This window comes from Epinephelus lanceolatus, chromosome 8, assembly GCF_041903045.1.
Source record: "Epinephelus lanceolatus isolate andai-2023 chromosome 8, ASM4190304v1, whole genome shotgun sequence".
NCBI lineage: Eukaryota > Metazoa > Chordata > Actinopteri > Perciformes > Serranidae > Epinephelus > Epinephelus lanceolatus.
In genome coordinates this window covers 35,444,041-35,516,129 of record NC_135741.1, presented here as the reverse complement: position 1 = coordinate 35,516,129, position 72,089 = coordinate 35,444,041, and the positions used below count along the sequence as shown (strand labels likewise).

The window sequence follows — 72,089 nt, the reverse complement described above, 5'->3', positions numbered from 1 at the left end:
GGAGTTTTTCCTTATCCGCTGTGAGGGTCTTAAGGACAGAGGGATGTCGTATGCTGTAAAGCCCTGTGAGGCAAATTGTGATTTGTGATATTGGGCTTTATAAATAAAATTGAATTGAATTGAAGTCCCCTGGAGGTTAAAGAAGATAACCCTGGTGATATCATATTGGCTATAATAAAGATTTTTATTGTAGCAATTTATCAAACAACAGTGTGACAACGTTAAAGAGTTCACACATAGTGATGAATCTGCAGAGGTTATATCCCCGATTCTGCAGCTCCCGTTGGCTTTATTTAAGGTTCTGTGTTTATTTTTACCCATCTTTGTTCAGCTTTGTTGGCCGTAGCTTTATTTCTATTTCTGCCTTCCTTAAATTGCTCTTGGAACTGTGAAAGTACATTAAGAACATCTAAAACCAAGTCATGTTCTTTGTATGTTTACACATGGTTGGCCAGTAAAGCTGATTCTGATTAGCAGCAAGTTGTTTAGGTTCCCTCCCACTGTTTTAGCAAAAAAAGCTCCAAAAACCCCACTACACTACCTACTCAGAACCAAACGTCAGACAGACACAGTTAGTGAACATAGTGGAGCATTTTAGCAGCTAAAGAGACAGATATTTTCATCTAGAGGTAATAGACACCAAAAACAGAGCTAAAAGAGAGTGAGTATTGGACTGACGTTTGCCTGGTGGTCAAATCACAGCTCCAAATGAATAATTTTGTTGCTCTGTAACTGCAGTTTTTTTGTAAAACTTTTAAGATAAAGGTGAAATCTACTTTTCTCGAATTTTTCTTGCGATCACGAGACTGTTGTTTTACTTTTATTAAACTGACTGTCTGAGTTGCTCTGGATACACAAATTTCCCTGCAACACTGTTTAAAAGGTATTTCTATTTCTGCACCTTCCTCCCTCTATCACCCATCCGGACCCTCTTTCATCGGTCCTGCATCACCTTGATCACATCCCTACAAGCAGCTGGAGCTGTTGGCAGCTCAGAGGTCCCTCCAAGGTCGCAGGGAGCTGCTGGAGCAGACCTGTTTGAGCCACACGAGGAAGCGCCAAGTGCTTTCGTCTGATGATCTCAAACACCTCATCGTGGATGATAAACACAGCCTTATTTACTGCTACGTACCCAAGGTTGGTCACAATGAGATTAACAAGTGCAGCTGAAATTCTAGAGCAGAGGTTTTCACACTGAGGTGTGCTTCCCCCAGGGGGACAGCTGCATGAGGGGACGCAGAGGGAGAGATGTGAGGCAAAGATACTGTGTGAGATGAAAGAGACAGGTACATGCTGGGGCTCTAAAAACAACTTGGAGACATTATTGTAGTTTGGCCCACAGTTTACATCAAAGACAGTGTTTGCTCTCTGAGACCTAACTCGTCAAATCTGAGCACAGACATGATACACGTATTTTTAGATTCAGTGTCATTTACACTTTCCAGGAATATCATCTACAGTGTCCATTGCAAATAATCTTCGAAAAATCCCCAGAGAAATCAAAGAAAAAAGATGCTCCTTAAAATTCCAGCGCTTCTTGAGAATTATCACATTTTTAAGTTTTCTTCAGTGTCAGAATACTCGAGTGATAGTTGTCTTTTACATCCATGGATACATTACAAACAGGAAATGCTGATAGTTAACTCAGCATACTTTTAATTTGGCCAACTTGCCAAAATGTAAACAGCTATAGGCTAAAAACAAACAGGGATCACAAGAAGCTCATGGCGTCGCACTTCCTGTTTATAAGGAAGGGTGTGGAGGACGCAGTTGGCTTCTGTTTTGTCTTAGGGGGGCCAGCAGCATCAGACTTTAAAAACCCATGTCCTAGACAACAGAACATATTTTTCTGCTATAAGTAGTTATTAAAATGTTACTCAGTTGATGTATTGAAGGACATAAAAATACTTTAGCTCTCACTTTTCTCCATGTATAAATGTGTATTTTGGCTTTAAAGAGAATCTTCCTCTCCTCTATCACTTCCAGGTAGCCTGCACTAATTGGAAGCGTGTCCTTATGGTCCTCACCAGCGACGGCCGCTACACCGACCCCCTTGCCATCCCTGCAAACGAGGCCCATGTGGCAGGTAACCTTCGCACACTTTCCGAGTTCTCAGTCCCTGAGATCAACCATCGCCTTCGCAGCTACCTCAAGTTCATCTTCGTGCGGGAACCCTTCGAGCGCCTGGTGTCCGCCTACCGTAACAAATTCACCCGTAGCTACAACACCGCTTTCCACAAGCGCTACGGAACCAAGATCATCCGCCGACACCGTCCCGGCCCAGTGCCTGAGGCGCTGGAGAAAGGGAATGATGTTACTTTCAACGAGTTTGTGCAGTACCTGGTGGACCCGCGGACCCAACGGGAGGAACCTTTTAACGAGCACTGGGAGCGGGTGCACTCCCTGTGCCACCCCTGCCTGATCCACTATGACGTAGTGGGGAAGTACGAGACTCTGGAGCCAGATGCTCAGGCTGTGCTCAAGTTGGCTGGGGTGGAGGGGACACTTCAGTTTCCCACGTCTGGTAAAAGCACCCGGACTGATGGTAACATGGCAGCACGCTTCTTTAAGCATATCAGTCCTTTCTACCAGAAGAAACTGTTCAACCTGTATCGAATGGACTTCCTGCTCTTCAACTACTCCACGCCAGAGTACCTCAGGACTCGATGAAGGGCAGGACAAAACAGAATTGACATCACTGCCATTGTTGTTTGATAGCTGGGATGATTTTTGTATTCATATTGCTTTCAGACTTTTTGTTTGTGATCATTTTGCACTTTTTGGTTGCCATGGCCAATTTTCATCGCTGCCTGGAATGGTCCTTCACAAGCACTGACTTGTTGCTGTGACGCTCCAACAAAAACAGATGCGGAGACTTGATGTTTTGGTTCCAGTGAATTGAACTTTGTGAATGGAACCAAATTTCTTCCTGAGAAGAACAGACAGACGGTTTGCGCTGCAATCTACCGATCATCTGCCATATTTGTCGGTTTGTTTTCTGGTGTGAAAACAGTGTATTGTTTTGAAATTTGGCAGAGCAGAATGCAGATGGGTTGTTCCCAAAATGTGTTTGAAAATGCAGGTGACACACAAACTGTCTCTACAAACAGCTCCTGTCTGTCGGGGCTTTAGATTTAGGTAGAATTCAGTATTTATTTTTTATGCACCTGATTGCTCTCTCTCTAGAAATAACTTTCTCAAATTGAGCAAACCTTTCTTTGACTTTCAGTTCTGTTGTCTGTTAAACATGCTCAACAAGTTGGTGTGATATGCCTTCCCAGCATCCCTGCTGTGCCCACTACAGTAGTTCTCCCATGACTTGGTCTTTTGAGAACTAATGAGCCATAAATTAAAGTCAGACTTCTGAGGAGCAGGTTCTCCTCTTCCATGGGTGGTGTACAGGTGAATGTGCTGACTGTGAAACTGAACACAGCAGAAACATTTAGAGCACCTACAGCAGAATATCGATGGATGGCATTTATTTATGTATGTCAATGCATGAAGTATTTATTGTTATGGAAACGTGTGTGTGTGTTAGTAAGGATTTGGGCTCATGATTTTGTGAAAATGAACTTTTATATGAAAGAAGTGAGGGGTTTCTCTTTTTCAGAGTCATACTTTTTACTTGCTTTTTGGCTTTTGCACATAAACTCATGCCAAATAGAAATCTTCAAGACAATTCAAAGGCCATCACAGCCCGTTGCGTGGGCTCACCATACATAACTTGTCACAGCACTCATTGACACCATCTTAAACACATATCTGAGTCATTTCCAGGGAAACTCGCAGTCACTCCTTAATTCCAGTAAAAGTTTGTTGCCATCCCTCCTCTATCACTGTCTGTATTTAGCTCTGGGCAGGTAGGCTGAACAAACAACCACATAACTGTGGTCAGGGCAGGGTCCAGCCCAGCTCTGCTCCCGCTCAGAGCTCCCCTTGTTAGGGTGAATGCAGGCACATGGAGGGGTTAATCCATCTACAGGCATCTCCACTGCAGGGCCTTGTTCAGCAAATGGGATGGAATTTATGTTAAAAATAATACAGATTTTAATGTAGGAACATGTTTATTAAAAGCCTGCACTGTGAAAATATCAAATATTACAAATGTCCTTAAATGGTCTTAAATGTTTAAAGGGGAACTACACACCAGAGTCTGTTTACAGGTGTTGGGGAGTGTAACTGCGTATTTGGAGAAAAAGAGCTTTCTAAAGCTTTTTGTGGCTCCACAGGGAGCAGCACAACATCTGATAAATTCCACTTGAGTCAGCGTTGGTCGGGTCTGAGCTCACCAGACCTCTGGAGCTCGCTACTCATACATGTGGTTAAAACTAATGGTTGGAGGCTACATTAGCTGCTACTAGCATACCTAGCACACCTGTATCTCTGACTGAACTCTTGCAGTTGAATTGCATTGTGGGTTATGTAGACCAGGGGCTGTATTCACAAACATTCAGAGAATACTCTCAGAGAGCTCCTAAGGAGTTCTAGCTTGCGAATGATTTCGGAAAGTTCTCAGAGGAACTCTGAGCAAGGAAGAGACAGAAACTTTTATCTTAGTGAGGAGGTGTGGTTGAGACTGTTGCTAGGTGTGATGCTTGCTTTAATGGATGTGTTTGGTGTTATGGTTGGTGTGATGACTCTGCTGATGGAAGGTCGAGACAGACACGAGTCATCACTGCTGCACTGTTGTTGCCTTTTTTCCAGTTTTCCAAATATCTTAGTGCTGTAATTACTTTATGTCTGCTGTCATAGCGTTAAGTGGAAAATGCTTGTATATCCCTAATGAGATCGACCACGTATTATCCCTGCAGGATCTAATCTGTAGCATTTCATTGTCAGCATTTCAGCATGTCTTTGAGTTTCCACCATTTTCTCCTCTGCTTAAGAAACTCTTAAACCTCTTAACAGTTTTTCACCTTAGGAGCTCTTTTAAGGGCTAACATACTCTGTGAATAACTTTTATCTTTTCAAGGACCTAGTCTTAACATTAAGGGGAAATTCTAAGAAAACATCACGGCACTAGGAGCAACTCTTAGCACTAGGAAGCTTTGTGAATACGGTCCCAGGTTTTGACAAGTAAGAAGAATGTGTGGAATCAAAAAAGATGATATCAAAATGCTTTCTAAAACTGTCCATCGTGAGACTGACAACATTATAGTGAAATACAACATGGGTAGAGTGCTCTTTTAAGTCCAGTATGTATTGAAAAATGGGGTAAAATCATCCAATAGTTTTACATAATTTCACTAGGAATTGTCAAGTCTTGCAAAAACTTGTATCTTTTTTAAACAAACTATGCTAGCTAATTTTGTGTACTTTGAAAATAATTTCACTTCTTTCATGTTGACTTTAAAGTAAATTGTTTATTTTTCCATCTCTGTAAATTCCTCAACTATTTCTAGGAGGTTTAATAAAAGATAATATAATTTGGGAATAATAATAAAAGGTAAAACAGAAACTGGATTCCAGCAAAATAATTCCAGTTAATTAAAAAATGTGCAAGTTTTTTGGAAATAGATGGTTGATTTTGACCTCCACTGATTAACTTTTATTAGAGTGACTGTGTCAGAAATTAGTTTTCATTTTCCACATGATTAGTACCAAATTATAAACCTCTTTACAGAAAACCTGTGATCAAGTTATTAGGGAATAATGGACTCCCAAAAAAGTTTTACAGTAAGACCTCACCATCTCACACCCTTGGATACACTGTTATTATCAGTGTCTTATTATATAACAGCAATATAAAGCTGTTTAATGATTCCCTACTTTTCCCACTGAAAGAAGTTATTTTATTTTCCCACTCTACACAAAGACTCAGAACATCCTGGGGCTACCCTGTTTATGAGATACCTATCTAGCCTGGGTGAATTGGAAATATTTAAATGCTGGGATTCATCTGGACCTGACATGTCTTCACTCCCTGAGAACAAGAATTCACCACAAAGCAACAAAAGTCAACATTTCCATTAAAACAGACATGTCCCCCAGTCAGGATATTACATTTTTGCTTATAAAGTGCGGTGGCTCGTGTCAAGGCAAGTTGGCTCTGAACTAGCCGGAGACTGTGTTTAATTTCATCTCTGTATCTTCCAGATAACTTATGAAAAATATTCCATCTTGCTGGAGAACATTGTCAGACAGGCCCCGGCAGGCCCACTCTGGAAACATTGCCTTTTTCTTTTCTGCCTGTAGTAATGCTTTGAGAAGTGCAATATCTGTGTGTGAGTATCTGCAATGTGTTAAAACTGTGTTTTCATAAGTGACTTCCTCTTTTATTGAAGCCTTACATTTGTGCTTGTGCCATTTATTTTTCTGTTTGCTATGAATGCAGCCGTGGATTACAGGGTTTTCATTTTAATGCTCCCCTTTGTAGCAGTGTGTGATTTAAGCCATAATTTGCAAGAAGATGTGACTTGCCAGAACCCAATCACACCCTTCATGTTTTTTCTTCCTACTGGCTTGATGACATGCTGCACAAAATATATGTTTTACCTTTTAATTTCTTTTTTTTTCTTTTCTGGAAAATACAGAAGCCAAATAACAAGTAGCTTGTTCTTTCAAAGGGATAAAACATAGTGTGTATCCATCTCAAATGCCCAGACACTGCTGTGAATAAACACAGCTAGTCACACATCTCCAGTCATTTCTGTGGAAATGCTCCTTTAGTCAGACCTGTGACTTGGTGAGTCACTGTGAAATAGTGAACAGAGCACAATCTGAAAGAATCTCTCATGCACCAGTTTACTTGTGCCACAAAACTGTGAATGTGATAACTTGATAACTGAAGTGCACTTGCTGATGTGATGGTTGACTGGCTGGATACCTTGAAGTTTCTATAAATACAATCCCTTAACAGCATCACTGAGTGCGTGTATGTGTGTGTGTGGTTATTTTTTGTTTTTGTCTGTCATCACAAGCAGTCAAACTCAAAAGTGTTCTCCCAGTGGTAGTTTTTCTACCTGTGGTGTATGGACCATGGTAAAGCGAGTAATTGTTTATAAGAATCTGGTCAAGCCAGCCGCCGTTTTGATGTACATCGATTGGTACAATTACAGTACAGGTGCTTGGTGCGGCCAAAAAGGACAAAGAAAGATCCATATCTAGGGCACTCGTAGAGTAAACAACTGCACAAAGCCAAATTCTGCATCTTGCAATGATGAAAGTGGAAAGTGTGTCCATCCCGTGATTTGGATCCACCCCAAAATGTAATGGTTTCGTCCTTGGCCCATGTTACACCCTTTCACCAAGTCTCATGAAAATCAGGCTTCCGGTTTTCTCCTGGTGATACAAATAATCAAACACAAACTGAACCAAAAAACATAACCTCCCTGGCAGAGGTATGGAAATTTGAAGTTATTTTATTGTATAGCTTTTTTGTTTGTTTTGTTTGGAACCCCAAAGTCAAAATACATTGTGACAAACTGATGACTTTTTGAAGCCATGAAAAAATTCCTTAAAAGCTTTGCTGAAATTTTCAAAGTCAGCCTTTTCAAGATGACTCCTGGCTACAACTATGACCAAACCATTATTCATAATTTCATCATACAAAAATACTGAAATTCAACATACTGAAATTTTCAGTGGACTCTGACCATGACTATGTCAAATTTCAAGCCATTTACTGTACTTTTTTTTTTTTTTTTAGGGTGTTTGCTAGGTCTTAAGTGAATACATTTAACAACATTTAAAACCCTTAAAATACATTTAAAGTTAGATATTTAAGTTATATATTTGTCGTTATTTTTTCTATTATGCTTTTTATGACAAACTATATTATAACATTTCTATGACATCTTTACTAAAATACTATAACTTTATGGATTGCTGTACAATGACTTTTCTATGACATTTTTATGTCATACTATACTATAACTTTTACATGACAATTTTATGACGTTTCTGTGGCAATTTAGAATACTTTGGCATTTTTTTTAATGACATGCCATACTATGAGCTTGTATATGATTTTTTCATGACTTACTACAATTAAACTTTATGCTATCACATTTTTTAATGATTTTTTTAATGGGAAACTATCAAATTTTCTATGATATACCATACTATGACTTTTTTGTTTCTTTGAGATACTCTACTATACTATACTTTATGACATTTTTTATGACAGTGATTCCCAAACTGTGTGACGCCACCTTGTGGTACACAAGAGCCTTGCTGAAAGACCTAACTGGCCAAAGTGAGAGTAAGGGCTCTAGTTTCCCGGCGCAGCACAGGGTGGCGAACCCTGCGCAGAGCTAGTTTCGAGCAGCGCAACCCGAGGCGCGCTAGTAGTTTGGCAGACCGAGGTGCGCCGAGATGGGTGTGGCGGCGCAGCAGGGGGAGGTGTCGACAGATCCAGCTTGGCGCAGTGACAGTTTCATGCCAAAAGGCTTCACCATAGGTGCGCTAAAAGCTCGCCAGCTGAAATCAGGTCTACTGTCAGCGCAGGGGGAGCGCAGCTGGTGTAAGCCGAAGTTTGGCTGACCACCGGACAGTGCGCACACGTCACCAAAACCTCACAGGCAGGTTTCCAGAATGTCAGGCATTAACAATGCAATAAATACCCTCTCAGCCAACCACAAACAGCCACAGCATCAGATAGGGAGTATATATTCAGCATCTGTCATCTTAGAAAAGTCAAAAGAAAAGAAACAGAGTGAGACTGCGAGAGAGAAAGAGAGAGAGTGCGCGCACGAGAGAAACGCAACATTGATTTACAATTGTGGTGACCTCCTCCCAGGCTACCTTTGCATCATCAGCCCGTGGAGGTCTGCTTGCAGTTCCGTGTATTCGGACACTGCGAGCTTGGACCTCCCGGACCAAAACATCAGTTTCCTCCTGGGAGGAGTTTGGCTGTCTGACGCTGCTGCTCTCTTCCGCCATGGCGAATTGAGTAAACTCTCATTACGCCTTTGAGCGGCGCATTTAAGGGCGAGGAGAGGGGCTCATTTGATTGGTGTGATGTGTGTAAAACCCACTCCACGCCTTCTCTCCTCCCTCTTTCCAACTTGCGCAGGTAGGAGGGACGGAGGTGGGATAGAGGAGTAGCTGCGCCAGGCGCACGGTGTGCCAAACTTGCAAAATCCGCCTGGCCACACCCAGTTGGCGAAGCGCAGGTGCGCTGCGCCTCCGCCGCACCCGGTCTGCGAAACTAGAGCCCTAAAACTCAAAGTAGACCAAAATAATGTCATTAAGCAGAGGAGAATGCCTCTGACTGGATCAAAGTTTGTACAGATGGAGCAAGAGCCATGACTGGGTGAAACAACGGTGTAGTGGCACAGATAACACATGTCGTGCCCAGTGTTAAATGGACACATAGTAGTTTACATAGCGAGGTGTTGGCCATGAGGAAGATGCCAGAGGAACTTAAATCTGTACTAGACGCTGCTGTCAAAGTTGTGACCTTCATCAAGGCTCAACCTCTGACCTCATGTCTGTTCAGTGACTTGTGCAATGAAATGGGAAGTGAAGATGTGCAACCACTGTTGCATACGGAAGTTTGAGGGCTGTCGTGAGGGAAAGTGCTCACAAGGCTCTTTGAACTGCACTCTGAACTGAAGTGAAGATTTTCTTTATAAGAGCAACACTCAACTCTGGCTAACCTGTTGTATGACTCACAGTGGTTGGCAAAATTTGCCTATCTAGCAGGCATGTTTTCACAACTGAATGAGCTCAATGTGGGACTACATGGAGTCACTGACAGTTTTTAACGTCCTTGACAAAATTACTGCAATGACAAAAAAAGCTGCAGCTGCTTGCCATCAAGGTCAAGGCTAGGGATGTCTCCGATTTTCCAACTCTGGAGACCTGTCTGGAGCAGGGCTCATCTGACACTTCACTTTAACATGCAGTTATTCATGGCAGACCAGTTCACAGAGTACTTCCCAGTTGAGGCCAGGACCAAGTGGGTCAGAGACCCCTTTTCTGTTGAACAGAAATGCCACATGATCTGACAGGTGCTGACCAAGAGAAGCTGCTTGAGCAATCAGACAGCATTTTGGTGTTGGAACTAAAGAAAAACATCACCATTATGACTTTTGGATCCAACAGAAACATTAGTATCCACACTAACTGAAGGCTGTAGAATATTTTATGCTGTTTGTCACCACCTATCTTTGTGAGTAAGGCTTTTCTGCTCTCACTGCCATGAAGACAAAGTACCACAACTAAATGGATGCAAAGGTTTTTTTTTGTTAATAACATCCCATACTTTGAATTTGGAGGAGGACACTGCTATACTATACTATGACTTTTTTTTTGGCAAAAAAGCCATAGTATGCCAAAAAGTCATGGTAGAGCATGCCAAAAAAGTAATAGTATAATATGGCAAAAACATCATAGTAAAGTATGCCAATTAAAAAAAAAAAAAAAAAATGGAATAGTGTGCCATAAAAGTCATAGTATAGTTTGCCAAAAAAGTCATAGTATATATATATATATGTGTGTGTGTGTGTGTATATATATCAAGATGTCATAGTATAGTATGCCAAAAAAGTCATAGTATAGTATGTCAAAAAAATCATAGTATGTCAAAAAAGTCATAGTATAGTATGCCAAAAAAGTCACAGTATAGTATGCCAAAAAAGTCATAGTATAGTGTGCCACAAAAGTCATAGTATAGTATGCCAAAAAAGTCATAGAATAGTACGCCAAAAACGTCATAGTATAGTATGCCATAAAAGTCATAGTATAGTATGTCAAAAAAGTCATAGTGTATGTCAAAAAAGTCATAGTATAGTATGACTAAAACATCATAGTATAGTATGTAAAAAAAAAAAAAAAAAAAAAAAAATCAAAGTATAGTCTGCCAAAAAAAGTTACAGGATAGTGTGCCTAAAAAAATCATGGTATAGTTTGTCAAAATAAGTCATGACTTAGTATGCCAAAAAGTCATAGTATAGTATGTCAAAAAAATTATAGCATAGTATGTCAAAAAAGTCATAGTATTACTATACTATGCCTAAGAAGTCATAGTATAGTATGCCAAAAAAGCCATAGTATAGTATGCCACAAAAGCCATAGTATAGTATGCCAAAAAAAGTCATAGTATAGTATGCCAAAAAAGTCATAGTATAGTATGTCAAAAAAAAAGTCACAGTATAGTATGCCAAAAAAGTCATAGTATAGTATGCCAAAAAAGTCATAGTATAGTATGTCAAAAAAGTCATAGTATAGTATGTCAAAAAAAAAGTCACAGTATAGTATGCCTAAAAAGTCATAGTATAGTATGCCAAAAAAGTCATAGTATAGTGTGCCACAAAAGTCATAGTATAGTATGCCAAAAAAGTCATAGTATATGTCAAAAAAGTCATAGTATGCCAAAAAAAGTCATAGTATAGTATGCCTAAAAAGTCATAGTATAGTATGTCAAACAAAGTCATAGTATAGTATGCTAAAAAAGTCATAGTATATGTCAAAAAAGTCAAAGTATAGTATGCCAAAAAAGTCATAGCATAGTATGCCAAAAAAGTCATAGTATAGTATGTCAAAAAAGTCATAGTATAATATATCAAGATGTCATAGTATAGTGTGCCAAATAAGTCAAAGTCTAGTATGCAAAAAAAGTCATAGTATAGTATGCCTAAATAGTCATAGTATAGTATGTCAAAAAAGTCACAGTATATGTCAAAAAAGTCAAAGTACAGTATGCAACAAAAGTCATAGTATAGTATGTCAAAAAAGTCATAGTATAATATATCAAGATGTCATAGTATAGTGTGCCAAAAAAAGTCATAGTATAGTATGCCTAAAAAGTCGTAGTATAGTATGCCAAAAAAGCCATAGTATAGTATGCCACAAAAGTCATAGTATAGTATGCCTCAAAAGTCATAGTATAGTATGTCAAAAAAGTCATAGTATGCCAAAAAAAGTCATAGTATAGTATGCCAAAAAGTCATAGTATGTCAAAAAAGTCATAGCATATGTCAAAAAAGTCAAAGTATAGTATGCCAAAAAAAGTCATAGTATGGTATGCCTAAAAAGTCATAGTATAGTATGCTAAAAAGTCATAGTATATGTCAAAAAAGTCAAAGTATAGCATGCCAAAAAAGTCATAGTACAGTATGCCAAAAAGTCATAGTATAGTATGCCAAAAAAGTCATAGTATAGTATGTCAAAAAAAGGTCATAGTATATGTCAAAAAAGTCAAAGTATAGTATGCAAAAAAAGTCATAGTATAGTATGTCAAAAAAGCCATAGTATAGTATGCCTAAAAAGTCATAGTATAGTATGTCAAAAAAGTCATAGTATATGTCAAAAAAGTCAAAGTACAGTATGCCAAAAAAGTCATAGTATAGTATGTCAAAAAAGTCATAGTATAATATATCAAGATGTCATAGTATAGTATGCCAAAAATGTCATAGTATATGTCAAAAAAGTCACAGTATAGTATGCCAAAAAAAAGTCATAGTATAATATATCAAGATGTCATAGTATAGTGTGCCAAAAAAGTCATAGTATAGTATGTCAAAAAAGTCATAGTATAATATATCAAGATGTCATAGTATAGTATGCCAAAAAAGTCATAGTATAGTATGTCAAAAAAGTCATAGTATAATATATCAAGATGTCATAGTATAGTATGCCAAAAAAGTCATAGTATAGTATGTCAAAAAAGTCATAGTATAATATATCAAGATGTCATAGTATAGTATGCCAAAAAAGTCATAGTATAGTATGTCAAAAAAGTCATAGTATAATATATCAAGATGTCATAGTATAGTATGTCAAAAACGTCATAGTATAGTATGCCAAGAAGTCATAGTATGTCAAAAAAGTCACAGTATAGTATGCCAAAAAAGTCATAGTATAATATATCAAGATGTCATAGTATAGTATGCCAAAAAAGTCATAGTATAGTATGCCAAAAAGTCATAGTATAGTATGTCAAAAATGTCATAGTATAGTATGCCAAAAAGTCATAGTATAGTACGCCTAAAAAGTCATGGTATAGTATGTCAAAAATATCATAGTATAGTACGCCTAATAAGTCATAGTATAGTATGCCAAAAACGTCATAGTATAGTATGTCAAAAAAGTCATAGTATATGTCAGAAAAGTCATAGTATAGTATGCCAAAAAAGTCATAGTATAGCATGCCAAAAAAGTCATAGAATAGTATGCCAAAAAAGCCATAGTATAGCATGCCAAAAAAGTCATAGTATAGTATGCCAAAAAAGTCATAGTATAGCATGCCAAAAAAGTCATAGTTATAGTATGCCAAAAAAGTCATAGTATAGCATGCCAAAAAAGTCATAGTATAGTATGCCAAAAAAGTCATAGTATAGCATGCCAAAAAAGTCATAGTATAGTATGCCAAAAAAGTCATAGTATAGCATGCCAAAAAAGTCATAGTATAGCATGCCAAAAAAGTCATAGAATAGTATGCCAAAAAAGTCATAGTATAGCATGCCAAAAAAGTCATAGTATAGTATGCCAAAAAAGTCATAGTATAGTATGCCACAAAAGTCATAGTATAGTATGCCTAAAAAGTAATAGTATAGTATGTCAAAAAAGTCATAGTATATGTCAAAAAAGTCAAAGTATAGTATGTCAAAAAAGTCAAATTATAGTATGCCTACAAAGTCATAGTATAGTATGACTAAAACATCATAGTATAGTATGTAAAAAAAAACAAAAAAAACAACAAAAAAAAACAAAGTATAGTATGTCAAAAAAAGTCATAGTATAGTATGTCAAAAAAGTCAAATTATAGTATGCCTACAAAGTCATAGTATAGTATGACTAAAACATCATAGTATAGTATGTAAAAAAAAACCCCAAAAAAAACAAAACAAAACAAAACAAAACAAAGTATAGTATGCCAAAAAGGTTACAGGATAGTGTGCCTAAAAAAATCATGGTATAGTTTGTCAAAAAAAGTCATAGTATAGTATGCCTAAAATGTCATAATATGATATATCAATAAAGTCATCGCATAGTATTCCTAAAAATATCATAGTATAGTCTGTCAAAAAGTCACAGTATAGTTGTCAAAAAAGTATACAGTATAGTATGCTAAAAACAAATCATAGTATATGTAAAAAAAAAAAGTCATAACATGCTAGAAAGTCATAAAAAAAAAGCCGCTGTATAGTATGTGGAAAAAAAAGTATAATATTTACACAAAAAACTCAGTTAAGAAGAAAGTCTTAATAAACCTCATAAAAAGTCATAGTATCCTGAAAAAAGTCATAGCATGATGGAAAAAATCATAGTATGTCAAAATGCCATAGTACAGTATGAAAAAAAATCACAGTATAGTGTGTCAAAAACAAACAAAACTCAAGGTAAAGTATGTGAAAGAAAACCTCATAGGAAACCTGGCTGCTGTTACTTATTACTGGTAACTCCACCTGATGGCAATAGAGTAAGAAAAAATGTTTCTTTTGGTTGATTTAGGTGATAGTGCCAAAGTAAACGTATTTCATTACACTGTTAGTTTTTATTAAAATATAACTGTTCAAAGCCACAAAATCACATAAACGCTCACCAAACATTTGTCACATTTCTGATTCCACACTTCATCTTTGCGCAAACATAAGACATAACACATTGAAGGTGTGCAAGCTCAGGTGACAGTGAACACAGCAGGATTAGAAAACAAAGGCATTTTAAAATCCCCTAAAGTCCTAACGTGGCAGTGTCAACATTGAAGTACAGTACAAAGTTTTGCCAACAGACAGCAAAAGAGAAAAGACTGTTGCAACACTGAAATAAAGCTACTACTTTTTTGACATTGACATGGTTGTTAGATGAGATTTTACACAAGACACAGTTGACATGAATTTTGTTTTCAAGGCAATTTTAGACTACTATTACAAGAAAGGTGCAAGTTTACAATCAGGTATTTTGCCATCACTCTTTGACGTAATTATTAATAGGGCTGGATGTTAAACCAAATTTTTATGGAAATAGTTCAGCATTTTGAGAAATCACTGCATTGTGAAGAAGCTTGATACCGGCCTTCAAATTTAAGTTTCGGCAAAAAAGTGAACTAACATATCTCCCAAAACACTGAACTATTCCTTCAAATGATTATTAACAACTAAAATAAAGTGACTGTCAAAAATTAAACTTTTCGACCTCCATATATTTACTTGAAATACTGTAATTAATTCCTAAAGACATCAGAAATGAGAAAACACAATAAATACTTATAACAGTGACAACTTAAAATGATAAAGACTTTATGATACATCATCCAGCCCTACTGATTAAGACACACTTATGTGCTGGTACGACACAACCTTAGCTGTGGTCTAATTCTCACAGTATCACAGTTAATACACAGATCTCAGTAAGCTTGAGTGAAAGAAAATAGTACGCTATCTATATTTCATTACCTCCTAGTGTAGAAAGTACTGTGTAACAGTGTCACAATAAAAGCTTTTAGCAAAGCACTATTACCACTGAAATACCTCACATCAAAGATCAGTTATTGACAAGACAGGCTGTTTTTCAGAAATGCCTCAGATTTCAGTGTTTACGAGGTTCGTCTCTAAAATAGGTATTACTAGTAACAGCAAACAGCAAAAGTGTTACATGTGACTTCATAAGTGCGTTAACGAATTTCTGTATTTTGAGATTGAGCTCATTCACATTAAAAAACGATAGCCAGGACAGAGAGATAGCCGGTGTACTCCAGACTGTAATTTCCAAATACTGTGTTTTTCTGCAGTTAGTTTTTTTTTCCATATTAACTGTAATCTTTGTGTTTGTGTAAACTAAAATAGTGCATACAAGGGAAGAGAAAATCCTTAAACATGACTTTAGTTGAAGTTTTAACTGTGTGTTCAGACAGAATGCAAGTAAAATTTTAATCTGAGTGCATCTCAGGGCTTAATGAATTTGCTTTGATAACGTACAGAGATGAGAAGAAGATGGAGTGAGGCTGGACGGAAAATAAACAACTGGGGTAAAAGGTGAGTTCCAAATTCACCTGTCAAATTCGTGTGAATGACGCAGGGTGAAAATTGGCTTTGCTTTCTGTCTGAGCACACTAATGTGCATGCATGTGCATACACTGCTGTAATGATGAGGTTTTATGGTTCTGTCAACATCATAATGAACAGTAAGGCTTTGTGAACCTTCCATTAAAGGGACTGTTGGTATCAAGTAGTGAGGGCATACCAAAGATCCTCTGCAGCTACACAGTAAACACATAAACTTAAGCTGACGGGTGAAAACAAATACTTACAGCTGTATTTTTTATTTTTTTTTTTACATTGAGTGGCAGCACAAATTCACAAACAAAATATTGCAATTACTTTTTGAATACTGAAACTGCTTTACAATTAGAAGTGCAGACACGTTTTCAGGGTTCACAGTGCTTTGGAACACCATCATTCTGGGCCTTTGAACAATTTCTAGTATGATAAATCCCTGTAAGGCAAAATGCAGTAACTACATATTTGGTCAAAACTGAGTTAGATTCAGTATGGGACTCTCTGGCAACTCTTTTACTATATAAAATATATTATGCCATAGAAATGTGTAATTTCAGTGAAAACAGCTTTTTAAATGTGCAGTAATCATCTAACAGACAAAACGGAAGCCAAACAAGCACTTTGGCTCTCTAGTTACTGCATTCTGGCTTAGTATTGCGTCCCTGGCTGCTGCACTCCACTCTAGTTTGGTAAACTCAATGCACTGGGACTCATCATCACATTTACTATATTGTATGAGCAATGGACTGCAAATAATAATCAAACTTAAAGTTAATTTTCTCAAACAAAATAGGTAAAATGGATAACACATTTTATTATTAGATACTGCAGTTCCATGCAGATTATCTTATGCAGTATCTGCATTTTTTAGGTAAGGATTTTGGGGGTAAAAAAACCCCGCAAGTATTATGACCTCTGCCATCCTGCCTGAGAACTTTAAACCTTTTTTCCTTAAACGGGACCTATTATGCTCATTTTTAGATTCATACTTGTATTTTGGGTTTCTTCTAGAATACGTTTACATGCTTTGATGTTCAGAAGACTATTTATTTTCCTTATTCTGTCTGTGCTGGAAGACCTGAATCCCCTCTCTGTCTGAGACGCTGCGTTTTAGTGTCTGTCTCTTTAAGCCCAAAAAGCCAAGTCTACTCTGATTGTCAGCATTTCCGGGTCTTCCTTATTTAAGTGTCTCTGCACCATCATTGCAGAAAGGGGAATGACTGTAATGGAGAACAACGGCCCTTTCTTCTATTAAAAAAAACAAACAAAAAAAAAACAATAAAAGCTTCCAAAAACCAAAATCTTCATGACAAGACATGTTCCAGCAAATATACGATCCAAACTCTGGGAGAAATAATGAACAACATTGGCAACCTGACATTAGCATCTAGCCACATGTAGCAGTGTACTTGCAGTTGGATAATGACTGTAATGGAGTATAGCGGCACTGCCTGCTGTAAAGAATAACCAATAACGGCTTTTTGACCAAAATCTTGACACCTGGACATGTTCCAGCAGGAATACGATCCAAAATGGGGGAGAAATCAACAATATTGACAATCAAGATTTCATGTTTCCCTGATGTTAGCATGTTGCTACATGTAGCAGTGTAGGCTACGTGATGTAAACACTTAAAGTAGCATGCTTAGCGCAGATGACCATATAAAGAAATCTGTCATGAGATGATGTCAGTTTGTCTCCAAAGGGGACAAAATGTTGGAAACTGTTCAGAAAGGTATGAAGCCTGAGGTTTTGCTATCAAGGATTACTTTTACATAGGCTTACCTCATTAATTAAAACTTTGGCCATGTTTAATATGAACATTCAACACTGTAATGTTATATATATGACAGAAAGTAAGGAAAAGCATAATGGGTCCCCTTAAACTTCACTGCCTCCATAGTTACAGTGCTCTGCCATTGTAGGGTAGTACAGTTTGCAAGTACCATGTTTATTACACTGTATATACCTACTGTATGTGCAACAAAAAGCAGTACATCAACCACATTAGACATACTGGAGACAGCTTTAGCGATGCATCATGGGGATTTAAGTCAGAATTGTGGCATTTTCGCGGGGCACAAATACGTCCTTATTCAAATGTTTGGTATTTTGGTGATTTTCCCATGACACAGACTTCAAAGTGGAAGAAGTGCAGAGGTAGAAACAGCTGGTCAATGGTAACAGAAATTGGAGTTGTGGCTTTACTGAATGATTTGCACATGAGCAGATCCTGTTCCAGACCTCAAAAGACAAGGTTGATATTTTGGGAAATGCGCAATTTGCTCTACTGATGGCAGTTGGATGAGAGGATTGATGCCAATTTACCGATTTTTACGGTAAGTGTGAAGCTACAGCCAGCAGCTGGCTAATTTAGCCAAGCATTATGACTGGAAACGATGTAACTTTTAGCCTAGCATTGTCAGAATTTAGGAAAAATACATCGACAAGCGCCTGTAAAGCTTTCTAATTAATACATCATATCTAGTTCTTTAAATTCATACAAAAAACAAAATTCCAAACCAAGAAACTGTTGGGCACATGACACCGTAAAATGGCAAATTGCTGTTTTAATACTTCTGTTTTTGTATGGATTAAACAAACAGGTAATAATACATTTATTTGCAAGCTTTATAGATGTTAAAAGGCTGCTTTTGTTACCTTTGGACAGAGCCAGCCTAGCTTTTTTCCCACTGTCACTTTTTGCGCTAAGCTAAGTTAGCCAGCTACTAGCGATAGCTTCATATTTCATGTACACACGAGATAGGTATTGATCCTCTCATCTAACTCTCAGCAAGAGAGCGAATACGAGTATGTCACAAAATGTCAAACAATTAATTTAAGCTGTTAGTGGATTTTATTCTCCTAGCCAGTTTGTATGCCTCTGCACAGTTTCTCCTACAGTTCACATCCATGTCTGTGAAAACATGGATGCTTCACTCACATCCTCCCCCCACCAGCACAGAAGATCTGTACAATTAGCACAGTTTCAAGGTGGGCCCTGGACTGTGCTGATTGCTGAGATATGAGTAATGGCCAGAAAATTGTTTTATGCAGAACATTATGATGTCCCAGTGAAGTTGACCTTTGACCCTTTGGATATAAAATGTCATCACTTTATCGTTTTACCCTGTTACACATTCCTGTTTAGTTTTGTCACAATTAGCACAAGAATTCTTGAGTTATGGCCAAAATCATTTTTTGTGAGGTCACACTGACCTTGACCCTTTGACCTTTAACCACCAAATTGTAATCTGTTTCTACATCTTGATCTCCTTCTGGAGATTTGTGTCAAATTTAAAGACATTCTAGTGTTTTTGAAATATTGCATTCACGAGAATGAGATGGATTTAAGGTCACAGTGACCTTTACTTTTGACCTCTAAAATCTAATCAGTTCATTTTTAATCCAACTGAATGTTTGTGCCACCTGTGACGGAATTCCTTCGAGGTGTTTTCACAATTTTGTGTTCGCAAGAATGAGACAGACAATGTCACAGTGACCTTGACCAAAAACTAATCAGTTCATGCACAAGAATGGGACGGAGGGATGGATGTACGGACGACATACCAACAACCCTAAAAAGTAGTGCCTCAGGCCACGGCTTTCACCAGCACAGAGGCATAAAAATGACATGCTGCCGGTAGATGCCTTTACAGAAGGGATTAGAGATGCAAAGATAATTTAAAGCTGTCAAGAAGTTGCTGGTGGATACCCTCCCTTCTACAAACAAAAAGTCTTTGTGTCAGTTCGCTTTCGCTGAAACATTGGTTAATGGTTCTCCAACTAACAGAGCTACTGAACATGTCTATTTCATAAGTCTTTCAGGTGCAGTATACCATCTCATGACAGTTACCACTTATAGGAAATGTTCAAGCTGGTAAATCCGCTTTGCACAGTCCTCTGCAACATGACACACTCAGAACAGAGGTGAATTCATTGCTCATGACTGACACAAACTCCCACCACAGCTACTGATAGTGTCTTCCTCCTAATCATATTGTTTCCAGCTACGCCATTTGCCTTCGGTCATGAAAGTACCAATTACCCCATTCTATCTGCTTGCCTCTTATGGTACCTCAGAAATAAATCTGCAGAAAACGTTAAGAAAAGACAGTACATAAAGTACATTATAAGAATAATAGTGGAGATTCAATTCTTTTCATGTAATGATGAAACATTCCCCTGTGTGTTACAGGTACATGACCAGATCAGCATGACAACTAAATCTGTCCCATTCATTCTAAATCAATGCCATGTAACATATGTTGGACATGCAGCCATGAAAATTCCAGTTAGTGTACTACATACATCGACCTCCACAATCTCTTGCATTGATGCATAGTACAGCCCACTCAAACATGGGCTGCTGTAAGTCTATTTGATCTTTCCACATTCAAATGGACCATTTGTTCAGTCTTGCTGCTATGATGTAAAGTTGCTACATTTTCCCCTGATGAAGCCAAAAAGGTGAGCTGAGAGATGAGGTGAGCACCAAACTCACATTTAGTTAATGCAATAAAACTAAAAGACAGATAAAGAGGAATGATTTCAAAATAAAGGTCAATATAGTGATGGACAGAGAAATAAAACTTCAACACATATTAATGTCTTTTGTCCTCAAATGAAAGAATCTGATTGGCCGGACGTGTTTACGACGCAAAGCCTTCTCCCAGAAGATGGTGTAAATGGGTGGGGTGTTGCCTGTGCCTTCTCTCCATCACTGTAAAGGTTTGAATTTCTGACAAAGACAAGTTCCTCTGTATGAACTGGCCCAGTGATAACCATCAGAAAATGCTTTACTGTCCAATCAAAAGTATATCTGTGTAAATGTAACAAACTTGGTGCAACAAGACAGTGGCTGGCTTTGAGTTCGGGGGTGAGAGGGGAGACATTCAGAGACCCAGGCTATGAACCAGTGAGACGCAGCGGAAGCAGAGGGCCAGAAAGCCAGTGCCCAGCAGGTCTCCCATGGCGGTCAGGTAGGGGATGGAGAAGTTGTCAGGGTCCAGACTCCGTCTCCACATCAAACGGATAATGAGATCAGCAAAGTAAAGGAGGATGGCCACCTAGAGGGCGAAGGGAGAAGAAAACTGAGCTGAAAAGGCTACAATCAAAGGAAACCTGAAATTACTGCCTCGTGGTTGTATACCACTACTAGCCACTTAGGTTGCAGTTTGCATCCATGTCTGTCCAGACTCATATCTGGTAAAACTTAATTTAATGGCCCAGGCTTTTATTTGCTTCAGTCACTGAACTCAATCAGCCTGTATTTGGGACAGGCGCCCATGAGACAGGGTTTTAATTCCTATCCCACAAAACTGGCTCAGCTCAGAGAGACACAGCATTAAGTTAACATACAGAGAGAAAGAGAGAGCCTGGACTTGACGCCAATATACACAACTTCGAATAATTTTAATGGAAAACCCTTTTAAATGTTTTCACTGAAGCATCCTTACCAACTACGGGAACATAAATGATCAAGGCATGGACACAACTTTGGAGCTTATGGCCATTTTAGAGGTAGGGAGTCATCTCTTTTTTCCCTGTCTCTCTTGTTTACCATGCAAGTCATTGTCTTCTTAAAATGAAATGAACTACTGAATTGTGGAGAATCCAGCCAAGCTAACGATGTGTAGCATGTCCATTTGACATAAGTTTAAACATTTATATTTGTTTGTGAGATTTGAGCAGCTTAATAGCTTAAATAGCTCATGCAGGTCACCAATGAATGGCGGACCATAACACATTTTATACATCCCAATAACTGCTATAAAAATGAACTGCTTTCCATCGTCAATGGCAACCAGAACTGGCTTCTAATTGAGTCTACTGTTTATTTGTCAAAACATGTAGCCACCCCTGGCTAGTAAAAGGGACTTGGCTTTTAATTGGCATTTTACTGTATTGCATAGTAAAGAAGGAATTTAATAATAGGTTATTACCATTTCTTTATTTTGGCAAAACATGGATGCTTCACACACATCAACCTGGCAGCACAGAAGACCTTCATAATCACTTCAAGGTGGACACTCAATTAAGTATCCAATGTAATGTCTCCCCTTTGTTATGATATGAAGTTGAGTAATGGCCAGAAAAGTCTTTTGGCAGAACATTATGATGTCACAGTGAAGCTGAACTTTGACCTTTTGGATATAAAATGTCATCACTTTGCAGTTTTATCCTATCAGACATCTGTGTGAAATTTTATCATATTTAGAGTATGAAATATTGAGGAATGGCCCAAAACATGTTTTGAGAGATCACAGTGAGCTTGACCTTTGACCGCAAAGTTTTAATTGGTTACTTCTTCTTCTTCGGATGTTTGTGTCAAATTTAAAGAAATTCCCTCATGGCGTTCTTGAGACGGTGTGTTCACGAGACTGAGATGGATGCAAGGTCACAGTGACCTTGACCTATGACCACCAAGATCTAATCTAATTTATCCTCCACGTTTTTGCTACATATTTACTCTTGAGATATTGCATTCACAAGAATGAGACAAACCTTGACCTATGACCCATGACCACTAAGATCTAATCAGTACATCATTGAGTCCAAGTGGACGTTGGTGACAAATTTAAAGAAATTCCCTAAAGTTGTCTCGAGATATCGCTCTCACAAGCATGGGATGAACAGACGTACAATTGGACAAGCCACCTGAGAACATAATGCCTCGCGCTACAGCAGTCACAGAGGCATAACAACAAGTCAAAAACCATCATGGATGACCACTTTAAATACAGTTAAAATAACATAACTAGAAAATGACAGGTGTTGTTAATCAAGGGTATTTAAGTTAATGTGATAGGGCTGTGAGGGGTACGTTCACTGGCCTAGTGCATCTCAGCTGCTCATAATAATAAAAGTATCTTTCTCTCTACACCTACGTGTGTTTTGTGTGTTATTTTATCAGCCAAGCGAGTGATCTCAATAGCGGCTACCTATAAATCTTCCAAACAGATTTTCCGGACTAGAGCAGATATGAAATCTGAGATTTATTTAAGCCTGCAAGAGATTATGGAGATTGCCAGATATTCATTGACATGGTACCAAAGGACACAACATCTAACACCGTGCAATAATACTAACGATACGGACAGACGCTGCACGTTTAATGAGTCTCAGGTTTTTGACAAACACTCCACAGCTGAGCTGACGTTATGTTGAGGAGGTCAGAAAGGTGACCGTGGCAGGAGTGCGGTGTACTTTTGGTTCTGTCCTGGAACAAATCTTTGTATCACAGAGCTGCTGAAGCACCAACACCTGGCACGATCATTTCACAGTTAGCTAACAGGTGGCAGCAGCCCTTTCTATCAGACTGTACAAAGTTTTACCTGCTGATGACTGGTTTCCACAGTTTGTATCATAGTGTCATGTGAAACTTCAGGGCCAGCTGAGGGCCAGCGAGCTCATGAGAGACCATGCAGTGATAACTACCACTGACAGGAATATAAAAATGATTTGTGTTCTTTTATTTCTTATAGATAATAACAAACAAAATGTGTGCATAAAGTGTGTCAGGTTACCTGTAGCAGAGCAGCACACAGGTAGCAGATGGTGAAGGCTACAGAGATAGGTGCCTCGTCTCCCTGCAGCAGAGAGATGGCATAGAGGAAGACCAGGTGACCGGGGATGACCAGCAGCAGAAGCACCCATGCTGACTTGGAGTTCACCCCTGGGAGACACAGAGAATGAGTTCTTTGCAGGCAGGGTGCCTTATTTTAGTAGTTAACCACGGTTATGCATGAATATCCCTCATTGTGTACTCAGGCCTGTCTGCTGTGTTTTACTGTTTAAAAAATGTTTAATTTACAAGAGTTCTACTCAGTTATGAGCCAGCTCCCATTTAACAGGCCCCTCTGCATATTCTCCTCCAGGAGTGACTGTTGTTGTTTACAAACTGAAGAAAAGTAAGATCATTTTTGTTTAGCTGTTTCTTGATATTTGAAGATAAACTGTAAAACTATATCACTTATTTTGTTGCAATTCTATTTTCTTAGATAAATAATACATTTTTTTTTACTTATTTTTCATATTATTGCAAAGTTACCCTGGCATATTGTGGTATTATTTTAAGGCCCCACTAGAGGTCTGGGCTAAGCCCCGAATGTCCTCAAATCCTAGAAACACCCTTGCATACACCTGACCAGTGTGGGGCTGCAGAGACTGGATTTGCCATTTGGTAAAGGTGAGTGAAGGCAGTAAATGTCAGAAGGTTGAAAATGTGCAATTCATAAATTATACATACAAGCAGTTATCTAACTGTTAGTTTGGGGACTGAGCAATAAGATAATACTTTGGATTGATCACTGCAACGGTAATGGTATGCTGTCTTGTTAACCTATTAGGGTGGGCAGGTTTTTGTGCATGACAAAAAATAAAACAAAAATAAAGAAAATCAATCAATCATATACTGATAAATATCAGTAATAGTTGTGCATTAACTAAAGTTTAATTACCACTTTATAATTGATTAATAATGGTTGATATGACGTGTTAGGGTTACCTGCGGAGAAGAAGGTGATGCAGGGATTGGGCCAGTGCTGCCTCATCTTGTAAGGCAGCACCCCTGGGATGCTCCAGAAGTGCAGGTAGGTAGAGATCCTACTGGCCTGGATGGCCACCAAGTTGCCACCCACTCCTACAGCAGGGAAGGAAAGCCAGAGGGCATACTGAGTGAGTAAGTGAGTCAATCATGAGTGAATATAAATGAGGGCGCAACCACCATCTATCTTGTTGCGACTTCATTTCACATCAGACAAAGACGTATTGTTTCCCCGCACACATTAATTTAAAAAACCCATATTGATTTTGTATCCTCCCAATCAAGTGAAACAGAAGGATCTTTCCCACAAGGGACAGTAAACACATTCAGAGTCAGTAATCTCTTTCATCATCGCCTGCACACAAATTAAGCCAAGTAATGACACAAGCTTGGCTCGGCCGTGATCCGGCCAGAGTTTATGGAGAGCATCTTAAGAAGCCACATTAGCCTAAGCACAGCTATAATCTGGCTGGTGGAGTCACAGGGTTTAAAAAAAAATGAAAGAGGTGAACACAAACAAAAGCTCCACCCCATATCTCAGAAAGATACAAGAGCAGCAACACATTCATATGGAAAGAAAATCAACGGCACGCAGCCATGTGGTTCCGACAGTGAAATGTGACTCCGGTTATGCAAAAAACATTTTGAAACTCTGATAGAGAACTTGACGGACTTTGTGTCATGATGTCTGATCTGTTTGACAAGTCATTTACAGATTTTTAAACTGGTCCCAGATGTGAGGAGCTTCAAAGCATCAAAAAAAGCTCACGGGAGATCTGAGATAAGATTTAATCCTTTCATTCTGGTGTAAGTTGAGCCCCTTCGTTCACTTGCATGAAAGCAGTGTTTCCGCTGAATGCAAAATAACTTTCTCCAAATCCCACCGGTGTTCAGAGTCCATTTTAATTCTGGTGTTGATGAAGATATCTGTGCCTAATTCACTTACATCGAACACCTTTCCAAGCATTTACTCTGAAAAGTGGCACAGATGTTCTTTAGTGAGTTGGAAAAGACTTGGGGGGAACGTTCAGTAAAACATAATACTGGTTTATGTGCAAGCCAGAGAAGGAAAATGGGAAATTCAAACCAGATTGGCAATTTTAGAATTTAGCAGCGAGTGCTGCAAAGAGAGACAGCGAGGTTGAGAAACAGTGGGAAGATGGGCAGAGACAAAATGAGAAACAGTGACAGTGAGAGTCGATGGTTATTGAAGGCCCTGTCAGCTGTGCCAGGACACTGGGTGTGGACCATTAGTGGTTTCTATCGACTTCTCCCCTATACTCAGTGGATCCCTGAACGCATCACCTCACAGCCAAACCACTTATTCTGAGGGCTGCTTCTTCTTTGCCCCACTTCTCTGTCTCGGTGCATTTTTCATCACTCTAATCCAGCATTATGGGGTGTAAATCAGTTTTCTATGTGTATTAAGTTACTGTAAACCTTCAGATGTGGTTTGATTCTCTGCTGTCCACAGCTGATTGGGTCTTTCTCAGGGAGAAAAGAGCTGGATGCAAATCCAAGACTCAAGTTAAACTGCCAGGGATTACACGTGGGTCAGTTTACAAAATCAATGCACACTGGAAAGTTAGTTTCCTCTCTTCTGTCTCTGTCCCTCTGCTCCTGATTATTTCTTCTGCTCAATCTACAGTAACCCTGCACCTAGGCCCTGTAGTGAACTGCTAACAAAGTAAGATGATCTCTCTCCACTCAATGTGACTTTTGACACACATCAGTTGACACAAGGTATTAAGTTGCCCCTGGTTACTGTTGCTACACTTAGTAATTTTTGAAACAAATTGTCATTGATTTCAGACACGTCATCAAACCATGTGATGTTTGGTATTGCTGGATTCAGGAAGCTCTCGACTTTTCAAAAATAACATCGTTTTTCTTTTATTACCTCCGCCAAGGAGGTTATGTTTTCGCTGGCGTTGGTCTGTTTGTCTGCAAAATAACTTGAAAAGTTCTGAACGGATTTTGATGAAATTTTCAGGAAAGGTTGATAATGGGACAAGGAACAGATGATAGATAGATAGATAGATGGTGGTGATCGGTTGAAGCGGAGTGGATAAAATCAGAAAATGGAGGGAAATCCGAGCTGCTTGGTGGAGGTCTGCGCTCTTCGAGTGCTCTAGTTTCTTATGGATTTTGCTCCAGAGCAGCCTAAACACACAAAGTCCAAAATCGTGATGAGTGGTGACAAGTCATGTCACGCCGTTTTTCGACGGGAAAAGTTACAGGATTATTCGCGATCTTATGCGGAGCTATTAGCGAGGACTTAGCTGTTTTATTTTTCAAAATGTAAGAGCCTCACTCCTACCACTATTTTTGGCTGAGATATACTGTCTAGAAAGTGGGATCTTAACTTTCACGTTTCATATGGCTTTATTTGGTGATATTTTATGGTGTTTCTTTGTCATAAACAACATCAGCTATCATAATCACACCTGATTTCAATAAGGTACAATGTTTGAAGCTGGTTGAGTGCTGTTTGATCACTGATAGACTGTTTTGAAGCCGAGTGACTGACTTGTCTTTTGGGGCTCCCCTGGATCTTTTCATGGAAAAAACACTGTAGAATGGTCATACTTTTTGCAATCTTCTTCAAATCTGAAACGAGTGTTCACTGATATGTGCCTACAGCCCCACAGTGTCATTTACCTGCTCAGACGAAGCCACAGACAGTTATTCATCCTGAAAAACATTTTTTATTTTATTTTAGGCAAAATCTTCATTTTTTTACTGACTTCAGAGGCCCATTACTCTGTCTCTGTATCACCTAGAGTGTTTCTGACACCTTCATGAGGAACTTCAGGGAGTTTTCTTTCTGGCATGACTTCATGCATACATGTAGTCAGAGCGGTTCAGAAGCTACAGTCATTTTAATTTGGGTAAGTCATTTTAGACATTTTTGCTACAAAATGGGGGGTGGAGTACGGAAATATGCAAATCAATGGAAGTGACGGACTGTGACAAATGTGACAAATTGATTGACTGATTAATTGATTGACTGACTGATAGAAATCTAAAGCTTGCCATATCTGCTCAGCCTAGTTACAACTGCTAAGCTATTATTGGACAATTGCTGTTTAAGGGAGGAGTTTAGCAAACAGTCTCAGACCAGTATATTACACTGTTTCTGTTGATGAGCTACAAAGAGTGTATTTATTTGATGATGAAACTCATAAAATTTTGAACAAACTATGTATCTGTGCTGAACCTCCACTACTGAGAGTGTAAAAATAAAACTTCAGAGAGATTCATCAAAGCAGTCTGACGCTCCAAATGATGGCCTGAATGCACTTTTGACCGCAGCTGGTGCGTCTGAAATAGCCGGTGCTTCTAAAGCTGGTGCTCCTGTGGTTTTCAGGCTTCATTTACTGGACATGATGGAAGTTTCACATGTTGGAGCCCATTAACTGTAAATCGTGAATACTTAACATTAAAGCCGAATGTATTCCAAAGCATCCCATATGTTTTAGACTGGTTTCCTTGCCTCCCAGACTGCCAATGGTTTCAGTTCATTTGACAATGGTAATAAAATACTGAAAATTAGAAGGTTGGGGATTGGTAACCATGCAAGGTCATTAGTTCTGAGCAAGGGCTGTTTTTCCACTCACTTGTAGGAACAGCCTTTGTGGTACGAATGTGTCTGTAATGCAGAGTCTTAAAAAATGTCAAGGGCAGAGAGTTGGTCTGGTCGATTAATAGTTTTGTTTTTTTTTTAATTTCATATTTTCTGATTTAAATGATAAATCTGTAAATTTAAGACTTTAATGTTTTCGTAAAGCTGCTTGCTTGAAACAGCACTTAATATTTCAGAGCGTTTGGTTTCTGTTGTTAAATTTAAAAAGCTTTTTGCTTTGTAGAACATGTTTATTATGCCTCAAACCAAGGTAAAGTTACCCAGCCTTAACTCCATAAGAATGTTTTAGTGCTTGAGAGTAACTTTTTTTAATAACATTTATTTTTGCCTTACTGTCTTCTGGGCTTAATTTTCTGAATATGAACACTGCTCTTGATACAATACTTCACAGCTTTTCTCTTTCTCCGACATCCTCAAACTCCTTTCCCATAAGTGTTTAACTATAACACAAAATGACTTCAAAGAGAAAAATAATTGAGTGTGAAAAGAAACGTTGTGAATAAAAATAACAAATCAAGCTGCCAGTTGCTGCCTGGAAGAAGGAAATCAATCCAGAGAGTCATTTCATGAAGCCTAGGTATACTGTCAGGGATTAGTGATGTACTCAATACTGAATCTCAGGAAAATCTCCTTGAGAAGCATTCTTATTCCGTTCTGAGAGTTGTAGTATGCTGCTCACATTCATACAAGAAGTACACACAGAGAGAAGGACCGGTAGGTTCAAATGCAAATGTACAACTTCTAACATGCTGTAAATGTTAGGTCATTCGATGACCATCAGATGATCCAGTCTTTGAGCATTTACATTTTGGAGCTCAGTCATCAGAAGAAAATGTTGACATTGTACATTTCTGCAAACAAACCATGGATACGTCACATTTGTACATTTCATACGTATTATATCAATAGAGCTGCCCCTCAATAAGAATTTTCCTTGTAGACAAATACTCATCATTTACCACCATGCATATTTAATCTAACTCAGCTTGATTCCTTTAGCACATGCAATAGATCAGGATGCTACAACGTCTGACACTGCGCTACATTACAGAGAAATACAAAACCGTACTAATGAACCTTCATTAATATAGGCCTATATTTTATCTACAAGTGCACGTCACATATGAGCAAGCCGCCTGTTAATGACGCTGTCAGCAAAGCAGTAATGATTGTGCTACGTGGCTAATGGGCATGTAGCTACTGACATGTTTCAGATGATACGTCATGTTTGTAGTCGACCAATGAAGATGAGTTTACATATCAGCTTGGGTTCGTCCTTCACCTTCTCAAAATGATCCCACACTTTGGATTTCCTGCCCGACATGTTATTAACAAGCCTGTGGAATAACCGCAGGTACCAGCCCTGGAAATTAAGGTGACTCCTGTCTGACTGCTCAGTGTGGCCACTTCCTGTGTCTGTCCTTTCAAAGTAAATTCACACATGGTCCAGTCATATAGGTTTTGAATTATTTTGACATGGCGCAGCTCCTTATAGAGTTTTACATTATTTTGTTTGTTTTTTCTGTGACTAAGTGACCAATGAAATTTTGCCGACTAATAACCTTTGTGATTGACTAACGTTTCGTCGACTATTAGGGGACAGCCCTATATATCAACATTTCTAAAGTGACGTAATGTATGAGCTGACTTTGTCATCAGGAGGTGAGGAGGACAGAGTATGGTGTGGCACCCAAGTTAAACCCCTGCCAAGCTGTAGACCACTGTTTGATACCAACAAACAACAAAACCAGTTGTTGAGTTTTCAGCAGCTTTTTAGTCACCAAATGTGGGTGTTTTTTAGCAACCCATTATTTTGTTTCCCACTGGATAGTGCCATGAAAAGTGGTTTGTTTTTTACCAAGACACTGCTGGGTTTCCAGTGGGGATTGTGCCACCAGATACTGTAAGCCAAAACATTTTTATTTTCCTAACTATGACCAAGTGGTTTTTGTGCCTAGTCCTAACCACATGTTAACTGCTTAAAAGTTTTGATGTATCAGCTACAAAATAATGTACAAATGTAACATATCTGTGGTTAGCAGAAACATACAATGCCAACATTTATTGTGGCGAATGGATTGCATTTTGTTTGCTCTGCTTTAAGCTTCAAAGTGCTGATGTTTCCCATCATGTCTCCCACACAGATAACGCCACACTTTGTTTGGATTACTCACTGCTGAATCGTTAGCATTCTACTCGGATTCATACAGGCTGCAAACTAACAAACACTCCTGTATAAACATCTATTCAATTATATTTTAATCCTAATAATGTAAATGTCTCTGCACTCTGGACAACGGCATCCAATAAATGACTTAAATGCCAATTTATCTCTCAGTTTGATTATTCCCCTGTGGCATCATTTAGCTTTAAAAGGCTTACCATTAATGACAGGTGTAAAGACAGCCATGCCCTTGAAGTTGGGATCACTCACTGTCTTGTCCAGTATAAGGCCTCCAAAACTGGAAAACACAAACGCAGAGGGAATCAGAACCGCATGCAGTCACTGCCAGGGTTTTCCAGCCTGATGTCAGGAGGGAAAAAAGCCTTTCAAAAGAATGATAATCCTGTTTTCAGCTATTTAATTAGCAGTTCAGAGGCCTGACTTTTTTTTCTCATTAAGCATCTACTATATAACCTGCTCAGATCATTTAAATGATCTAATTACACACTGCAGGATAAAAAATTGATTAGGTATTTATATGGTTTTTACATCACCATTTAGTTTAATAGTGCTCAAATGTCTTATTTCTAATGACCTGCTCTATTTCAAGAGTTCACTTTACACATAAGTTATAATTGATTTAAGGCAATTATGTATAAATCAGTGATTAAATAAATTAATGAAAAGTTTATACCTGCTAATGGACATGGCTACTATGACAGGCTGCCACCCTGAGCGGAGAACCTCCCTGATCTGAGGGCTCTGTCGGGCCACCACCACCCACAGTGGGATCAGAGCCAGGAAGATCAGACACACCAGGGGGGACAGGTACCATAAATCTGTGGGACAGGAGCAGATACACTCTTACAACTTACTGATACCAAAAATGCATATTAATAAAAGTCAGCCATATTTTCAGAGAAGTCATGAATTATACAATAATGAGTACCACTACAACACTTAACTTAACAAAAAGTTACCCTTTGGCCACCTACTATTGCCTGTAGGTGCACCCCTTTGGCCACTAAGTTTAATCAGGTTGTTTTTAAGATTAAGAATGTGTCTCTTAATGAGATTACACATTTAAATAAAGGTACAGTTAATAAAAGAAAAGAAATCTCCGTACTGTGAGTCTTCACAGTGAAAAGCTACAGTTCCGCTAACATCCTGATTCATCTATGTCTTTTAGTTGGCGGAGTTGGTGATATGGCTCTAGAATAATATGATATTTCAGGGTATTTTAGCGATAATGATATTCTTGACAATATGATTAATTAGTATTAAGATATTTCGATATTGACTAGTCCATACCCATTGAGTGCACAGTTGCCCATGTACAGTTTCACATGGTGTGTGTTTGGGATACAGGTCATAGGAAATTGCAGATTAAATAGTCAACTGAACCCATTAAGAAGAGCAATGTATTCAGACAGAGTTTTTGTGAAATTGAGAGAACGCTTGCTTCATTGAAAGTACAGTAGTACCATTGCCAATAGTGGGAAAATGTTTAAGGTGGATACATATATTAACGAACGTGCACAGTGTAACTCCGCTGCTCGGCTACAGCTGATGTCCGTTTGAGGTGGATACATATATCAACGCGCATGCATCGACTTTGTAAAAGAATATACTAACAATACTGTTATTTTTGGAAAAAGTAGCCTCGTCACCTTCTACCTATGCCAATCCTCAATGCCTATGTGCAGTTTCACATAGATCAACCACATCAGTGAGTAGAAAAACGTGGGACAGACACATCCACAGACAGACAGAGTTTTCGTCATTATATAGTAAGATTTAAGATCCTTGAATTGCAACATAATAAGTGATATAGTTTTACATGGCAACCTGACAGTTAACCTTCAAATATTCAGTAAAAACTAAACAAAAATTATCTTTCATGGCTTTAGTTTGTAAACAACAAACTCTGAGTTACTGTAAACAACAGTAACTCAGAGTGAGTTCAGATTACGTATACAACATTATTAGTTCATCAAAATAAAATCTACCACAAATTACACATTTAACAGCTCCCAAATACAATAAATGCATCCTGGGATCTATATATATAAATCAACAGGTGATTTTCTTTACCAAAATCCTAAATGACTGAGTTGGGATTTTTTTTTCCCACCTGGAATCATCACACTGTAACCTGTGACAGGCTGTTATGCTACCATAACTATTACACATTCACATATATGTAGTGTTTTGTCGAGCTGCGAGCGTCACATAGGTTTACATTACTGAAGGTTTATGACAAAACAACTTGACGACACCGACTCCTGTGTGCATACGCTGAGAGAGGAGACGGAGAGACCCTGTGCTGCTGCCAGAGGAGCCGCTGAATGAGTTCCCTCTGAGCAGTAACTCGCAAAAACAGTCTGAGAAGTCCGGGGCTGTTCATAAAACATTTAGGACGCCACAATTTATTCCACACTACTGGAGCTGCTCCTCTCTTTGTAACCTCTGCCGAATCGCTAATAATTTCACTTTTAGTCATGCTTGTTGTTGCCATGGGTAACAGTATGATGTCAACAACTTGAAATATTGCGAATATCACAATAGGAATTTTTCATATCACATTAAAAATCATACCAGTATTATCAATGAATGACTTGCAGTACTGAGAATACATGATAAATCACACACACACACACACACACACACACACACACACACACCTTGACGAGTTGTCTGAAAAATAAGCCTGACTTTTGCTGCCATCTTGTGTTCTGGTTATCACATTGTGCATTGGTCCAAATGTTCCCTCTCATTTAACTTTACTACAAAACAAAGACATTCACACGTTCCTCTTATTGGGAGAAAATGTATAAATCCAGATGTAAGCTGCTCCTCTGACTACAGACAAGTGTGACTCAGGGTCATAAATCAGAGCCTGAGGTTTGGCTCATCTTCTCTCATGACTCCATGTTACTGTATCTCCTCACCTATATATTCATAGAGTGTGCTGCTGACCCCAGCCAGCAGGGACAGGGTGATCAAATCACCCAGACTGGCAGCGATGGGGGTGGCCACGTTGTCAGGGTTGATCCCCACCTTCCTGGAGCCGATGATCACTCCAATCATCACCAAGCCTACGGGGGAGAAAAGAGTTGAGAGTGAAGATGGAAAGAAACAGAAGGGAGAGATGAGTTATTATAAAAGAACAGGAGCAGAAAAAAGGGTGATGGAGAAAAAGAGCGAACTGTAATCACTTTCAACCAAGGAGAACAAAAAGGCAAAGTGTATAAAGAGAGAAATAATTGAGTGTGTTCTGAGGGAGGGCTTTTATCCCAGTTACAATACAACATAACGCTGACGAAAGCTTTCAGCAGGAACATGCTGGTTTTTCTCGATCAGAAAAGACAGTTTTCAGAGCTCAAACTGCCGCACAGAGTGACAGAGGAGAAAATAGGGGAGAAACAATAAGACTTACACAAGCAGCGTTTAGAGCTGAGCAAAATAAAAAATGCAAGAAAACGGATTCATAGAGAGATATTAAAAATGACAGAGTAAGGAGAGGAAGGTTTGACGAGGTTACTCCCCACTGAGACATGACTCAAGTCATTAGCAATAAAACGAACCAGGGAAAGCTGACTCCCCTCACTCATCAGGACCGCTAAACACTAGAACATTTATGGAGAGGATAAATTATGAATAATGCAGTAATTACAAGAGGGGAAGGGTGGCACGGGGATAGGTGCACCTGCTGCTGGCTGTTAAACCTGCTGGGTCAGTGTGCTGAGCTGACTGACTGATAGTGTTTAACAGTGTGAGTAAAAAAGACGCAGACAGGAGCTCCACGTAGCATTTACTGACTATGGAAGGAACAGTCTGACATTTTGGAAGACACATTCATTTGCTCTCTTGCTGAGAGTTAGATGAGCAGACTGTGGCTTCGTGAGAGTGGCGTCAATCTCATCAATGGCTTGCATTTAAAGGATGTTTTATCTACAGGACATGATTTAAGGACTGTCCAACAAACACAGCAGCTATAGAGGAGGATAAAAGTGATTCAGTTGCCTTTGCCTTCACATATAGAGCAGCTGGATAATCTTACACCTCGCCTTATAAAATACAGAAGCTGTGAATATACACTCACTGGCCAGTTTGTTAGGTACACCTGTTCAACTACTCACACATATAGCTAATCAGCCAATCACATGGCAGCAACTCAGTGCATTTAGGCATGTAGACATGGTCCGGACGACCTGCTGAAGTTCAAACTGAGCATCAGAATAGGGAAGAAAGGTGATTTAAGTGACTTTGAACGTGACATGGTTGTTGGTGCCAGACAGACTGGTCTGAGTATTTCAGAAACTGCTGATCTACTGGGATTTTCACACACAACCATCTCTAGGGTTCATAGAGGATGGTCCCAAAAAGAAACTATCCAGTGAGCGGCAGTTCTCTGGGTGAAAATGCCTTGTTGATGCCAGAGGTCAGAGGAGAATGGCCAGACTGGTTCAAGATGATAGAAAGGCAACAGTAACTCAAATAACTGCTTGTTACAACCAAGGTCTGCAGAAGACCATCTCTGAAAGAACAACACGTGGAACCTTGAAGCAGATGGGCTACAGCAGCAGAAGATCACACCAGGTGCCACTTCCATCAGCTAAGAACAGAAAACAGAGGCACAGGCACACAGGCTCACCAAAACTGGACAATAGAAGATTGGAAAAACGTTGCCTGGTCTGATGAGTCTTGATTTCTGCTGCGACATTCAGTTGGTAGGATCAGAATTTGGTGTAAACAACATGAAAGCATGGATCCAGCCTGCCTTGTATCAACGGTTCAGGCTGCTGGTGGTGGTGTAATGGTGTGGGAGATATTTTGTTTGCACACTTTGGGCCCCTTAGTATCAACTGTGCATCAACCAATTGACCGTGATCCCTTTATGACCACAGTGTACCCATCTTCTGATGGTTACCTCCAGCAGGATAACGCACCATGTCACAAAGCTCAAATCATCTGAAACTATGGCCTCCACAGTCCACAATCTGTTCCACCACATCCCAAAGGTTTGGGATGTGGTGAAACAGGAGATTCGCATCATGGATGTGCAGCCGACAAATCTGCAGCAACTGTGCGATGCTATCATGTCGATATGGACCAAAATCTCTGAGGAATGTTTCAGCACCTTGTTGAATCTGTGCCACCAAGAATTAAGGCAGTTCTGAAGGCAAAAGGGGTCCAACCTGGTACTAGCTAGGTGTACCTAATGAAATGGTCCGTGAGTGTATACACCAATCTCGGTTGTTTCTGAGCACCCTGCCACCTGTTTGTTTGCCAACCATTTTCTGCCATGTGTTTGCTGCAATGGTGCCCCTGGATCATCACTGCATCATTACACACATTTTTTCTTTGTGCAGTTTCTGATGAACTCAGAACATGAATAATGCCTGTTCATAGCAGGGTCACTACTATAGTATACTGTAATTGCTTTGGCTCACTTTCAACTTTAAATGTAAAACTAGAAGTATTGCCTTGTGGCTATATGCCTCTGCCAAACAGTCAACTTGCAGTTTACATCCATGCCTGTCCAGACTCATATAGTATAATGTAGTGAAGACTCTGAAGGAAATAAATGGAAGCATTATGTGTATTTTTGGTACAACGTGAATGTGTGTTTATCTTCTAATAAAGCTTTCTGCATGATGTATTACCTAATTCGATACAGCTTTTAATTCTATGTGCTATGTGGAATGTTTGTAGCCAAATTTTGGAGTGTTGCATTTCACAAACTAAAACTTGGTTGTGAAAATTGAGCCAAAACAATCAAAATACTGTAGCAGACTGATTCAACTTCAAAACAATGAAAGCCTCCTTTGTTACTGACCTAAGGAGAGAGCAGCTAAAAAGGCAGTGGTGATGCTGCTCGCACAGAGAACAGCTGCCTGGTCCAGTTCGACACCCCCTCTAGAAAATGACCCTAAGCACACGGCTGCCAATGCTGCGAGGAAGCCCACCACTGTTGCCTGAACCTGCAGAAAAGGAGGAAACCAGATATTATTAAAGGATTCGACTGGAGTACAACAATGAACATGACACACAGTGCAGTGACATTTAGATGGGGCTACAACTAGCAGACATTTTTATTATAGGTCAAACTGCTGAATATCTTCTTAACTAAACAGATAATCATCCACATGCATCTAAAGAAAGTATCTCAGTGGTTATTGTGATTCCTCTTTTGCCTAAACTGGTGACCACAGTAACCTATGTGGGTATATGGTGAGTATGTTACCTGTATCAGTGCCAGGTTGCTGCACACCATGGTCCACTGTCTATCAGGGTCGTCCATTTGGCCTGTGTTGGCCTACAAACACATGGAGACACATCCAGTCACTTTAATGAGAATGTGAGGGAAAAGGCAATTCAATCATTTAGTTTTTTTTGACAAAATTAAGTATTACAATTACACGTCAGTGTGTGGATTAATATAGGCCGTTTTTTTCCCCTTATTCCAAAGAGGCAGACAAGTAGACAATAGGGAATGGGATTTTGTTGTCATCAGCAGCGGGTCGGCCATTTTAACAGGATAAGGGGAAGATTGCCATCCCCTGGCTGTTTATTGTAAGTGTCAAAAGAACTGTTGAACTAACACAAAACACAACTCGCTGAATGAGATTCAAAAACCAAATTAAGTATATTTGGTGTAAAGTCAGACCCAAAGATAGGTTAATATTATGTGTTTAATTTTGCTAGATACCGACAGACTAATTATACATGATTAGCCAAGGTTTTGTTAGCATTCAGTTAACATAACCTTAGCTATCTTAACTATTAACTCACTATTAGCTTAGTTGGGATTAGGCTTGTAAATCTGAAGGTCTGTACCCCTCTGTCTGTAAATTGGACAAGGGCCTCCAAAGATTTTAAGTTTCTTACTTGCTGAGTGGGTGCTAACACCAAACACTAGACAGGTATCAGGGACATCAATGGGTGGCAAGCTATCAAGGTCTGTAAGGATTGATATCATTATCTAGCATCAATTTTTTAATATTTCATTCTTTCACATCTGTTGAGAGCTTCTCTATATATTGGCTGCATGCACTAATATAGACATTGATTTGATTAGACAAGCAGCTACCAAAGCTGCGGACACTTATCCTTCTAAGATGGCAGCGCTGCACCAGAATGCTCTGTGGTTCTCATTCCCTATTAAGTCCAAGGTAGGAGTAAATGAGTAAATAACCAATTGGGTCCCACTAAAAAACTCCATCAGGTAAAGGCATTTTCATTTTACTTTATGGTTTTTACAACCTGGGGTTTCGGCAAAGCTTCAAGTTACAGCCCACAAATTATAGTGTAATGTTTTTATTTTCAAGGGTTACCAATGGAATTGGATACCTTCTGGGGTACAAGGGAAGAAGTGCAAGAAATAGGGCAGTACATATTTGTATCTGTGAGGGACCTTGTAACAAATGACACAGTAAGTGCTTTTTTATTTACCTAGAACACATAAAATAATTACAGGATACAGACGGAGGACCAGCCTATGTGTCATTTTACAATGGCAAACTACAAATTTTACAAAATAACTATTTTATAGCTATATTTGTTATGTGTGTTTAATTCTACAGCAACATATCACCAAGTACTCCAGTATAAGCACAATTACCTCATTTTACTAATTTGTCCTGTCTTGCCACAGTAATGAAATCACTGTACCCTATATTTATTAAGTAGGCACTATAAAATACAAAAATACAACAGATTTTTAAGTTGCCATGAAACACAAGGTTGTTTTACCCTTACCTCCTGATTTCATCCCTTGTACCTACATACAGTATCAGTTGGGTATAGGAACCCAGTGAATATATTTTTTATACCCTACATGTAAAACATGATTATACTGTAAAAAGCTGTCTTGTGTTTCTTGCCTTTTTGTTTCATTTCTTGTCTGTAAAATGTCATCATCATTACAGTAAGCACTACGAGAACTGTGAAAATGGGACCCAGGTTGTAAACAACTGCAATAGTGCTGTGCCATCTGCACAGGACCAACTACTAAAACAAGATCTAATATCATTCTGAATAATTTAGCATGTTGCATTACATGATAATGCCTAATTGTACTTCAAGAAACCATTAAGAGTTGACTCAGATTAGTCCACTATGCATGCACTCTGCTTGTAGCAATATAACCTACAAAGTGCACCTACTTTCAGCTCAGACTGAGCTGAGAGACAAACACACCATATTGTTTTCATATGATCACTCTGAGTGTGATTTTGTACTGAATCAGCTGTGCATGAGAAGTTGTATGGTGGTGAGACTGACTTGTAGGGAGGAGTCACAGTGTTCTCTAAAATAATAATATATATGTAGCCTATAGGGCCTGAAGAAAGTTCAAGTTCTGAATCAAAAATCATACTGCATGAGGACTTAAAATATTTAACACCTAGCCCGTCTTACAGCAGTGGAGAGGCGAGCAGCCAGGGTCATCTCCAGGTTTCCTTTGAGTCCAACCAGTGCAGGCACAAGGATGAACACCTCAGTTATCACCTTGAACACCTCCCAGTGCTGAAACACAGACATTGGAAATTAAATCTTACAAATCTTACTCACTTACAAAGTATTGCACACAAATAAACACTCACAAAATTACAGTTCTAAAAAAACCCAACACAACCCCCCCCCAATTAAAAACCCATTAATGTCATCTTCACCTCCACAGATGGGCCCTCTGGATCTTGTCCCGTATGCTGTTAAATAAGCACATCACATATTCTAGACTAACCCAGTAGCCTACTTTTCCTGTTTCCATGTCTCTGAGCATCATCTGACGCCACGCCATACTGCAGAGGTTCAGTGGGTTTAGAAGACGTACAGTTCACAGAGTCTGCCTCATATTTTCTGACTACAACTCCAGTTGGCAGGTCCAAGACGGTTTAGATCTTTAAATAGATGCACATATAAAAGAACAGCACAGCTGCCAAGAGCAGAGTGATGTGGAGCAGGGGCAGGCGGGGAGGGAGGGAATTAAAGATGAGAGGAGAAACTGACGGAGCAGGCCGGAAATGGTGGAAGGAAATACGAAAAAAGAAGGAAAAAGTGTCAGATATGAAGTTTTGCTATCAAAACATGTCTCAGGGGAAAGTAATGTCCTGGAAGCACAAATATCATCAGTGATTCACTTCGACTTAAATGGGCGTAATGAATTATGAAATATTTTGCAGGCGGTGCAATGACAGAAACAGACCCACACAAAAACATACTTGAATATTTAGTTTCATATAAACACAGGTCACTAACCACGGCCAGCTTTTCTAAAAGGCAGCACACAGTAACTAGACATGATCAATTATTTGTAGGGTTAGTGTGCAAACTTTGTACTCACTGGCCAGTGAGCCTGTGCACACTGTAGAATCCAAAACACATACAGTGCTGAGTTTTTTCAGCAAATGTGTCCTTGTATGAACTTGACATTATTAATCTGCAGCAGGTAGCCTTTAGAGTAAAGAAACAGTAAAGGAAGCAGAGCAGCTGAAGCCAGCTACCAGAAACCAATTTAAAATGACATTAGTAAACTCACTGCAGGGCTACCAAATATTAACGGGAGCTGTAGAGGATACACATTTATCTTAGTCCCTCCTCAATATTGCCATGTTGCCATCGGAACAATTAACGCACATTTAATCAATCCTATGAATTCTTCGCAACCTTGCAATGCTGTCCAATCACTGCAACTTTTCGGCAAATTTGACCAATCATCCTAGTCTGCTGCATGTCACCAAACTTACTTTGGTGTTTCTGGTTGTGAATATACATGCATGTGCAACTTGAAAGTCTCACAATTACCAACAAAAAATTACTGCTAAAGGTGGTACGAGGCAATTTGTTGACGATCTGCACAAAAGCAGGGTGAAGTGTTCTACACTGTGTGCAACATGATGTTGGAACACAAAGGAAAGTCATCAATGGACTATCACTTTTCTACCGCAAACCACACATGGAGAATGACTGAAACCTGTGGACAACAAAAACACCATGACAGAAACTGTAGCAGCCACATCTGCTGCATGTGCTGAAAGAATCCAGCTCAGTTAGATTACATATGTGTAGTTAGCAGTAATGACAGTGTTGTATAAATCACAATGTCATAACAGAGCAATTTTAATCTCACTGGAACCAGTTGCCTTTAATTTTAAAGAATTATACAAAAAAAACCTGTGACTATTTTTGCTTTATTTCACTGGCTGCAGCAATTTCATTGCATAACTAGAGTTACTGCTTTGCGGCTGTACGCCACCGCGAGCCAGTCAAGATTACAAAGATGTCTGTGCCGAAAAACATGGATGCTTCACACACATCTTCTCTATGTGAAATTTTGTCACAATTAGCATATGAATTCTTGAGTTATGGCCAAAAATATGATTTGTGAGGTCACAGTGTCCTTGGCCTTTCACCTTTTACTACCAAATTCTAACCCATTCATTCTTGAGTCCAAGTGGACATTTGTGCCAAATTTGAGAAAGCTCTCTCAAGGCTGTCCTGAGTTATTACATTCATGAGAGTTAGACGGATGCAGGGTCACAGTGACATTCGACCACCAAATTCTGTGAAGTCAATGTTTGTGCCAAATTTAGAGAAATTAACTCTGCATGTTTTTGAGATATTGATTTCACCAGATTGAGTTGGATGCAAGGTCTTAACCTTGTATGTAATCAGTTCATCAATGAGTGCAAGTGAACGTTTGTGTCAAATTTGAAAAAACCTTAAAGTGTTCTTGAAATATCGCGTTCACAAGAATGAGAGAGAGATGAGGTTAAAGTGAACCTAACCTTTGATATATGACCACAAAAATCTAATCAGTGCATCTTCAGTCCAAGTGGACATCTGTGCCAAATTTGAGAAAGCTCCCTCAAGGCCATCTTGAGTTATTACATTCATGAGAGTGAGACGGATACAAGGTCACAGTGACAATCGACCACCAAATTCTCATCAGTTTATTGTTCAGTCCAAGTGAATGTTTGTGCCAAATTTAGAGAAATTACCTCCAGGTGTTTTTGAGATATTGATTTCACCAGAATGAATTGGATGCAAGGTCTTAACCTTTGACCAACAAAATTTCATCAGTTCATCAATGAGTGCAAGTGAATGTTTGTGCCAAATTTGAAAAAAACTTAAAGTGTTCTTGAAATATCACGTTCACAAGAATGAGAGAAATGAGGCTAAAGTGAACCTAACCTTTGATGTATGACCACCAAAATCTAATCAGTGCACCTTCAGTCCAAGTGGATGTTTGTGCCAAATTTAAAATTTTGAAATGAACTTAAAATTCCCTCAAGGTGTTCTTGAGCTATGGCATTCACAAGAATTGGAGGAACGGACAGAGAATCCAAAAACATAATGCCTGGGGCAAAACACTGCGACATAGACTGCAATTTTTTAGAAAAGCTGTTGTGAACTTAGATATTTTAGGCTGCAACAATCCCCCAAAACAGGCCAGCAAAATCTTGAAGAGACATTCTCTACAAGAGTATGGATAGAACCCCCCAGGACATGTTTCATGTGTTCAGGAAGAAGGATCAAATAAACTCAGTTAGAAACTACACAGAGTGAGAGCAGCTAACCTGGAGGTGGTGTTAGGACTTTGGCTCCTCATACAGATACCATACAGTGAAGCACAATGAAAGAAAAGCAAATGTACAGCTAAGTACATATACAGTACTAGTTAGCTAATCCATGATGCCAAGTTCAAGAAGAGACAAAATGTATTTATCTAATGTTGTTTATATCACTTTTAATATTCCGATGAGCTCCTTCCTTACCAATTATCTATCATAATCTTGTGCTTTAGCCCCACCCACCAACGTTTTACCTAACCAATAAGATAATTTCTTCCACCTGAATTGTTTATATAACAGTAACTAGGGAGGAGAGGTGGTGAGTTTTTAAAGGGGCTCAACAAGGCTACAGAAGGATGAATAAGAGAACAGTGAACGGCAGAGGTGTGCTTTTTTGTGCGAGCATGAGTGTGTGCATCTATTTATACACATTGTTCTCAGGTTCTGGACTGATAGGTCTAGCTGATGGCTGTCGTGTTGGGAGGCTATCTTGGGACATGGCCCACTTCTGCTGTAATACTGCTGCTGCTGCTTCTGCTGCTTGTGTGTGATGGGCAAGAAGCCAAGAAAACTAAGAACCATGCTACTCTAGATCTCTCATGAGGGGAAAAAAACCCTATGTTTATATCATTTGTAATGTTACTGTCATCATAATTACTGATATTAATACTTATCGTCACCAGACACATCTAAATGTGACATTAAAATGTGCACTTGGCTTAGGCTAACACAAATGTAAGAAATACTGCGAACAGCGTGGCTTTTTTATGGTTTTCTCTGTTATACAGAATCTCTGTTTCTTCTATGTGAGATATCAAAGTTTCTATGCCCTCTCTCTGGCCTCTGTTCTTTCATCCCCGAACCACTTATTAAATTAACTGTCCACTTTTATCCCAAGGCTCCCCCACCCTCCCCACATCTAAATCTGATTTGGAAAGCTCAGAAAGGTGGATGTTACACAAGGTTCAATCTGTCGAGCAGAAAGCAGCATTGTCAAGAGGAACTCAGAACTGGTAAAACTACAGTGCATGCAGTTGCTGCCTCTATCCAGCTGCATCTATCCATCCATTCATTTATCTGTTTGTTTGTAAGGGAACATTGCTCTCCATCTTCTCTCCATCTGTGCAATCATTCCAAAATGATTCAGTCCACCAGTTAAGCCATCAACCATTCTTTTCTCTCCACTAAGAAAAACTGTCTGAAAAACTCACACACGACCAAAGACCTAGCCCAGTCGTAAAGAAGGTGGTGAGACTGACTGGCAAATATTCAATATTTAATAAAAGGCCAATGTCAGTCTGACCCTAATTTATACATGTGGATATGAAAACGATGACAGCTGAGACCATTCTTACCCAGGCAGTCAATCTCTGCCTCTCACTCTACTGTCAATCCATTCTTGCCACATAAATGTCGCATTTAACTGTCTACAGCTGTCTGTTTACGCTGTAAAAAGAGCATCGACCAAATCACAATGTTTGTTAATAATAACTTCAGAGTCAAAAACCCCTATGTCAACATACAATTTAAAGGAGTTGAGCAAACAGAGGCAAAAATGTACTGGGATATCAAGAGAAAATGGTTATGTCTTGTCGTATACAGGGTTCAGGTTTTTCATATCTCCATCTGCAAAGAGTGAACACGCTAAAAGACAGATCTGGAGTGTTGAAAAGGGGGGGAAATTTGGCCCTCTGCTTGTGTCGGCCGAAAGGAGTGGCCTCCATGAAAATTATACCAGTACTAATATCAGGTCCCTTTAAAGTGATATCAAAACCAATAGAGTACCTGGTTCAGCACCCTTGTAATATAAAGGGAGTGGTGTGTAATATAGCCACACTTTCGAACTACATCAAATGCAACAAGCTCAACTGTGTGTGGTGTTGGATGTTAGCCAGTTGAAAAAGAGACACTGTGATTTAACAATCACTGTCTGTGGTATAAAAAGTATTATGCTATGTTCACACTACGAGCAACAGCCAATCATGGCCAGCTGCTGTACAGTGTCTCTGAATCTCTGCCGAAGTGTACAGCAGGCCAGAAGGTTTGTTTAGTTGATGCTGGTAATGCTAGCAGGCTGAAGACTGTATTTAAGAATAATCAGCAGTATGTTAAGTAGAGGTGGGGGAAATTCCGATTCTTAGATGCATCGCGATTCAGACGTGGATGAATCTGAATCGATTCACAAACGTCCAAATTTCGATTATTTAAATCTGTTAATTAGAGTAATACAAAAGGTTCTAAATAATGCGGAACTAAGAAGCGCGGTACGTGTCATCTCCGGGACACTGTGGGATGCGCACCTGGAGCAGACATGCCGACACGCGCACAGAAGAAAACAAACATGGCTGACCGCTACCCACCTCGCCGTGAGAGCTGAACAGCTTCTTCTAATTTAAAAGCAGATGTGTGGAAATACTTCGGCTTCTACATCGTTGACAGCGGAAGCGAACTGGACAAGAGCCACGTTATATGTAAGCTGTGTCGTGCTAAAATAAAATACTTTGGCAACACAACAAACATGAGAAGCCATGTAACTCGATTCCACCTGACGGAGGAGTCAGGGAGACGGCAGGCTGTTGTTGCTGCGGCAACTAGTGGCGCTACCGTCCAGAGAACAATCGAGGAAGCAATTAGAAAGCTGCCACCCTCATCTGAAAAGGCGAAGCGAATTACAAAGGCCATCGTGGCATTTATTGCCAAGGATTTGCGTCCTTATTCTGTCGTGGAAAATCAGGGATTTCGAGCACCGCTGCATACACTGGAGCCCAGATACACCATCCCATCCCGACGCTATTTCACCGACACTCTACCATCAAACCAAAACAGAAGTCATGGCCTCACTGTTGAAGGCAGGTAGGTAGGAACGCAGTTACATGTGATGCGTGGACGTCTGTCGCCACCGAATCATTCGTTACTCTAACTGCGCATTTTATCTTGTGATTTAAGATACCTGTTGTTACCTTTGGTTCCGTACAACGAAGTTGTAACTTTACAGTTTGCCAAGCATTTCCATTTTTCAATTTTATTCAGTGAGACAAAAAGAAATGTGTGTTGTGAAAAAGTGCATCAATATACATAAATTAAAGATGCATCAATAATCGTTTTATAATCGAATCGTAGTCCCTGAATCGTAATCGAATTGTGAGGTGCCCAAAGATTCCCACCCCTAATGTTAAGGCACTTTTTTTCATTGTGACAGGATCACAACCACCTCTATATATTCAAAACAAATCATCTAAGTTGAGATTTCACATACCTCCTCAATTCAATTCAATCGTCAGTTGTATACCCAGAAGTGGCTTTGTTGTTCTCTTGACGTCACAGTGATTCAGCCTATATACAGTATGTGCACCACCACCACCCATCTCATTACATTATTCATTCATCCATGCCACTATGATAGACGATGATGTGAAGTCAGTCCATCCAACCACTCAACCATCCATCCATAAAGCTGGGAAGGTCCACACTGACTTTACCAACTGAAATGTGTCCATAATACAGAGTATTAAAAACTGTCAGGGACCAAACACTTTCTTAGATTCATTCTCTTCTTCCCTACTTTGATTAGACTGAGTCAGAAACAATTTTTTTTTTTAACTTTTTTTTTTTTTTTGCCAAAATTCTTGTACAGTGGGTCTACTGTACTTGTGTAATTACTCAATGTAATCCACGATTTTCCAGGATTGTCCAACATCTATGTTTTTGTCTGGTGATAGGTTTGTGACAGCGTTTAACATTTTAGAACTTTGGTTTCTCTTGTTTAATGACAAAAAAAATCAAAAACTCAGTTATTGTATTAGCACCAGTATCGAGACATTTCAGATGGTACTCAGCCCTACTCATTCATCTATCAATCAATCTCTCAAAAAAAAAATCCATAAATGGTTTTTCTTAGATTTTCATACTTGTATAAGGTCCATAACAATACCAGCGGAGACCATCCCGAGTCCTGACACCAGGAACGGCACAATAACCTGGACAGCAATGAGCCAGGAGCTCTCTGGCAGGAAGCCATGTTCTGATCGAGTCAATTTCCATGTCACGCCACGTAACTTCTTGCCCTGGTAGCATAGCTCCAGCTCCAGACGAGTCACCACCATGTTGAACGAGGGTTACTCAAGCACCTAGCTCAACGTATAGTTATCTCATGGTTAAGTGAAACTGCAATCCAAGCATGAAGGAAAAATCAGCTTCTGATGTCCAACTAAAGGCATTTTGAGTTTCACCTGTCCTAATAAGTGAGCCGGCAGAGTGCTGAAGAAGAAACCAATCAATGTTGTTGTCCTTGGTTCAAAAAAAGGCAAGGGCAAATGTTTAAAAGAACAGAGAGCAGGGATCTGCTCTCAAAGGATTACAAAGAAATGTCTTTTCTTCAGTCTTTCTTGACAATGAACAAGTAAAACAATTAGCTTATATTAACCCTTTTTACCTCTGAGGAAAATTGGCAAAAAGGTAATCAGCCACTGCCATGTCTTCAGATGTTCAGGAGTGAAAATCAATCAATGTCAATTTTCCGTTTGTTCTGATTTATTATCTCTTTCCCCAGACGAAACCAAAGTAAAAGGCTTTAATTCTGACGTGGGGGCAATGGAGTGTGGCATCTTTGGCCCAGTGGTGAGTCAGCAGTGATGAGGTATCCACTTGTCAGCACCACTGGGGAACATAATCATTAACACCATTTCTTACTCATAGGTCATGATGTTCCTCTACGAGCACAGATACTCCTAATCTGCAGTCAAAGTCTGTCTTCAGCCAACCTGCCTTTTTAAGTTAGTGAGACGGCTTTGACATCCAAGCACAGGTTAAAGAGAATGAACCCAACAATTGAGAGTTCAGATTTCAAGGAGTCCTGATTAAGTCCAGTTTCTCTGATCAACTCCAGAATCCATTTGATGTAGTTCAAAGTCTTTTGGATGGAGTTAAGTTATTGTTGGATGTAGTCCTAAATCCATCTGATCCAGTATGAAATTCACTTGACCTCCAGAGTAAAGGCACAGCTGTATCATGAAAATGACAACAATGTCACAGTGACAGCTGAATGATTGACAGCTGGAAGAAGATGAAGAATAGTCCAAAAGGTCTCAAGAGTTAGAAGCAGCAAGGTTCATTTATGTCTTTGTCAATCCAGCTCCTTTCTTTTGGCAGACTCACGATAAGGGTGAAGAGGAAAACACGACGAGCTCCGTTAATGTCAATAAGAGATCCAAGGGGTCCACTGACAAGATGCAGCAGCCGGCTTCTGGAAAGCTGGAGTGCTCCTTTCCTCCTGTCAGCATCAGGGTAGTCCTGCTCCCTCCGCTCTGCTCTGCTCTGCTGTGACGTAGCAAAGAAAGAGGCAGGGCTGTCTGCGCTGCCCGACATGCAAACTCATGAGGGAAACAACCGGCTTACCGCTTCCCCTCTCTCCCTCTATTTCTTGCTGCGTGTCTGCCTCTCATCCTATCTCCCTCTTTCCATGTGACATCCCTCCTTCTACGTCGGCCGGCATCGCTGCGTTTCTCTCTCTCTCATCTCACTTTTTCTAATCTCTCTCTCCACATCGTGACTCATTCTTTCTCTCCGTTGATTCCATCCATCTCTGGCTCGGGTCCAACTGCTATATTTGCATGTTTGCCCTGTGATCCTGTCTTAGGCCTCAGTACTGTATGCCCTCGCTCTGTAACATTACATGTAAGACCAAGAAAACATGTCCTGTGACTAAAACATTGCCCTGCTTTCATGAAGCCCCTCTGGACTACAATACTGATTTTAGAGTACTTTTTAGGTCACAAGAATCTACGCATCTCTTTTCTCTTCACTACCTTCTCTTTTATGCAAAAGTGCTTCCACAATGCAGTCCCTTTATCTTTTGAATGGAGGTGATGGTTCTTGTTTTTTACTGTCATGAAGTCATTAATTTGAGTTCCATTTTACTAGAAAAGGTGCCTCCTAGTTTTTTTTTCTTCACTCATATTGGCCCTACCATACACCCGGCGCAAATCACAGAGGACCACAACTGTCATTGGAAGTTTTAGACTGACCAGGTTTTCATTTTCATGGCCAGCGCCCACATTGTGTAAGTAACACTTGTGTCCATCTGTGCCCCCATAGGCGTGTAGGTCTTAACATGAGTTGTGGTCAGATCTGTTGTTGCCGTACTGCATTTAGAGGCAGCAGAGAGCAACTGCCCCATTGATCCTGGTCTAAAGTCAGCATACATAAATTACATAAATTATCAGTTTTACAAATACAAATTAAACTTTGGGTAGACTACTAGAATAATAGAATTATTTGCTTTTTCAGTCCACTGGATACATTTTGCTGCTGCAAAAACATGGCTTAAGTGAGACGAACAAAGACTGAAAACTTTGTATTATTAGATAAGACAGATGTTGACAAAGTTTTCCTTTAGGGACGTCATTTACAGTTGAAAAAAGGTAATAAATTGCAATATATTGCAGTTTATCATATATCAGCATATCGCAACAAATTTAAAATAGCAGAATGTATCATGAATATCTTGTATCGTGGATCCTGGTGATTCCAACCCCTACTTTAAACTATAAAAATGGAATAATCTCCATTTGAAAAGAAATTCACTCCAAAGCGTGTATGTGCTTATCAAATCAATGCATAAAGATGGAGTTTATTCTAAAAAATATTTACCTCAGGTAAAAAACTGTCCATTTCTCTACCTCTCAGTGTATCGTATTAGCCTCATTAGCTCATATAAATGTATCACACATTTTTTCTCCCAGAATAACCAGGGTACTCGACCACTAGTATTTCCGTAGAGTCACAGGAGACAGGTCAGAAAAAGAACAGTCAAAATCAAAGTAGCGCAGGCCAAGACATGGTCTTTGGTCCCTAATATGTGTCAAAACGTTGGACTCTACATTTCCCACAATGCTACTCAAAGACAACCTAGTACTACTCACGATGAGCAAACTTCATTTCAAACTGTAAAAAGACACCAAACAAACTGCAAAATCAGTGGAGCGCTCCAAAAACTGCAGCTACAGCTGTGATGTGAATATCTATCTTCATGCCTTTGATGGATCAAACAGACAAATCCAGGTTAATGATTGAAGTAAACAAGGCGAAATGAAGGCAATAATTTGACACATAAACTCCAAAAGCCTCTTCTCCATGACATTTATTTCATTTAAATTCATCTCCACTGAAGGATTCAATTTGGATTCTGAGCAGCATGCCAACAAAGGACTGACCAGGGACTGCTTAGACAGGTGTCTGCCGGCGTACCTCGTGTTAGCTGGGCTTGGTACAGCTGTCTTTGGTACAGCTTTTCCAATTTCATGCTATTCAAATTTTTATGAAATGGTGTATTTTATCTGCTAACAATCCAAGAGATCATAAATTGCAAGTTTGTTTGTTTATGATTATAAGCTAGCTGGTAATACTAATTGAAAAGTGCTAAATGGAACCTCCATACCAAGCATTTAAACAGCGGGCAGAGCGCCAGTGTTCCAGTGAAACTGATATTAGCAGTTAATCTTCACACATTAGCTGTTCATTCGAAACAAATGGCCATATCATCTGATTTTACACAAGAGGAGCTGCATGTCACCACCATGGATGTGCCGAATGGTATTTTATTCCTCCTTCTCTCACCTACACAGCCTTCTCCTTTATCACTTGTACGCATTAAATTAAATGTAATGAACATAGTCTCTGGCCCTCCTACACTCCTGGTCTGTGTTGTAACAGTTTGGCATAATAATTATTTGTCACAACATTCTCAGCATAACGCCCAGGCTTCTGGGAGGCTGACCAACTATGGTCACGTTTAGGTTTAAATCCACTACAAGCCCATGGGTGGGATATTCCGCTGTGATGATGATTAAGAGTTTAGTAGTTCGGGAAGGAGCCCCAGTGTCCATTTCAAGTCATGTTAAGGAGGTGTCAGAAATCTATGCACATAATTGTGTAATGCATGTCCAAGCTCGGTAAAGCTGAGTGAGCCATAACTCGGAAAGCAATGGCAAACCACGAGGGTCAAAAACTGGCAAAAAAAAAAAAAAAAAACACTGGCGGATATAGGATGTAGGATGCAACATGTGGGATTTAAGTTGAAGCTATGACAACAGGAAGTAGCTATTTAGACATGATCCACAACCACCACAGGCTACAGTAACAGTCCTAATTGCTGACAGTGAAGAGCTCGTCTTTATGTCCTTTCCATTCAGATAGGCTCCTCTTAATGTCTTGCTGCGTCCCCTGAGCTTTGAGATACAGCAGCCAGACAGAACTCATGACTAACTGTCCTCCATCAGACGCAGGAGAGTAACAGATACTGTAGATGAGAGAGTGTAAGAAATACTGATGAGCAGTAGACGGAGCGAAGGAGATAAGCCATGTGTGTCTATCAGTGGAGGACAGAGAGGGAGAAAAGAGGTAAAGCAGACAGCAGTGTGTCTGATTTCCCTCGGCCCAGCTGGCTGCAGCCCAGATGCTCAGGACGCCTGGCAGAGGATAAAGACACAAGGGGACCACACACCAATGGAGAGGGCTGTCTGAGCTTTAACAGCAGCAAAGGTGTTTTTTTAAATGTCCCACTTGAAAAAACATTTTTCAAAAATATGGATATTACCCACTACAAATGTTTCTACCTCCTATTGTGACTGAAAGCCAGGCATTCTTGTGAGAGCCAATTTCTCAAATAACACTTAATCCACATTGCCTTGTTTACCTTTATAGTCCATCCATCTTATTGTGTGTTTCCCAGCAGCATTGAGGCACTCATCAGCAATATGTTGTCTTTCTGCCACTTGAAGTGGAAATGTGTCTCGACATCTGCTGCCTGTGACCAACTTGGGTCTGCATTTTAGCAAATATTTTATAATATTTTACAAACTAACATATAGCATGAAGGACTTATGTAACAGATTAGGGATAGACCGATATGGATTTTTTAGGGCCGATGCCGATACCGATTTTTTTCCATCACCCTTAGCCGATGACCGATTATGGACTGCCGATTTTCTTGAGCCAATATTTGGGGCCGATGCTGCTTTTGCTCCCTCAATTTACATCAAAAAAATGACACAATGATAACAAATATTACAGGTCTCAAGTTTAAAATAAGAAACATTTATTGAACAGTAAAAAATACTAAAACAAGATGGAAAGTTGATGTAGAACAGGTAGAATATTATTATTATTATTATACATTCAAATAAAAAAAAGAGTTCAGTGCTCTTAAATCTTCCAGTAATGTCTTTATAAAATAAACAAATATTTAAGCTGAAGCATAAACAAAACAACAACTACTGTACACAGTAGGATTCAACAGCTTTGTTCAACTTAACCACATACTTTCAAATGAAAAAAAGTGCCAGGGAAAAATAAATCCGCGAACCCACGCACGTATCGGCCGATGCCGATACAAGTAAAAAACTCAAATATCCGCCCAATATATTGGCCAGCCGATGTATCGGTCTATCCTTATAACAGATGCTGAATATATACTCCCTATCTGATGCTGTGGCTGTTTGTGGTTGGCTGAGAGGGATGTGAACTCATTAGTTTGCAGCTGTGTTAATCAAATCAGGTTGGGTTTCCGTTACGTGTGCCAAACGTGCCAAACAGTGCCAATCCCCTTTGATCTGACATCAGATGTGACGGGACAGTCGATATAGAGATACATTTATGTGCTGATTGCAGATAGTTGCATTGAATAGTGGTTCCTGTGGGTATTTATTGCATTATTAATGTGCCTGATATTCTGGAAACCTGCCTGTGAGGTTTTGGTGACGTGTGCACACTGTCCGCCAGTCAGCCAAACTTCGGCTTACACCGGCTGACAGTAGACGTGGTTTCAGCTGGTGAGCTTTTAGCGCACCTTCGGCGAAGCGTTTTGGCACGAAACTGTCACTGCGCCAAGCTGGATCTGTCGACACCTCCCCCTGCTGCGTCGCCACACCCATCTCAGCGCACCTCGGTCTGCCAAACTACCAAACAGGGCACACCTCGGGTTGCGCTGCTCGAAACTAGCTCTGCGCAGGGTTTGCCACCCTGCGCTGCGCCGGGAAACTAGAGCCCAAAGACTTAAACAGCCCCAACAGAGTAGCTCCCTTGTGGTAAATCACATTAATGGATGCTCATTTGGACCACTTCTTAATGTTGATGGGCTAATTTAGATTTAATAGGCTGTTACCTTTATTAAAATATGTTTTGTGGCTCCAGACAGATTTTTTCTTTTCTTTTTTTGGCCAATAATGGCTCTCTTAATAGCAAAGGTTGCTGACCCCTGGTTTAAATAGATGACATCTTGATAGAGCACTGAGCACCAAACAAATGTCAATGTCAATGTCAGGGTGTATATTAGCCAGTCTTTATAATTATATGTAGTCGCCCCATTTTTATGGTTCATTTATATATTAACGTACTTTTTGCTTGCTTTAGAGCTGTATATCTTTATTTTGTATTTTTGTTGTATGTTGTCTGTCTGTAACTTATGTTACTGCCTGTCTTGGCCAGGACACTCTGAGAAAGAGATTTCTAATCTCTAGAGGTTAAAATAAAAAAAGATATATAACGTAATCTTTTTTTGTTATGACTTTGGCAATTTGCTACAACAGTACTAGAGCAGATTTTTTGTTTTTGTGGTTATATAAATGTAATTTAGTTTCCTGTTAGACTGCTGCTAGACTGCCCTGTTAATACAGCTGCTTGGCTCCACTTGAGTGCAGCATGCAGGAGAGCCAACAATTTTTGACTGAGGTAAAAATGTTATTTTTGAAAGGCTTAACACTGATAAATATGGATTAAAGCAGAATATTTCATTAGATATAAAATGTTATGAATTTTGGAAATCATCTATCTTTTCTTTTTCTTTATATGCTTTTTGTCTTTTGGACAGAGCTCTGGAGTTATTGGAAATGTTTGGATCACTCAAGTTGGAAACAATCCTCTGCAGCCACAACTGGAATCTAATTCTACAAAAAGTATAACACTAATAATATCAGTGCAGCCTAGTCTTCATTTGTATCTGTGCAGAAATATCGGGTTTAAACAAAATCAGTAGACATGCAAAAAAAAAAAAAAAAAAAAAAAAGCATGTAAATCCATATATATGGATATAAATATGATCCCTCTAATTTTCCACCACCTAGACAATGTCTAACAAGCTTATTACTACAAAAGCTATTTTTAAGAATCTGCTTCACATAACGTCACCATACCGATGAGATGATGGCTTTGGAGATTTTTTCATGATAAGACATCAAGCTACTGCTAAAACACAAAATAAGCTAGTTTAAAAGCATGCTGTAGCTAACTTTGCACCAAAAACTGTATTTTTAATCCAATATCTGTGGTGGATGTGGTGGCATCAGGACATATGACTACCTCAGTTGTTTTAGACTTGGAGAAATGTATGATAGGCTATGTCAACGGATCAGAACAGAGACCTTTGACTTGTGCTGTCTTTGATAGAGGCCGGAAATAAAGAGGCAACAAAATTGAACTGACCAAAAAATGGACACATAATGTCAATAAACTAGCAATTTATCAATGGAAGTTAAACACAATACAAGAACACTGAACTATGCTTTATTACTGGTTCAAAATGAATACTGTAACAACTTTGACACACGTTATTAAAGACAAATACCAACACATCAAGCTGCCACCATTCGGGTGTAATGTGCATACTGTCAGTTCACTGTTCCAAAACCAGCCTCATGGTCGTGCACTCACCTGTACATCGTCCAGCACCATGCCGGCCAGCACCATGCCCATCCCAGCCAGCAGGTAGGGAAAAAGCACCTGAAGACAGATAGCAATGGCTGACTCCTCCTCCATTTTGGCCACAGGCACTTTTGGCTTCTCCTCCGCCGGCTTTTTAGGAGGAGGCTGGAGCACTGGGGGTAAGATGAGGTCATCTTGGCCGTCTATAGAGCTCCCCAGATGGGCGCTTGGACTCCCACCCGGGCTCTTCCCCTTGGAGCGGGATTTTTTGTTCTTTTTCCTCTGGCGGGTCTGTTGCGGTGGTTTATCCTCACCGGGCATGATGGCGGAGGTGGCTGTGACGAGTGGGGCAGTGTTGGTTTAATCTGGGGATACAGAATAAAATGGGACATTTGGTGGGTTAGGAGGAAACACGCCACCCCCCAAAAAAACTTTAACGAGGGAAAAAATGGTAGAAACTTCAGAAAGAGCAACAGAGGACAGCCACACATGCCATAAATGTCTTGTTATTTTACTCTGTTTACATAGTGACCTAGCCGCAGTGTACGGAGCTAGCATTAGCCTTCCTTTAAAAACCCTTTAGCTAACGTTACTGTTACAAGACTACAGTGAAGCTTCAGCAGTCTGCTGTATGTAGATAATTAACATTACATTACACTGTTGTTTTATAATGAAAGTTAGCTTCAGCTAGGTAGCTAGCTAAAAGTGCGGATGCTCAGTGTGTTTAGCTACAAGTGTTTTCAGGAAACCTAACGTTAGCTAGCCACACACTCCTCTTGACAGCTCTATCAATGTTAAACACATATGTTAAAAAAAGGGAATAGATTAATAGATAAATACAAGAGTAAGGTCAAATAGGCTAAGTTTTTATTTATTTCTATCAACTGGAGGTTGAAGAAAAAGCATAAACTTCTACATCCATGTAAATGATTGACCTGACTGTATTATTAATTGATTTATTTAGTTATATTTTCAACTGTATGTTTTCATTTCATTTGTCAGTTTCAGGGCTCCATATTTGAGAGGTTAAATGGAGCACAAATGAAAGCTGAGAAAGTTATGTAATCATCTATGATCCAGCCTTTCCGTTTATTAGCTCCAACATGCAGTAGGAGATCCATTCTCGTCCATTTCCATTTTCAAAAAATTTGTGGTGTCACTGGTTCTCAATATACAGTATGCATTGTGAGCTTCCCACGGGTAGATCTAATTATCCTGTTGTCTACATTACTGCTTCATTGAATTACAGTGTTTCACAATTTCCTTGACTCAGTTTTCACTAAGAGACTGTTCCTCTTTTATGAGGGGGGAACAATGGTACAAAGCAGGGGAAGCATGTCAAAAGATTTCTTAAGCACTTGGGAGGGACTTGTGTTTTTTTTTTTTAAATTTGTCTCAAGTGGGGGACATACAACTATAAATGGTTATATTTTGTATTTATTTTAGATACCCCCAGAACCCCTAAACCCATCAGCAGGCTTGAAAGGCATTTTTCCTTTAAAAATCCCCAAACTTACAGCATTTATCATCGCCAGAAACTGTAAAAACAGAAGCATAAAATAGCAACATTTCATCAAAATCATGTTATCCTACATGTCTTGTTTAAAATTTCATCAAAAATAAACCATTTACTCTGACCATGTCCTGTAAAAACAACAACAACAACAAATTCTGCACTCCTGTATGTATGGCATGTACAGTTATTACCAAAAATAGTAACCCACTCCTTTGATAAATAAAGAACAAGCCCTTAAGTACAAAGAGCCACCCTCCCTTGTTTAATTCTTTAAGGAGAAGTATGCTGTGTTTACACAAATTACAAGAAGCTCATTTCTGCCACACCATTTTAGAAGTGTTCAAATGCAAATGATAACATGCATCCTTACACTTTTACAAGCATCAACAGGTAATTAGAAACAAAGGTGGCTAATAGAAACACTGTGTTTGTTGGCATTTACTCACTTTCAGTAAATAAATTTGTGCCATAACGTACGTAGAGGGTTTTGTTTCTTGAGTAAACTCAATTTTTGTGGTGCAGAACAGATAATACACACCCACCGGCCACTTTATTAGGTACACCTGTTCAACTGTCTGTTAACACATAGAGCTAATCAGCCAATCACGTGGCAGCAACTCAATGCATTTAGGCATGTAGACATGGTCAAGACAACCTGCTGAAGTTCAAACTGAGCATCAGAATAGGGAAGAAAGGTGATTTAAGTGACTTTGAACGTGGCATGGTTGTTGGTCTACTGGGATTTTCACACACAACCATCTCTAGGGTTTATAGAGGATGGTCCCAAAAAGAAACTATCCAGTGAGCAGCAGTTCTCTGGGTGAAAATGCCTTGTTGATGGCAAAGGTCAGAGGAGAATGGCCAGACTGGTTCAAGATGATAGAAAGGCAACAGGAACTCAAATAACCACTCGTTACAACCAAGGTCTGCAGAAGACCATCTCTGAACCAACAACTGACATTCAGATGGTAGGGTCAGAATTTGGTGTAAACAACATGAAAGCAGGGATAAATCCTGCCTTGTATCAATGGTTCAGGCTGGTGCTGCTGCTGGTGTAATGATGTGGGGGATATTGTCTTGGCACACTTTGGGCCCCTTAGTATCAACTGAGCATGGTTTAAACACCATAGTCTACCTGAGTATTGTTACTGACCGTGTCCATCCCTTTATGACCACAGTGTACCCATCTTCTGATGGCTACTTCCAGCAGGATAACACACCATGTCACAAAGCTCAAATCATCTCAAACTGGTTTCTTGAACATGACAATGAGTTCACTGTACTCCAATGACCTCCACAGTCACCAGATCTCAATCCAATAGAGGACCTCTGTGAATCTGCAGCAACTGTGTGATGCTATCATGTCAATATGGACCAAAATCTCTGAGAAGCCAGGTGTACCTAATAAAGTGGCCAGTGAGTGTGCACTGATACTCCTGTAACGCTACAATGTGTAGTATTAACTGTAGGAAAGTCAGTTCCAACATTATGTAGTAAAATAGTAACAGTGTATTTAATAAATAGATGAATATCACATGCAAACAGACGTTACCTCATTGTAAATACTTATATTTCATATTTTCCTCTTAAGCTCTGACGCTCTCATAAACCTGATGCATGCCATTACGTCATCTGACAGCTGCTTTCCTCTTACATGCTGACTGTCAGCAGCCCATTCAGCATCCACTGCAGCCCGTGCACGTTAACGTGATGGGTGTGTTGATGATGTGTCCGCTCAAGTGAAATCAGAGAAACTAGAACAACATTAGGACACGTCTTAAAACTAGAAATACACATATTAATACACACAGTATCGACGACGGAGTCCCGGAAGTGTCCAAATGTCGCTGCAGGTCCATCAGACGCGCATCACAACAATAAAATATCAATCAATCGTCTTCTGTTGACATGCACGCCTCCACTGCAGGCTGCCATGTCTACATACCATAATATCACTGCCCCGGTTACCAAGGGTACAACACTGGGCGCTTTCTGATTGGATAAACAACTGAAGTAAAGTAGTGGCAACGTGTAGCCCCGCCCTCTAGTGGAGAAAGTGAGCATCTGCAGGACATAATGTGAATAAATATCTTATATGAAGTATTATGTTTTTAATTTTAAGTGGTAAAATATGGATACACTGCTTCACTCTGCCATGTCAATACTCATAAAACATTTAATAATATCAACTCATATAATAAGGGGCTCAAACTTTTTCACATCAAAGACCACCAAGCACAACATACGGCTCATATTAACACTTTGATAGCTGTATTATACAATGAGAAGGACAGAATTAGACCATGCTTATATTCTTATAAGCATGGTTGATTATTTAGCTGGGGTCACCCTGGTACACCCGTGTCCCCACCAGGGAAATAATTGCAGGTATTACTGAGAGCAAACATGAGTAAAATCAACAATATCTGGCCCACTGCTAAATCTAATACATCTCCAACTAACTCTGCTAACACTGCAAAGCCATGGTTATTGCTCTGTGACTGCAGTTTAAAACAAAATCTGTGACAGGCACAGCTGATAATGAAGACACATGCTCAGTCAACATACACACATTAACTTCTAAGCACACAGAGTGTTTCCTGGGCTACCGATAACTGAGTTAAGCCTATGATACACACAGTGGAAATAAGTTTCTGTATTATTATTATTTAATACGCCCTTACCTTTGTCTTCAGAGCTTGTGAGGGTGAGTGTGTGCACGCGGGCTCCCCAAGAATAACTGTGTGTGTGCTTGCTATGCTGTGTGTGTTGGAGTGTAAATGTCTGTCTATATTGAGGCTATGTGTACGTTCTGCTTTCCGTTTGCCCGTGCATTTTTGAGCATATTTTTGTACGTTAAGCTCACAGTGTGTATATGAGTGAGTGTGTGTGTGTGTGTGTGTGCATGTGTGTGTGTGTGTGTGTGTGTGAGAGAGAGAAAGAGAGAGAGGGCTAGTGTGCATGCATCATAGGGCACCGTCTTGAATTACATGGCATTGGCAGATAACGATATCCCCCTCCTGTCTCTTTCCATCTCTGGTGGACTGGTGACAGCAGCAGGCAGAGACGACACTTTTTCATTCATGTAAAGAATGCACTGAACAACACAACAGATAACTCATTGCCCCGTCCTTATAATCCACACACGTCGGTCTTAACTAGTGTTACACTTGTCTCATTTCCAGTATGCTTTGTTTTATTGCAGTCAAATTTCAGCCAAATGACTTGTCTGGATATTTCCTGTTTGGTAGCCAAGTAGCTAATCAAATCATATTATCATATAAAAGTAGAATCTCAAAATCTTTTCTATAGCATGTCTAATTTGTTGTCATCCACAAACCTGCATGTGCAACATTGTACAGCATAGTGATCTCTGAAGCTCAGTGTTGCTTGCAATATGACACCACTCTGCGCATGCTGTGACATTTAATGGTTATGTCACTGTGATGTTGTTAATACTTTTGTGGTCTGTGTCTAAATACAATCCCCACTTGTGGATTTCATTCATGTGTGTGTGTGGCAGTGTGAGAATGTTTTCTTTCACTTCTACACTGGAAACCATTAGCTGTTCTAACAGCTGGTTGGAAGCCATAACTGTACCAATAATGTATAATGTATTGTGTCAGCTGTTGCACTGTGGTGGTATAGCCACATTATGCCTCACTGTTGTAGACAGAAGACATTTACCCTCTCCTTATGTAAGTAAGCAGGTTGTCTCCCATCCATCTATTTTCAGCTGCTTATCCAAAGCCGGGTCATAGGGGCAGCAGGCTGAGCAAAGAATTCCAGACACCCCTCTCCCCAGCAATGCTTTCCTGCTCCTCTTGGGGGATCCTGAGGCGTTCCCAGCCCAGACGAGATATATAATCCCTCCAGTGTGTTCTGGGTCTGCTTCAGGGCATCCTACCAGTTGGATGTACCCAAAACACCTCCACTGGGAGGCACCCAGGGGGCATCCTGATCAGATGCCTGAACCACCTCAACTGACCCCTTTCAACACGAAGGAGTAGCGGCTATACTCCGAGCTCCCTCTGTAGCTGCAAGGTGTCCTGTCCATCATTATACCTTAGTGTATTATTTTGGGTGTATGTGCTACTTGGATGGATAGAATTGCATTTGTATAGCACCTTTCTCAAAGCACTTTTACACTACTTGTCACTTTCACCCATTCACAATGCTGCTCAACTAAACATTCACAGGCACTCACACACAGATGGAACAGCCTTCAGGAGCAGTGTGGGGTTCAGTATCTTTCCAAAGGATACTTCGACATGCAGACTGGAGGAGCCGGAGGTTGAACCGCTGGTGTTCCACTCTACCTCATGAGCCATAGTTGCCTGTAATATATCTAAGGCCTTGTGTATCAACCACCTTTTATTCAACTGAATTTATATCCATTTTGTACAATAATAATCTCGTCATGTAAATTAATAAGGGCTCTTGACAGTGGCATAAGGTAGTTACAATGGGCACGTGTGCATGCTATTATGACGGGCCAGAAGCACACACACACACAGTTTAAGGCGCATTTACACTCACCGTGCGCTTTATTAGGTACACCTAGCTAGTACCGGGTTGGACCCCCTTCTGTCTTCAGAACTGTCTTAATTCTTCGTGGAATAGACTCAACAAAGTGTGAGTGAGATCAGGTGACTGTGGAGGTCATTGGAGTACAGTGAACTTATTGTCATGTTCAAGAAACCAGTTTGAGATGATTTGAGCTTTGTGACATGGTGCGTTATCCTGCTGGAAGTAGCCATCAGAAGATGGGTACACTGTGGTCATAAAGGGATGGACACAGTCAGCAACAATACTCAGGTAGACTGTGGTGTTTAAAAATGATGCTCAGTTGATACTAAGGGGCCCAAAGTGTGCCAAGAAAATCTCCCCCACATCATTACACCACCACCACCTGCCTGAACCATTGATACAAGGCAGGATGGATCCATGCTTTCATGTAAATTCTGACCCTACCATCTGAATGTAGCAGCAGAAATCAAGACTCGTCAGACCAGGAAACATTTTTCCAATCTTCTATTGTCCAGTTTTGGTGAGCCTGTGTGAACTGTAGCCTCAGTTTCCTGTTGTTAGCTGATAGGAGTGGCACCTGGTGTGGTCTTCTGCTGCTGTAGCCCATCTGCTTCAAGGTTCCACGTGTTGTTCTTTCAGAGATGGTCTTCTGCAGACCTTAGTTGTAACGACTGGTTACTGTTGCCTTTCTATCATCTTGAACCAGTCTGGCCATTCTTCTCTGACCTTTGGCATCAACAAGGCATTTTCACCTAGAGAACTGCCGCTCACTGGATAGTTTCTTTTTGGGACCATCCTCTATAAACCCTAGAGATGGTTGTGTGTGAAAATCCTAGTAGATCAGCAGTTTCTGAAATACTCAGACCAGCCTGTCTGGCACCAACAACCATGTCACGTTCAAAGTCACTTAAATCACCTTTCTTCCTCATTCTGATGCTCAGTTTGAACTTCAGCAGGTTGTCTTGACCATGTCCACATGCCTAAATGCATTGAGTTGGTGCCATGTGATTGGCTGATTAGCTATTTGGGTTAAGGAGCAGTTGAACAGGTGTACCTAATAAAGTGGCTGTTAAGTGTATATTTTACCAACAGTGTGTCTTACTGATGCTTTTGTGTTGTATTTGCCTGCAGATGTGGCCAGCTTGTCAGTCTATAGAGATTTTGCACCGAAAGTAGCTACTGTAAATTGTATCGTCTCATTACATGTTTAAACAAAGACTTCATATGGGACAAAGGATGGCACGGTGGTCTAGTGGTTAGCACTGTTGCCTGTCAAACCCAGGAGTGAGCCCTTCTGTGCGGAGTTTGCATGTCCTCCCCGTGTCAGCGTGGGTTTTCTGTGGGTACTCCAGCTTCCCCCCACAGTCCAAAGATGTGCAGGTTAACTGGTGACTCTAAATTGGCCGTAGGTGTGAATGTGAGTGTGAATGCTTGTCTGTCTCTATGTGTCAGCCCTGTGATAGTCTGGCGACCTTTCCAGGGTGTATCCCGCCTCAATGTCAGCTGGGATTGTGACGCTCAAGAGGATAAGCGGTTACAGAAATGAATGAATGATATGGGACAACATCGACATACCCAACCCTTAAAATTCCAAGGTTACCGAAGGGGTGGTACATTGACATATTCAGAAGACATAGAGCAACATAAGTATTCATTTGAAGTCCTGTTTCTGTCCATCTGGTGAATGTCATTTTAACATTCACTCTTCTCTTAGCTCTGATTTGGTGTCCACCGACTCCTGAGGGAAATATGAACAGTACAGAACAGTACATTTGTTTGTCGTAAAACCACAACAGTAATGCTCTGTAGAGCTGAGGGGAACTGCAAATTGTTCATTGCTCTATTTCTAGTCAGATGGACTAATATTATCTGCTGCTCACAGGAATACATAAAAAAAAAAACATGACCCAACTGCAGCTCCTCCAAAATGCATCAGCCAGAACAAAGTAAAATGACCACATAACACCTGTGCTGAAGTCACCATACCGGCCTCTAGTAAATTTTGGAATTGATTATAAAATTGTATTGCTTGTTTTTAAGGCATCACGTGGTCAGGCACCCTAATATCTCTCTGATATGCTTGTAGCTAGGAGCCAGCTTGACCCTAAGGTCATGTGGAAAAGGTCGCCTGGACATTCCCCGGGTCTACATGAATATGGGTGAAAGTGCCTTTAGCTTTATGCTCCAACCTGCTGGAACATGTTACCTAATGACATTAGTAGTGCTCCAAATATAATATCATGTTTTATTCCACTATTTCATTCTATCTTATGACCTTGATGGGGTGACCATATGGACAGTTCAAAAACAAAATATCCGACTGACATTGTACATAGTGATGATGATGAATAGATGAATTAACATCGCTTTCAAGGGAATGAACTAAACATTTCACTTTTTTCTGTTGAGGCTGCAGGACCTTTGGGTACTAATTGAAAAGATCATCTATCCAACAAGTCAATTTAACTCCTGTTTCTGCAGAAGAGTCCTCGAGAAAGGCTGGTGTGTTATTAATGCTGGAAGTTCACAGTGCTGTCTGTTATTCCACCACTCTGTGACAGTTCACAATTCCGCCACTAGGTGGTAGCATTGCTCAAAGGGACAGAACCAAAAAGGTCCAGCTCATGTCTCTATTACTGTCTTAACTTTTTTAAAAACAGTCAGCTGCCTGGCAAAATTCTCACCTACTTGCAACATTATACTGAAGCTAAATACAGACCCCAGTGGAGGAAAACTGTCTTTATAAGAACACTTGAACAGTGTAGATGTGCTCCTAACTGCTACAATCAAAACAAAGCGGCTTGTAAAAATGTTCAAAATATTAGAGTTGACAAGAACGAAGGGCAAATTTCCAAGACCTTAGAGTAGGAAAGTGGAGGTGCAGTGAGTCTTGGTGGTATCAACAGCATGGTGGTCTGTTAGGATGATCTGTCTGTAACAGCCTTTAAGTCCTGGTCTTATTTAAGTTTATAGTAACATGATCCATGTTATAGTTATGGATTCCTTTATCCTTCTATTCAGAGGTCGAAACCCCCTGGAGGTTATGGAAATCTGGTTTACAGCCCCTCACTGTTTATTTTCAACTCATATTAAGTATAATCAAAACCAGTAATGACTAAAATTGCCTTTCCTTATGTTTCGCTGTACATTTTTCTGATGGTCTATTGTGTTTTTTAATGTGTACAGTGTGTGTTTTGTGGTGTTCTTTGGCTTCAGATCACCAGAGCTGTGTGAGCCTGAGCATTTTCAGCACCTCATTATGCATGCCTCCATGCAGACATGGTGCGCACGCATGCACAGAGAAATATTCAGTGTGTATATACATATACATATATATATATATATATGTATATATATATACACACACACACACACACACACACACAACAAACACAACAAAAGACATACTTTGCACTTCAGAGCGAGTCTGAACTGTGGAGCTGTGCTGTAAAAGTAGAGACTTGCCAGAACTTCATGTCTGAGTTACATCATTTGAAAAGGCATTTCTTTCAAACACAGCATCACAGCTCATGCGGCTATTTTGTAACATCATCTCTATCCAAATTACTTGGCCGGAGTGTGGTCACATTTGTCAGGGTACGTAGAAAAAGATATGATATGTGTAACCTCTCACAAATGCAGGTGCTTTGCAGTGATAATGTCCACACAACTTTCCACCACTGTAATGGGACGAACTTTGGGTCCTTGTGGATCCTCTTATCCTGCATTTTCCCCATGCTTTTAGAAGTTGCATACATAGTCACATAACCCCAACTGAAATGGCACAGGTGAGGGGAAACTTTTAAATCTCTTTAGCTTCTTGTAAAATGTACCTTAATTCACCTAAAACACCTATCCAAGGCATACCCAAAGTAAACTGGGAGCTGTTCTTGTTCCAGTTTTAGTACAGGTATGCCTGGTCTCATTTGAAGGGTAACACTTAAGTTTTTTCCCCAGCAGTCAGAATCACTGTAAGTGTGTCTGTCATTGAGTTACATAAGTTTCAACACTGAAACCATTTGTTTATAATTTCTGTACATTAAAAACAGTCTGTGATGATAATAGTGGTTAAAACTCCTTTGGAGGTGAGGAGTGTCATTGCCTACAAGACCCATAAGCCATTGGGCCAATTGCTGGCTGTTGATTGGCTATAAAATGTGAGAAATCTACATTGTTTCAGCACACGCCCTCATTGGCTATTGAGGCCATAGCAACAGCATTGGAAGCTCCTACTGGCTCAAGTTAGGTGTCAATGAAAAGGTCAGAAGCTCGCCTCCATTTTGATATCAGGGCACCGCTGTTTACATGGAGAAATATCAATGTTTGAAATGATGCAACAGTAATTTGTGGATATTTATGGATATAATGTGTTTGGGCTAAATATTTTTGCTGGATTTAGCCCCTCAGCCCCAGTCTGGTGCACCCGGCACCTCCTCTCGGCCACAGTACGAAGAAAAGCACACTTTGAATCCCAAGAAGATCCATGTGGCCAGAACTGCAGCCAGTGTCCAGTCCCTCCGTGTCCACTCTGGTTGCTCCCTAGTTGCAGAGATGGATGCAGAGATGGTCTTGCCCATGTGGTCTGGATCAAAACTAGTGTTTTTCCTCTCTACCTTTCCCTTGATGTTTACACCGATGTTTAAGTTTGACATACCTCGGAAGTTTTACAAAAGCTTACAAAAGTGCACGGTAACAAATCAATCATAAGCAATTCATTAAACATTACCCTGTTTGTTCCACACCAAGGTGGTAACTGAGTACTGAAACATTACTTACTCATTACCTGACCGTTAGTTATCCTTTTTGTGCATAATAATGAATGGTTAATGAGTACTGACCTATTACTTATCAATTGACTTTTAGTTACCCTTTTTGTGTCCCCTTAAGTAAAGTGAAGCATCATACTGGTTAGTTAACGAGTACTGAATCATCACTAAATTATTTCCTTGTCCTTTTTGTCTGTCGTAAAAGAATCAGAATCAGAATCAGAAATACTTTATTGATCCCAGAGGGGAAATTATTTATGTTACAGGTGCTCCTTGCAAGAGAGGAAAGATATGTGAAAATATAAGAAATTTAAAAAATAGTATTAACAAATATATAGTTAAATAAACAGGAATTATTAACAAACATAAATGTAAATATATATATATATATATATATATATATATATATATATATATATATATATATATATATATATACACATATATATATTGTAAACTGAACAAGATTATTTACACAAACAGAATATATACAGTCAGGGTGAATGGGGTTATTGCACAAGTTAAATTAAATTATTGCAGTGTGTGAAAAAGTCTCAGGGCCACTCAGAGGGAGGAGTTGTACAGTTTAATGGCCACAGGCAGGAATGATTTCCTGTGGCGCTCAGTGGTACATCTTGGTGGTATGAGTCTCCCACTGAAAGTACTCTTGTGCCTGACCAGCACATGGTGGAGTGGGTGTGAGACATTGTCCAAGATAGTTAGCTTAGACAGCATCCTCCTCTCTGACACCACCATCAGAGAGTCACACTCCGTTCCCACAACGTCACTGGCCTTGCGGATCAGTTTGTTGAGTCTGTTGGCGTCCGCCACCCTCAGCCTGCTGCCCCAGCACACAACAGCATAGAGGATAGCACTGGCCACCACAGACTCATAGAAAATCCTGAGCATAGTCCGGCAGATGTTGAAGGACCTCAGTCGCCTCAGAAAATAGAGACGGCTCTGGCCCTTCCTGTAGAGTGCGTTAGTGTTCTTAACCCAGTCCAGTTTACTGTCAATGTGTACCCCCAGGTACTTATAGTCCTCTACAATGTCCACACTGACCCCCTGGATGGAAACAGGGATCACCGGTGTCTTGGTCCTCCTCAGATCCACAGCCAGTTCCTTTGTCTTTGCCAGGTGCTACACCCTTATTGACAAATTACTATCTGTTTGCCTTAAAGGGATAGTGCACCCAAAAATGAGAATTCAGCCATTATCTACTCACCCATATGCCGAGGGAGGCTCAGGTGAAGTTTCAGAGTCCTCACATCACTTGCGGAGATCCAAGGGGAGAGGGGGTAGCAACACAACTCCACCTAATGCAGGCTGACGGTGCCCCAGATTAAAACCTCCAAAAACACATAATTGAAACCACAAAGTATCTCCATACTGCTCGTCCGTAGTGATCTAAGTGTCCTGAAGCCCTGACATAAAAAATTGTGTGCGCTTGTGCGAGACCGTGAGACATGGGCACCGCATTCATGTGTGTTCACGTGAGCGCGGTGTACAGAGAGGCAGTTAGAGCTACAGGCTACAATGAGGCTAAAAACAGAGTTCAAATGACGTTTTTCCAATCCATTTTTTTTGTCGGGGCTTCAGGACACTTGGATCACTACAGACAAGCAGTATGGAGATATTTTGTGGTTTCCCTCAGCATATGGGTGAGTAGATAATGGCTGAATTTTCATTTTTGGGTGCACTATCCCTTTAACTCATGATGAATCCTTCCAGTAATCACAATGTCATCGTAGCAAATGGGAAGACAGTAGTTTTAGTTGGGAGCCCAATGTGTGTGAACACCACAGACTGGAGACGATGTTAAGTTTTAAATTATTTGTATTGTCATAAATTTTCTTCAAATTTCATTTTTGAGAGGATAAATAATGTACAAGCTGATTTCTAGGAAGAACTGAACATTAACTAATGAATACTAGTAAATAGTTCCCCATTTGTTCCTCATTAATTCCTTAGTAACAAATCATTTTTGTACACCTTATTGTAAAGCATTACAGGTTTCATTCGTCAGTAGGGATAAACTTGGCAAAAGATACCAGTTATGTCAAATGATGCACAGATATCTGGAATATTTTCCTTAAAAACATGTAGTCTTTGCTTCCAATACATCAAAACACTTCAACATAAATAACTGCATACTGTCAGATAATGTGTTAATATTTTTCCAAAGTTAAAAATTACTTTAAAAGGAAGTGAAAGAAAACTGGATGTTGAACACATACATATCAATTTACTCGTCATGAAAAGCACAGCTTTGACTGTGAAAACAGTTGTTTAATGTCTTCAGGGGCTCTGAAGGAAGCTTTGTCAAGCTGAATTAAATAACACTGATGATGTCATCGGGTTATCTCACCTTGGGCTTGGAGATTAAAGAGATTTTTTATACAGAAAACCTGCCTTACAAAGTGGGAGTGTGGCGTTTAAGAGATGTGTTAAAAGTTGGAAAATATCACCCTGAAGTCAGAAGTATTGCACTTCTAACTTTATGTAATGGAATCAGGAGCACAGAAGAAATTGATGAAGCTGTTGGGGAATATGGAAGATTTTGGTGTCTTTATTCTCTGTAATTTAACTGTACAATACATAAATTATACATAAATTGTCCCAAAACTTGTTGACTCTTTACTCAAAATGGAGAATAAGATAAGCCCTCTGTATACTCATGCATACCCCAGAGCACTCTGCTGAATCCATTTACGAGGAAAAAGAAACGAACTAGGCGTGATTCGGGACAGTGAGAGTCTTGGTCCATACAGTGCTTTATAAGCTGCTGCAGACAGAGTAGCTTTAGTACTTGTGTGATGATAAGCACAGTGGTTGATAGCTGTGATAGATGTCTTTCCAGGGTCTCTGGCCTGCGTGGTGGAAACTATCATGGAAACTTGTAATGTTGCTAAAAATAAATGTCCCTATCCCCTGTTGCCAGCCACGCTATCGTGGCAGTCCTTTAGTCAGTCAGTCTTTCTATGTATCTGTCTTTGCGTCTGACTGCCTATTTATCAACTTGTGAAACATCTGTCCCGTCCGTCTGTTCGCCAGCTGAACTATCCATTTGTCCGCATACTGCATACTGCATATTGCATATTCACCGAGATTAAATTGTTTTCATGCTAATGCAAAGGCTTTACAGACTGCAACCCAAAATGAACTTTATCACTGTAGTAGTTGTTTTGGAGGAACCTAAGCTATATCTGAAGAGGGCAAATATAGTGTAGGTGAAGGTGTCATATCAGCAAAGAGATATTTGACTAAACTTAACTCTCTCTGATGGTCTGTGTGTGTCTTTCTGATGTACCTCTGGTTTACCTTGGAGCACCTGTTGCTGGTCACACCAGCAGCTGTTGGCCTTGTGATACTCCCACTTCACTCACTCTATTGCCCAGCCTGTGGCTATAAACACACACACACGAATGCACACAAACACACACACACGAATGCACACACACACACACACACACACACACACTACTGTATTTCACTCACTCATGCAACACCTCTTTCTGTCATTACAGCGACTGCGACAACTGTCTCTTGATACCTTCACTGTGTATTTGTGTGTTTGTGTGTGCACTGTAAAAAAAAGTTGAGGGGAAAAAATGCCATGGCAACAAACCAATAATATTTTGAGTTGGGCTATTCAACTTAATTTGTTACTCTAAAGTGGACTAACTAGTTTATTTTACGTAAATTGTCACAACTTTCAATGTTCTGTTAATTTGCTCTACAGTAAGTCAACATATGTACTTCCATTAGGATTTTTTAAATCTTATAATTCGATTTATATTCCCAATTTTGTTCAAGACTTTGTCAATTCTTATCCACCATGAAATACAATCTGTTATGCATTTAGACAACTCATCATTTTGTAAAAATTCTGAAGTTATGATCTTAAATTCTAAAGGCGATAACCTTACAATTTAAGTTGACCTGACTTGAAATTGACAGATGTAATTAATTTAGGGCTGTCAGCATTAACGCGTTAATCGTGATTTTTTTTTTTAATCCCATTTTAATTTCGCAAGCCTTTTTGTCCCTTCTACTCACCCGTAGTCGGCTCCTCTAGCTGTAGTGTCATGCTTTGAAGCGGCTTCCTGCAGTAAACTTACCGCGGTGATGGAAAGAAAGAGTGCTACTGGACTTCTTCCAGACGGTTCAGTTGACAAGTCAAAAGTAAAATGCAACCTGTGTCTGGTGTACGTTGAGTTTGAGTTACCACCTCCACGCTAAACACCCAGGTGCAGCCGGCACCCCCCAGCTAAGCGAGCCTCAGCTCCGCCAAAGTACCATTTTGGAGTGTGGGAGTCGCCGCAGACCCGTGGATTAAAGTATGTTGAAGAAGTTAGCTAAAGCGATTGCTAAATGGGTGGCAACTGACTGCAGACCAGTCAACATCATAGGTATTGTATTAAGTTGGTCTACATGGCACTTTTTTGAAAGAAAATACAAAAGTTCAAAAAGGAAATTCTTTCTTTGTGTTCATTTGATTCCCAATTAAGACACTCTGGTCTTACAACTGCCTTGAAATGCAAAATAACAGAATTTTGAACATGCAATTCAAAACGCGATTAATCGCGGTTAACTATGGAAATTCTGCGGTTAATCGCGATTAAAAAAATTAATCGTTTGACAGCCCTAGTGCAAACCAGACATATGTTCACTAAACTTTCGAGCCAGCTAGTAAAGTCAGCTCTGTTTAGGAAGTTGTTCTGTTTGTTTAATACAAGTACTGTTGGGTTTTTCAAACTTAATATTACTAGTTTTGTCAACTTAATTTTGTTAAATAAACATTTTAAAGTAGAAAGAAGCGCTGGCAAGAAAATAACAGTTCCTATATGAATTTGGAAATAGCCCTAAGTTTATGCTCCAAGAGATCATACCAACCCAGGTATACTGAGGCAACATAACATTCAGCACTCAAACTTCCTGGTAGTAGTACAAAGTACTTACATTGTTGGGATTCATTTATATTCATTTTTCACTGAAGCTGGATTCCCTCATGCATCACAGTTAACAGCCACATCATTACAAGGATTAGTGGATCATTCCTTAATGCACATGGCCACAATCTATTAAGAGTGAGGTGAGTGGTTGAAGTGAATATTTATCTTCTGCTGCTTTCATTGTTTTTATTTTGATCAGTAGACCTTGTGTGAGCCAGCAGGTAGAGGAGGAAATGTTTCAGTGACTAATAATTCTTTTAAAAGTACAAATGGTCATGTCAAGCAACGTTTTAAGACATATTCTTTTGAAAAAAGTCAACATAAACTGGTAAAACCAGAGTAGATTTCAGTAGTTGGAGGTTATTAACATAGCAGATTGTACATAGTAAAATAAATAAATAAATGAATAAAAATAAAAAGTCATGTTCACATGTGGGAGGTTGGTCAGTGATAACTTTATTCTACTATAAGCTAAACAAATAGAGACGACCACAGCGAGTACTCGAGTACTGATGCCCATTCTTCAAAGTCAGCAGTACTGGTTGGTCTCATCATGAGGCTGCTATGTGTTGTTTGTTCTTCACTCAGTAGAAACTCAGAGGTGACAGGGTACATATCCTACACATTGCAGAGAGGGTAGCAGGTGCACATTTAGGACCTTTGTCATCTTTGATGCTGATTTATGTGTTGTGTATTGTGTTGTTAGAGCAAAAGCAGAGTGAGACAAACTGTCCACCACCTAACCATCTAAAGTAATTTGTACTAAACACAGCGGAACATGTAAAACGTTTTGGTGCTATCATTGATTCTGACCTCAGCTTTGAAATCCACATCAGAAACATGAAAAGGACTATACAGAAAAGGTGTAACGCTCTTCTGTCTGGCGTGTCTAAGAAGGCCACTGGTAATTTACAGCTGGTACAGAATGCAGCAGCATGTGTTCTGACAAAAACCAGATAGAGGGCCCACATAACCCCCATTTTACCATCATTACACTCGTTAACTGTCTTACACAGAATTGATTTTAAACTAATTTTACCAGTTTTTAAATCACTAAATGACCTTGCCCCATCTTATCTGTCTGACATGGTCAAGATATATGTGCCTGCTAGGCCCGTAAGATCCTCTGACTCAAACCTTTTGATTGTTCCAGAGGTCACAACTAAAAGACATGGAGAGGCAGCCTTTGTTTATTACGCCCCTAACTCTGGGACAGACGGCCTGAAGGTTTCGAGGGCTGTAAATCTGTTGATACCAGCGTTGCCAGGTGGGAAATGCAGGATTATCGTACCAGAGACTCAAAATTATTGTATTTTGAGGGAAATTATCGTACATCCGTCATAACCAAAATAACAATCCTACTGATGTGCTATAGGCAAATATAGTCACTCTAGTGTTTACTTTTTTGGTTTACTTTTTTCCATTTTCCTTGCTTCTGTTTTTCCTCTTCTTCTTCTTCTTCTGTTTTGAATCTCATTCTCGCTCGACTTCCTGACGGGTCCTAGCACCTCGTGGGGCGGGTACAGCTGACCATTCAGCTAATCGTGCTCATTGTTCAGAAACAAACGTCACCCGTATCTCACGCTAAGCAAAGTGCGATTGGCTGGAAACATGTCACATTGGAACAGATGCCTTCGTGGCTCACAAAAAAATCTGGCATACTAATTACAACCACACATTCATGAAATGGTCAAATTATCGTACATTTGGCCTTTTTTGGGATTATTGATCGTACATCGTACAGAGGGCCAAATTATCGTACAAATACGATAATTATCATACACCTGGCAACGCTGGTTGAAATTTTCAAATGTAATTTTAAGACACATCTTTTTACCATTGCTTTCTCCTGAAATGTATTTTTAACTGATGGTTGTTTTATCTTGTCTCAGTCTGTAGTTTTAACTGAATTTTACTTTATCTTTTTAATTGTTTTAACATACGTTTTTATCTTCCTTTTTTTTTTTATCATTTATCGTTCACAAATGTTTTAATTATCTTTGATGTTCAGCACTTTGTACTGCATTTTATGCATGAATTGTGCTATATAAAGTTCTCCTTCTTCTTCTTAGGGGCCGGGCAGGCAGTCCTGCCAGGACCCTCTCGTTTTCCTACTCGTTCTTTCTTCTTCTTCCTCTTCCTCTTCTTCTTCTTCTTCTTGTGAGGAAATCCTACTTCCCAAGCGCGAAAAAATTACCAAACTTTGCACAAAGGTCTAGTCCTATGCCACGTTTGCTCAGCTGCAAACACAAGCCAATAGTCCTGATGGTGGCGCTACAGCAAGCCTCTAAAGTTCAAAACTTCAGCAAATTCACAACAAATCTACCGTATGTGCTACAGCTTCGCAACTTTCACCAAAATGTAGCCCCAATACTGAAGAAACTTTTGTACATTTAAACCTATTGCAAATTATGAAGTCCATCACTGTTTTTTTTCAAAAACTGTGTAACTTCTTAAATCTATCTCCTCCCACAATGTTTGCTCAATTGATACCAAACTTGCTACAGAGCATCTTCAGACTGTCCTACACAAACGATCCACACAGATTTTTGATTTATCAAAAACTTGAGCCCACAGTGCATCAGGATGTTTGACTGTAATAATTCTTGCTAAATAAGTTTTCAATGTTCATGAAAAAATATTAACAACATTTTGGAGTCATGGTAGATGATGTTTGGCAAATATCAGAATTTGATATCAAAAACTGAATTTTTGACAGCATTTTGAATTTTGCAGTCATGTGA

The 72,089-nt window shown here is 39.7% G+C and overlaps 2 protein-coding genes across 6 annotated transcripts in view; one reads left to right on the top strand and one right to left on the bottom strand.

Annotated features, from left to right (window-relative positions):
- LOC117258638 (carbohydrate sulfotransferase 11-like) overlaps positions 1–6,861 on the top strand; it is a 25,364-nt gene extending 18,503 nt beyond the window's left edge. Inside the window, exons 3-4 of one of the 2 annotated variants that reach the window (XM_033629692.2) lie at positions 976–1,137; positions 1,987–6,861. In XM_033629692.2, the coding sequence (XP_033485583.1) occupies positions 976–1,137; positions 1,987–2,670 (846 nt within the window). In that variant the 3' untranslated portion in view covers positions 2,671–6,861. Of the gene's footprint in view, positions 1–972; positions 1,138–1,986 lie in introns of both variants that reach the window. The other variant, XM_033629691.2, reaches the window with a different exon arrangement.
- A 7,562-nt stretch (positions 6,862–14,423) lies between these two features.
- On the bottom strand, positions 14,424–58,008 carry LOC117258204 (solute carrier family 41 member 3-like). Of its 4 annotated transcripts, none has more exons than XM_033628834.2 (11): positions 57,779–58,008; positions 53,588–53,943; positions 38,730–38,837; positions 36,556–36,627; positions 36,148–36,292; positions 33,257–33,403; positions 31,000–31,144; positions 30,524–30,603; positions 24,457–24,591; positions 23,477–23,625; positions 14,424–21,016 (listed from the first exon to the last, which is right to left on the bottom strand). In XM_033628834.2, exons 2-11 carry the CDS (start codon positions 53,897–53,899, stop codon positions 20,843–20,845), a joined length of 1,467 nt encoding a protein of 488 aa, XP_033484725.2. In that variant the 5' UTR covers positions 53,900–53,943; positions 57,779–58,008; the 3' UTR covers positions 14,424–20,842. The 4 variants fall into 4 exon arrangements, with proteins under 4 accessions (XP_033484725.2, XP_033484726.2, XP_033484727.2 ...); XM_033628835.2 differs by lacking the exon at positions 57,779–58,008 and adding an exon at positions 56,904–57,036; XM_033628836.2 differs by lacking the exon at positions 57,779–58,008 and adding an exon at positions 56,749–56,896.
- Between the last annotated feature and the right edge of the window lie 14,081 nt (positions 58,009–72,089).

Excerpts from the sequence above, each read along its gene's own strand:
- LOC117258204 (XM_033628834.2), bottom strand. The coding sequence starts at position 53,899 with ATGCCCGGTGAGGATAAACCACCGCAACAGACCCGCCAGAGGAAAAAG. Across the intron at positions 36,628-38,729 it reads CTGCTCGCCTCTCCACTGCT|GCCAACACAGGCCAAATGGA; the intron begins GTAAGACGGGCT and ends ATGTGTTTGTAG. Across the intron at positions 23,626-24,456 it reads CATCACCTTCTTCTCCGCAG|GGGTGAACTCCAAGTCAGCA; the intron begins GTAACCCTAACA and ends TGTGTCTCCCAG.